The sequence below is a fragment of the Schistosoma haematobium genome, chromosome 1 (assembly GCF_000699445.3).
Source record: "Schistosoma haematobium chromosome 1, whole genome shotgun sequence".
Lineage (NCBI taxonomy): Eukaryota > Metazoa > Platyhelminthes > Trematoda > Strigeidida > Schistosomatidae > Schistosoma > Schistosoma haematobium.
Genome location: NC_067196.1, coordinates 41,625,024 through 41,697,112, shown reverse-complemented (window position 1 = coordinate 41,697,112; position 72,089 = coordinate 41,625,024). Strand labels below are relative to the sequence as shown.

Below are 72,089 nucleotides of genomic sequence, written 5' to 3'. Positions count from 1 at the left end.
TAAAATTTTATTCTAAACGGAATTCGGTTAGAAAACCAAGAAGGATCTGACATCTGCACTCCGAAACTTATGTACAGATGTCATGGGACGTTCTACATATCCCAACAAACAAAATGCTGCTTATTTGCAGTCCGGTAGTACACTTTTAAGTCATTTATGATATAGTCAATGGATTACTGCCTGATTCCTGACTTCAAGTTTACTTTTTCTTATTGAACAGTAGTCAAATATTAGTAAAGTCATCTGTATTCTAGTCGGATATACAGAACATTCTTATTAACAGGATGTAGTCATTGATCATACCATGTATTTAATCATAAGCATTCATTCAAATTATATGACATATTAATCTGAATACACTTTGGTATAAATGGGCACTAAAACAAATATGCGGTCCTCTCGGGGGCCAACTAAGTACTGAATCGCCCAATGACATTCTGAATGAAGTGTTGAAGAAATTGTGTTCAGATTCATGAGAGGGTGTTATTCAGTTATTAGCGCGATCACCTTCCCGTTGGACCACCAAGGGGTATCGAATTAACAACACTTACAGCAATTTGATTATGTGTATATAGTTCGGCCATTAATAAACAACTAAGGAATAGACTAACAAAGCAATCCGAAACTTCTGCATATTTTTTTTCATATATGTTTAGACTGTTCGACATATCCACGTGATATAAACTTTTTGATATTAGGCCCACGTATCAAATTTAAGATGGATTTCTTAAGCATTGCTATATTACGTGAAGGGGGGTTAACGATATAATTAGTTCAACGAAACAAACTTCACGATGAAAATAAGGAAAAAAACTGATGCATAGAATTTGTTATCCCATTCGTTCCAATTATCCTTGATATTTTACTATTTTACTAATCCACTACTCATAAGTACTCAGAATTATCCAGTAAATATTTGGCTAAAGTAATTTATTGATGTGATTATTCGGAAACCACTATTCATTGCCTTTTGAAAACCGATCCCTACTAAGTTCTTTTTGCTTCACGGACCCTATGAACATTATAAAAATGAAGGTATCGAACTGGTTGCTTGAAACTATCTTGAGAAGTATATCAAGCTTTGAGCATGTACATGTTTCAATAATTGAATGTTTTAGTTACTTTTGTAGAATCTAATAATTGTAGTTGAGATTGAAGTGAAAACTGCCATCGGGAGGACTTTGCTTCATTGTTGAAAGTATTTAACCAGTCAGCTTTCCTCATATTGGTTAATTAATCAGAAGTAATCAATGTAATCTTACTTATTCCTTACAGTAGACTGAATTATATCAACGTTAGGCAAAACGACTTAAAAGTAAGCTAGTTATCATGAAGCTAATAATGGTTCCGTATTTGATTTTGCGACGCCAGCTCTAAATGACAGAGTCCATTTTTGAAGGGACATGAACCAATCACTTGGTCATTATCAACACAGAGCCTAGTACAAGTGTGTATAGGCCCAAGTTGTATCATAAAAATACACAGATGAGATTAAGAAAACAAATAACAAAAGCTTCAGATATAGTTAAAAAGACTAAACATTTGGGGAATATAATGCGGAAGGAATGAATTCAAGGAATAGCAGTTATGAAGTAATGTTGGGACTCAGGGAGAGAGATTCCTAAGCTTTTTGCGACTATGATTCGACATTAATTGGTTAGTTCGCATAATTCTAGTGATAAGTTTTACATATGAATGTTCATATTTACACAAACTATAAATTTCATACTATTAGTTCATCCTGTAAGAACGTAGTAAAGATTTATGAAACACAAACTACCGTTTATAAAACTTAATGGGACGAAACAGTTCATATTTTGATACCTTATCGCATCAATGAAACCTTGTTACTATTCCCATTTCTTTATAGCTACGTAACACTAACTGTTATTTACATAAATAAACTCTATTCAAAAACTACTCGACAGTTAATCAGGACTTGGTAGAATTGGAACAACCAGAAATTAAGATAAAATAACACAAAGTAAATTACCAACTGAACAAAGTGTTTCAGTTACATCAATGAAATTATATACAGTTTGTGAATAGAAGAAATATATCGATGACAAGCAAAGGAGCAACTTAAGAACTTATTAACACAAAATTATTCGAAAAATAAAGTGAGGCACCTTCTAAAATGTTACATTAGCATTTTCAATCTAATAGATGGCTAAATAAATAGGGATGTAGATATCCAGCTTCACCAAACTGACAAAAATATGGTATAATGATGCACCACAAATTCTGGCAGAACCTCAAGGTGCATAATGAACAATTTTATCGCAGTAAGCTTTGGAAAGAATGAAGATCAAAAATCAACACAAGTGTTTTAACGTAAACGAAAGTTTATAATTACAAGGTACAGTGATGCTGCGGAAGCAACTTTTGGGACAGATTTTTAGTACAAATAAACCTAAGTCAGCAGTGGAAGTACAGTGTATTGGGTGCTTGAGCAGTCTATTCGCTAAAGTCAAGATCAAGTAAACAAGGGAAAGACAGTCGTCTATACATCACAAGTAATAATGGCATTGAATTCACTGAAAACTGGAAGGCACACCTAGCTGCTGAATCAACCATTCAATTTACTTTTGAGAAAAACTATCTAGTAACTGTCATTTAAATTAGCAGGGTTATCATGGATTTTGTCTGGTTTGTTATTCGACATTTCAGAAGGCGATTCTTCGTCAATTTTCTGAAAAGATTCACACTCATTGAAGTCTGAGGGAGTTGATTCTGGTGAAAAGCGACTGGCAGTAAAATGAGGTTTTTGTTTATTACGCATACTTTCAAGGTATTCACGTCTGGACTGTTCCATGACCATAGCAACCAAATCATCTTCCTCCATTCCTGTAAAAACATAAGCAAAAATATTTTCAAGAAATATGAAGAGATATATAACATTTTCCTACAAAATACTTAAATTATGCGGTCTACGGGAATATAAATTCCCAAAATTGCGCGAAAATATTTAGAAACACAAGTACTAGAATTTCATCCTCATAATTACAAAATATTAATAGAACGTGGCTAAGGTTTTATTGTTCCAAAGTACAAAACTTGATGCAATGAAGTGGTAAGAAATCCTCTACAAAGCAAAATGGCAGAACAATTGACTCTGAAGAGTACTGATATATCTGAGGTAGTTGGACTGACAATTTGATCACGAAACCAAGTAGAATTCAGAAGACAGAAACACTTGTTGGCTGAGTATGTAGAAATATATTAGGGAACTATATACATTCAGCTAAAATACTATAACTAGTGATTACTTGATAGTCATTCAATAAATAATCAAGGACGAAAGTCATTAACAAATCAACATAAAAATTGAGATAAATACCGGTCAGATTAAGTCACCATGCCAAATCACCCTTATAACATTTAGCAAGAAGCGATCAAATAGTCGATCCACCATGTCTCTAATACAATCTGCACATTATGACGATAGATATTACTTTATAAGTCGTTCGTAGCAAAATTACGAACGAATCTGTACAACAATGGTCTTACTTTAGAATAACAGGACTACATCACTAGCCCATGAAATCCTGGACTGGTCTGCTGCGCAGGAAAAGGCAAGTTTTCTGACGAGAGATTAATTGGGGATCTTAACTGACAGGTCGAAATCGATATAGGTGCATATATCCACTACTCAAAACTTGAAGCTTAATGTCACTTCATGTTACTCGCTTTTCAATTTTATTGGTTGCGTGTAGACTATAGTTCTTGTTTGGTTACCCAGCACTCTTGACATCACTACTGATCCTTTATTTTGTATCGTGACTTCCCTTTACGATGCCGGAACAATTTTCACCGATATATTTGGGATACTTTTATCCAACCTAGTCATAGTTCTTGCACTGGGATGAGATATTTTTTGAGGGAGCTAAAAACACTAACTGACTGCCTAGACCGAAGTAGTTAGGAATAAAATCGAGTCTGTAACACAACAGTTCACTAAGGTATATTGTTCCTATATATCTGTCCAGTTAACAGAACACCAAGTTTCGCATATTCTTAAATAATCAGGTCAGTTATTTGGCCAGAAAGTCACTTCTAACCTTGTCCTTCGAAGACTATGAAATTCCTCTGGTAAGGAAGTTACGCCAATGTATTTACAGCCTGTGGAAATATCAGTACGTTAGAATATTGTGAGGATCTAACCCAGTATAAATAAGTTCATCTCGAAGCCGCAACTTTATATGAGATTCATACTTTTAAGTAAACCTGATGTTTGTTTACATTTAGTGTGGAGATGGGTTTACCTTAAAACGAGTCTGGCATAAACTGAGGCATAATATGGATTCAAATTCACACTTCAAGAAGAAGCGGACATTCCGTACACACCGCGCAGTGTAAAAGTGAGTTGGAAGCTAGACGCAATCAAACCAAGACACGGCATCAGCCCATAAAGTCATTGTGGTCTGAAATATATTAATGGATGGATGCAGTTTATCTTATTGGGGTCCGCTCAACAACCGCGACCATTGGTTGAAAACTTTAAATGGCATTTAGTGGCGCAGGTTCATCCACCATTTATCTCTCTCTCGACATCGAATGCTAGTATCCTTCTATATATACCTTTCCATTCTGCCTTTCCGAACCATATTTCGGACGTTTAACCCTTCGCGTTATCATCGCTACTATATTATTTAGGTCTTTTTGCAGCTCAAGAACAGATAGAATTGTTTCAATACGCCAACTAAATACTACCAATAAATTCACTACTGGAATTAGTGTCGACTTGACTGTAAATGCAGTTGGTTAATGGATGAAGTTAGTTAATTGTCAGTCTATCATATCCTGTAGATTTACTGTCCTGGTGGGAATGGAAATTGTTAGTAGGTACATATGTCGAAATACTAAGCTCAGCCCGCAATTTTGTTACCTGCCAGTTTTTCACGATCGACTAGTTCGAAAAAATGTAGTAAAATTGTTTAGGAAGATTCCTTAGCACTCCAATTTGAACTAGATCATATTTCTTTTACCCATTTGATAACCAGGACTGATGCTAAGTAACCGACAACACAGTTCAAGAGCATCATGAGACCATGAAACATTGACTACAAGATGAATTAGTGCGTATTACGAAACTTCACACTTGTTAATCATGTAAACGACCGGAAACTTACCTAGCATATTGGGTGGGATATGACGCGAACCCAAATCAGTTTGAGAATGAGATGAACTAGGTAGCGGTTCATTTGCTGGATTTCTGTACTGTTTTGAATCGGGAACTGCGGCTTTTGATGAAGATGCCACGTCGAAACTTCTTGCCAAACCTGTAGGGAATCCGGAGGTTAATGTTGCTTCCCGCTGATCACCATGTAGGTCCAGATGGTCGGGTGTGGAAAGAGAGTTAGCTGAATCCCTTACCTTCTGCAAGATCAGAAATTTATCAGCATCCAAGACCGGAAACAAAGAAAGGGGTCCATAAATCAATTGTTTTTTACAAGTGTCTATACACGATATGAATAAATAGTTTGAGCAAAAAACAATACAATTATGAGAAGACGCATATTTGCGTTTCACTATAGGTCACATACCCAATGTGGATTTCCTGCATGAACGCCCCTTACCTTAGAAACAAATCATAAATAACCAGTAGTTCCGAGTCCTTGGATTATCCCACCTAATAATCCAAAACATCCAATATGGCAGAGAACAACAATCCATAATTCGCCAGAACAAGCGGACGGCGCCAATGGGCACTTAAGTATCTAAAGCCGGTGAATGGTCAAGTTTATGTCAACTCATTACTCATCGCGTTTCATGTTCACAATCAACTGCCTTAGTTTTATAAAGTAATCCACTTAGTCTCACTAGAGTCCAGTACATTAATTTATGACCATTATAATTACCGAGAGATAGTGAACGTGAGTTATCAAGTCCTCAACTTCAGAATCAGTAGCTATTATGATACCTTTAAGGGTTACATTTGTTGTTGAAATGGATCCTCTAAAATTCGAAATTCTTAAGGTTTTTTCTATCTTAATACGATATTTACATAACAACTGGTAATTTTGTCGCTACCTAAATTGTGATGCACACCCTTCGTATTCAACTGGATGTCGGCAACACTAAGTTAGAGTAGAGTTTATTACTGTTAACAAAGTGTGATATAGCTGTTTTATTTGCATAGTTCCAGTTTCAGCGTACGTACCGTCGCTGTTTTGTATGCATTTAGAAATTGTACGGTAAATATGCTGGTTTACAGCAACACAACTAAACATTTGAGACAGACTCGCTATCCACTTATTTACGAAAAGGATGATAGACAACTACTTAGAAATAACACACACTGAGAACATGTCTACCAAATGTCAATTATAGTATTAAAACATACCGGTACTGAGATCTGATTGAAATAATCGAAATAAGATTCCCTGACAGCTTGGTCTTCAATACACCGATTAATTGCATCCTGTTCTGTTTCCGCTAATTTATCACGTAGCATAGCCTCTTCAAGGTGGGTACTTTCAGACTCTCTGATTGCGCAAGCAATAAGGTCTGGTTCAGCCAACTGAAAAAGGATTAATGGTATTATGGAAACATACACTGGGTTGGTAGTTAGGCATCCCTAGACCGTGACCAAATGAAGGGTTGAAAGGATCTACTATTGAATTATAGTGGACACGGCCATGGTAGCTTAGTCTGATAGGAAACTCCTTAGAATAGTCAGCATGGAAAACATTAATGGGTTCCACTGAACCATGGTATATTTCGACAGGTCTGTTGTATAGTTCTGCGATAGCCTGGATCTCCACATGATTTCCGTAACAAGAAGCATCTCTCTTGCGTGATATATAGTGGTCGAAGTCCTCTGTCAAATACTGTGAAAAGTGCTCCTTGTTTTTCACCTTAAAAAAATTTCAAGGGAAAAGGAGTCGATAAGTTACCATGTAATCTATAACCTGCGAACGAACTAGATCGTGCTTCTCTTCATCACCGAATATTTGATGAGCTGTAAAATCTACATTAAAGAATAACAACCTACAAACACTACGGAACAAACAAGCACCATCAGATCCCACCTTAATTAACTTCCACCCTTTCTTTTCTGCTAACAATCGTTCAAGACAATCATCTGCAGGCTTAACCAATTAGAGTACGGTGAATAATAGCCTTACTTGGGTGGGTGAACCCCTTCGGCCTTGCTTCCCGAAATAGTATTCATCCTCACTGTTGTTGCCAGAGCCGTCATCTACCACATTGGGTTGAGGTATTACCTGGTTTGACTTATTTTCTCGTACATGTGGTCTGCATTCGCCAGCGTTAAGGGACTCATGCTGTTGAGATACTAAACGTTGGGGATGGGTGAAGGCCCCATGAGAAGGGAAAATGGATGCATCAATAGGGAATGGGTAGGTCAAGGGTGAGTGGGGAGCTTCAATATCTTGACTAATGTTGGGCTCATGGTGAGAACAACGGTGTCTGTTACGATGAGAGAGAATATCTTTACGTTCTTCGCTATAAGGATACGGCTTATAGCCGAAACTATGTCGACTATTCGTAGAAGTCCCTGGCGGGTCTCTTTCAGACTTAAGTCTATCTTTTCGATTTTTTATGGTCATCCCAGACTGTTCGCAGGTTGTGTATAGTGAGAGTTTACCAATTATATCGTCAACAAGATTATCCAAACGAGAATCCGGAATATCGGAGTCGTCAGATGATTCTAGACTAGATCCGCCACCAGACGATAAACCGCCTTCAGACACCATTGCATAGTAGCGCCATTTCTCACTCGTCTGTAAGATGGTCAGTTCTATTTCGAACTGCTGTAAACAAATTTCATAAAACCACAGAAGAACTTTCCCATACTCGCAGTCGGAGTAGAGAAACGGAAAAGTTATGATGTTCAATGTACAATAACCCTAATGCTACCAATTGAACTCCATATTACAACGTTATGGATGATTTAACAGCCAATCTTGCATCTTAAAAGCGATTATATGAAGCAAAGGATATTTTGGCGGATATAAACTGCCTCGCAAGATACCCGTGTCTTCACATCACTGCTAGGCTACATTTCCACATCCTGCCCCATCTAAAAGCTGCAGTCTTTTATATAAAAAAGAACCTTTTAGGAAAGAACAGTACAAAGAAGTATTTCAACACACCAAGTTTCGGTAATACACTAGTTAGGCCTACTTTTGCATCTCTGACCACGCTAAACAGGGAAAACCACTACTACAGAGAACGAAATTGAGCTCAGCAAATGGCTCAGAAAGGGTTCTTCCAGTGCCGATATCAAGCTCAGCCCGATGAACATAGTCTCTTTAACTTAAAGCTGACCTGGAACAGCTAAAAAGTGGTGCAACATGTGATCTGTAAATGGCAAGCCCAAATACCGAAAATATCTACGAAATGACCAACACCGTTACTAGCCATCTCAGCAATCGTTGGGGTAAAGTTAAACAGTAGTCAAAACGATTCGAACACGAAAGGGATTCAGATGAGACAAAACCGGACAACACTGGTACACGAATCTCTTCTGTGAAAACATTCTGGAACTTAACAAGAAGATGATGGGAAGCTGCATCTGGCCGAAATATAATAGAACCACAACTCATGTCTTATAATCTGCCCCGTTACACAAGGAGTTGCTCACCAAAGCAGTTTGAAGAGTGATCTGACACGGATGCCTGCCTGAGCGTCTTCAGACAGCTGTGTGTCAAACTAACACGGTCAACTTCAATGGCGTATTATAGTGAACGAGAACACTAGTAGGGTCAACCAAATGTATTTGAGTTCAAAATCACAGAATCTCTTGGTAAAACCTGAGACTTACTTACGCCTGTTACTCCCAATCGAGCATAGGCCTCTGACCAGCATTCTCCAGCCCACTCTGTCCTGGGCCTTCTTTTCTAGTTCCATCCAATTCTTGTTCATTTTTCTCATGTCTATCTCCATTTCCCAGGGTAATGTGTTCTTTGGTCTTCCTCTTTTACTTTGGCCTTGAAGATTCCATGTGAGGGCTTGCCTTGTGACGCAGTTGGGTGCTTTCCTCAATGTTTGTCCTATCCACTTCCAGCACTTCTTCCTGATTTCTTCCTCCGCTGGGATCTGGTTTGTCCTCTCCCACAGTACGTTGTTGCTAATAGTGTCCGGCCAATGGATCTGAAGTATTTTGCGTAGACAACTGTTAATAAACACTTGTATCTTCTGGATGATGGCTTTCGTAGTTCTCCAGGTTTCCTCCCCATACAGTAGAACTGTCTTGACATTTGTATTGAAAATCCTGACCTTGGTGTTGGTTGACAATTGTTTTGAGCTCAAGATGTTCCTCAGTTGTAAATATGCTGCTATTGCTTTGCCGATCCGCGCTTTCACATCTGCATCAGATCCACACTGTTCATCAATGATGCTGTTCAGATATGTAAAGGTTTTTACATCTTCCAAATCTTCTCCGTCAATTGTGATTGGATTGGTGCATTCTGTGTTGTATCGGAGAATCTTGCTTTTCCCTTTGTGTATATTGAGACCTACTGCTGCTGAGGCTGCTGCCACACTGTTCGTCTTCTCCTGCATCTGTTGTTGCGTTTGGGATAGGAGGGCCAGATCGTCTGCGAAGTCTAGATCATCCAACTGCATCTTAGATGTCCATTGTATCCCGCACTTCCCTTCAGACGTTGACGTCTTCATGATCCAGTCGATCACCAGGAGAAAGAGAAAGGGTGAGAGTAAGCAACCTTGCCTAACACCAGTCTTCACTTCGAACGACTTTGTCAACTCTCCTCCATGCACAATTTTGCAGTGTAATCCATTATATGAGTTCTGTATGATATTGACTATCTTCTGAGGCACGCCGTAGTGTCGAAGAAGTTTCCATAGTGTTGTTCTGTCCACGCTATCAAATGCCTTTTCGTAGTCAATGAAGTTGTTCCTTCGTTCTCAGACCAGTTATTCTCTGTTTTCGTTCTCTTCTCATAGATCTTCTTAATCTTCCGTCGCCAGGCATTTCACTTTCATCTGATGATATATACTACTTGTATTTGTCGACATTAGTAGCACGCACAACAGTATGATTGCTATGATATTTATTGAAAGAATTGTTTAGAGCAACAGCTACTTCTTCACACATATCTGGAGGACTATTTTAATATCCAGTAACTCGAAGAACTACGAGACCGTTAAAGATTTGTAGCGGTATATAAATCCCCGGAACCAATAGCTCTGTAGGTCTTCAATATTTAGTGCTTACTGCATTAGTTTTACTGGGCTCGCCTAGCTGAAGACTCACTCACCCATTTTGATTTAAATGTGTTGTCATACTTCGATTATAAAGGTGTCACTGGTTAGGGTGTTTTCAAATACCAGATACTTTTAGAATTTTTAATGGTGGGCACGATGTGATCTAGTACACCAATTCGTAAACTATGAGTCAGTCCTTTGTTAGAACATTATTAATCATTTTCTTAACTTTCGTTTATTCATATTTCAATATTTTCTATGTTTTCGGACATTTTTTCGCGTTCATTAGTATATTTTGTATTCATCATGATCGAACGGACTCCTAAGTTATTTGAGATCAAGACTTTTTCGCCTCGCTAATCTCTACTGATGCCGTTTCGGCCTAACAATATATGGGCTCGGTTCTGCAGAAGCTGGCTTCCACGACCACAGCGTGTCAGACCTACATACACAATTCCTCAGTAATGAAGTCACTATCACGTGATTTCAACACGTGTGTCACACCTAGTTTGTTTGCTAGTGATGTCTATGAACATTACGAAACTTCAAAAAAGGCTAATCTTAAGCGTGGATATCTAACCAACGGACAACGGTCAGACAAACTCTCTAACAACATCTATCTACAACATAGTTGAACAATAGGCGTATCCGACTAGGCAGTCGCTGGAGTCTTGCAGTTATGGATAAATAACACCTGGCGACCGTTGGCATTATTTTCCAGATGATTGCAAGACACCGAAACAACGTATAGCAGTTTCGGCAGGGAACAAGAGCCATAAATTTTACTAAACGGCACTGTCAACACTCCGTATAAGGCCGAGAATTCACTCTGTTTACTGACCATAAACCTCCTATATTTTCTCGAAACCCGACTTCAGACATTTACACCGCACAAGAAATTCGACAAATGAACACCATTTCCCAGTTCCCTTCAGATATGCAACACAGCTCTAGGACAAATAGTGCAGTGTGGACACCATGTCTCAAACAGCTTCCTTGAACGGTTTCCAAGAAGTCGACCTTCTTTAACTCACCTAGCCTCAAAAAGAAGACATATATTCTCATCACGAGTTATCTTCAACAACCCTAGGGCCGCGTATTAAACAGATGAGAGCAGGTAGGAAAACTTAACTATATGACTCATCTACAGGTAAGGGTCGTCCAATCGTGCCGAAACATTATCGACGTAATGTCTTCAATACGTTGCACAAACCTTCTCATTCAGGTGTTTGTGCAACCATCAAGCTCATAGCAAAACAGTTTGGCTGGCCTGGTATGAATAAATATATGAGGGAGTGTGCACGCTCCTGTGTACGTTGCCAAAAATTCAAGGTGGATTGAAACAATGAATGTCCCTCAGGCTCTTCCAAAACCTCCGACGCCCACTTCGACTCTGTTCGTCGGGATTTGGTAGGACCCTAACCAGATTCAGATGGATACTCTTATCTCTTGACTTGCGTAAACCGTTTCACTCGATGGCCAGAAGCAGTGCTCATCAAGGTCTAACTGCTGAAACAGTGGCCCGTGTCTTCGTCGAACGGTGGATAGCAAACTTCGGCTGCCTTCAGCTATCACTACAGACAGTGGACACCAGTTCGAATCTGAACTTTTCCGTTGTCCGACTACACTACTGTAAATCACATGATTTCGAATGATCGCCTACCACCCACAAGCAAACATGTTAGTAGAACGATTTCACCGTCAGCCTAATGCTTCAATCTTAAATACAAACGGTTCACGGTGGACCGACGCTCTTCCATTCATCTTACTCAGTGTTCAAAATGCAGTGAAAGTTGACGCTGGATACACTGCTGCTCAACTCGTTTATGGGACGACACTCTGACTTCCAGGAAAACTCCTGATCCTTCATCTTTTTCGGGGAATATAGATCTAAACTCCTACACAAGCAGGTTTACAAACACAATGATTTCAGTTAAACCTGATTCCGACTGGCCACAATCAACTGATGTTTTCGTTTAGCCTGTCCTACAACATAGTATACACGTATTTGTACGTCGCGGCTGACTTCGACGACCAATCGAAGCGGCATACGAAGGACCCTTGAGAGTCTTTCAGAGTGAATCTAAGTACTATATAATCGACAAGAATGGAATTAAGGACAACTTCAGCATCAAAGCTCCATATTTAAAAGGAAACCCTATTCATGTCGATTTTCCTTCGGTACAATAGAAAGACATGAATCGGACATTTGAGATACCTCATTTGATAACTAACAATCACGATTATTATTATTATTTACAAACATCTATTGGGTACATATGTATTGTGAAGAAACCGTTTCGGGTTTCTTCAAAAATGCAATGATACGCAAGTTTCAATAATGTTAGCACTATATTTGCTATATTTGAAAAAGAGAATAATGATGATAAATCAGGTTCTGCGTAATTAGGAAGAATACTGAATTGAGTTTAAAGAAAGAAAGGAAGAAAATAAGGGAATAGGAATAAGGGAGACGTGAAATGTGCAAATAGTTTAATGTGTGTATTTATGGACACAGAACAAGAATAAAGGATATGTAATTTTACATATCGTCAAATTAGTAACAAACATAAATTAGAAAATAATTAAGAAAAAAACATTATTGCAGTAAGTTATGACGCTAGAATGTTTTGTAGGCAAAGATTGAAGTGATGATATGAAAGTCTCAATTAAGTGAAAAGGATAATGAAATATCAATATGTATGAGTCATATATGCATGGTGAAGATAAAACAAGTTTAAAAAGTTAATTTAAGTGTAACACAAGTTGTCGTCTTAATTACAAACTTCGTAAACTTAAGGATAATATTTATTTAAATGGAAAAAAGAGAGAAAAGAAATGAACACCTAGTGATAGGTTCCAACTATGAAAATAATAATAATTGTGCAATGAATACGACCTCTGAAGTAAGCCTGCAATTTAAAAAAATAAGATGAAAAAGCCCGTCACTGCACTCAGATGAATACATATAGATTTATGTAATAGTATACAGAGTGAAACTGGATAATAATATAAACATTTGTGCAATAATAATTAGGATGATGTTATGAAAGTCACAATTAATTGGAAAGGATAATTAAATATAAATTTCTATGTGTTAAATATATGTGGTGATGATAAAACGAACCTGAGAAGTTAATTTATTTAAGTGTACCGTGAAATAATTTGTTTTCGGATACAGACATGGATGTTTAGGAATAATATATGTTTAGAAGGATAAGAAGAAGTGAAAAGAATATCTTATGTGTCTAGGGACCAACAGTGATATTAATAACAGTAATTATTGATACAAACATAAGCAGACTTCATATATTAAGATGAATAGAAATAAAACAGAATAGACTTGAAAAGTTTCAAAGGTTACATTTCGCTTTTCAGTCAATAAGATAGGTGACGGACCTTGTTTGTATAAATCATTATTCAACATATTAATATTCAATAGGTGACACAATCCACTTTCGGAAAGAAAATTATCAAGTAGACTTCTAAACCTGGTTGTAGTTTCACTACAATGGAGGTTCACTGGCAGTTTGTTCCACATGGTTGAGTAGCGAATAAGGAAAAAATTCTGGCTCAGGTTTGTGTAGGTTCTTTGAATCGCTAGAATATTCTCCTTATCGTGTAGATTGTGGGATGATATCATAGAGTATGAACGGGTGGATACCGAAGAGTAGGAAATACCGTTAATAAGCCGGTAGATAAAGACAAGATTTAATTTGATACGTCTGATCCAGCGAGGTTCTAGTTTGAGTTGTTGACATCTTTGGTGATAGTCTTTGTTGTCCGAATACCACAGAACAGCTTTGGTGAACCTTCTTTGAACACCTTCAGTTTTATTTATGTCATTTTGCCTACAATTACTGTAAACTAAAATACCATATTCAAGAATGGGTAAGAGACATTTTCTGTATGATAATAATCTCGATTCGATATTATTGAAGTTTATCATCATGAATCCGATGAGCTTTCTAGCTTTGGATACTTATAATAAAATGTACTCAGAAAGGTTCAGACTGTTGCTATATCTTGACATTAAGTCACGAACAGTGTTGAGAAGCTTGAGTGTATGTTTTTGTATAGTCAGATTTAAGGCAGCGGCCAATGTGAATAAATCCACTTTTGTCAACATTAAGTGACAAATTCCATCAAACAGTCCATTCGTATAACTCGTTTATTTCTTCTTAGATTACCGCTGAAATATAGCTTTCTTTGGTGGGAGAAGAGAATGAATAAACTACTTTTAGGTCATCGGCAAAAAGGAAAGGTTTACCATACTGAAAGGGAGAACACACGTCATTGATTGACCAATATTTCTTCTCTGGGTAAGTTGATCAAAAAACTTCAGATGCGATGTGAATCACGAGCGTTTAGTCATAGACCCTAGTTGGGATGGGCTAATCAAACTAGCCGAAAGTAAAAGCGTTAATAGTCGTTTGTGGATGAAGTTTTCCACGGTTCTTGATAGCACGGATGTCAAGTTAATTAGCCTATCACTAACTGGTCCTGTTTCGAACCATAACATCTATCGGTTCTAAAGAAAACTTAGTTATCTGCATTCAAAGGATGATCGGATATAGGTTAATTGCACCACTTTTCCGTAATAAGTATAATGGTTGGATTTACAAGGAATAAAAAGGTTTTAAGATGAGAAATTTTAGTGGACAGAGAGCGGGCATTGAATGTAAGGATAAGAAACTCAGAGTTATCATGGTGAAGCAGGTTAGAGTATAAATCCCAATTGGTAGTTCCATGAAATCTCGTAGGATTGACTAAGGCAAGAGTTGTGCTCCGAGGGAAAATAGGTTCAACAATTTTGTCATCATTTGAAATATGTTTACCGGAATTACATAAATAGTCTTCTCATTGCTATTGGATATAACATCTGATAAAAGTATAGTGTATATATTAGAAGCCGGACCAAGAAGGCTATCAGGTCTATGTGTGCGACCAAATGGCCATTTACAATTTAGGTTACTATTTATACATGACGTATGGGTAGCATGTTCCAGACGTTTATTTCCAAGGTTTGTGGTTAGTTTTGGTTCCTTCGTAATTTGGGGGGAATCGTGTGCTGTTAAGTATACTTGCAATGGTTAACAAGGTTCGAATATATCAAAGTTAAGTGTGTGATCGGTTATATAAATGTTATGATTAGTTTTCCTGTTATCTGTTACACAGTTACTGTAACTGGGTGTTACACTCACAGGGGTTTGGACTGTGTTATCCCGTTCGTCATCAGCACAACTACTTCAGGTTGAACCTAAGTCAACATACTTAAGAGGATGGACACCGCCTACATCGAGATTACTTTCTTCTGGGCTTTGAGCTTCAGTAGATTCAAGAGAGTTTTTCGGTGGCGGCATACTTGTAAAGTTAGACATCCTCTTAGAATCGGACTTAATTTTACGACCACTGAGGTTATGATGCGTTTGGGAGTTTGACGCTGGTGGTCTGTAGCTATCTCTTCCAGCTTTTCGCTGGTATAGTGTTCTTTCTGAAAGAATCTTAATATCCTCGAAAATCTGTTTTTGTCTCAATGAATTGAAGAAAGTTAAGAACTCATTGGGGTCTACAGATTAGTTTAATTTGAACAAGATCAGTGAGTACATGCCAGGGTGACATCTTTTTAATCTTGTGCATACAAATGGTATGTGTGTCATATTGCTGGCTTCAAGCAGACTAGATTTGATATTTTTAAAGGCATATGTGTCCGGTATATTAAAGACGATCGCATTGCTAGATCGCCTTATTCTTTCAAATACATCTAATGCAACACAATCAAGGAAATTATTTATGTCATTCATTTGATCCAGAGTCTCTGTGAGGTTAGGGTTGATGAGATACTTAAGCGGATTGAGAATGTTCATGTCAACTTGCAACTGTTTTACATCATTTATATGGTTGCGATATCGATCATCATCACTGCTTACCGACAGAGTCTTCAACATGTCTGGAATGGAGACAACTGGTAAAAGCTTGTCTGCTTCCGGATGAACGGAGTAGCTCATCTCGTTGAAGCTGTCGGAAATCGTATCAGAAGTAATGTTGAATTGTGTCGTTTTCCTACGTTTGGCTGGACGCTTAGAACCAGGGGTAATCATTTTCTTTTGTGACATGATAAGAAAGTGACGTATAGAAGGTGGATTGAAAAGAGGTTGGAAATTGAAATGGGTGAAAAAATCAATGCCGAGGGCTTAAGATAGTCTAGGGTGAACGTATGGTGAGGATTAGTGGTTTCAAAAACAAAAGATGTGAATGACAGGAAGATAGTAGTGGAAATATAGTATGTATGTCAGTACCTGTGTGGAGGCACAATAGAGCATAAAGCAGCTCGTTGTGTAAATGTTAACATATATATTACACAAAAAGATAGCCTTATATAATAAAGTAATTTAGAAATGTCGATAATTAGTATCAAACAATCAAAGTGAGTACTGTATGTGGTACATATATAAACTGAAAGCCCGCATTAGTAAGAATTGGGAGGTGCAGAGATAAGTAGTTTAAAAGATTGTTACCGTCTAAGATTAGTATGTTGCTTTATGAGCAAATATATGAAACAGCTTGTTGAATAAAAATACTGTCAAAAAATTATGATAGACTCACCGAATCGGACAGGTAATTCCGGAAATTAAATGAGCTTAAGTATGTAAAATCCAAACTACGGTTTGGATGTTGAAGAATAGCCGACCGGGGACTTTAGACACGCGCCCTTGCCCGTCGAAATCAAAACAAGTAGTCGGGTAAATAGCGGTTCTATAATTCATCATAAATTTAAATGCAAATCGTTACCTAAACAAATATTACCACCCGGCTATTCAACCAATAATTGTTCAATCAATCAAATCTAAATTACAATAAATAAAGAAGTTGATAGAAAATGAGGGAAAATTACCAGTCAAAACAAATGAACGTTATTCTATCCTGACTGGATAGAACACACACAAAAGGAGGAGCAAATCAATATGGCTACCGCCAAGAACAAGTATCAAATAAAACAACACAGATGAAGTTCAGGAAGAAACACAAACTTAGTGAATGCGTAAGAAAACAAAAACTATAATAAAAAATACAAGTATTAACAATTCAAATGTAATCAAAATACAACAATGTACAACTAAGGGGATCAATAGGAACGAAGTACAAGTATATACATGGAGGGATTTTCACCAACACACAAAACCTTCAAAATGGATCTTACAAAGTATCCATATACGATTTAAACGATAGTACATGAAATAGTGAGTACAGTGTTTTATCATACACGAATACATATGTTTCTTGATACTAAGTAGTCTGAGTAGATCCTGTCAATACATAAAGTACGTGGGTTATAGGATCCAAACACGATATAATTATATATTCTTTAAGGAATAGAATACGTATATGAAATGCAATTCTTCGTCAATATGATTGTTTATGGTTTTAAAAAAGACAATGCATGATCTGATCATATAGTCAAAATGAATATATGTAATTATATGATTATGAATTATTGTATGAATATGATCATAAATACCATGAATAAACTAAACTCAGATCTTGCCACATAACATGAAATTTACAGTTTATATGTTAATAGTTCAGAATTGAGGTATCTTTCATAATTCCAAGAAAAAATAATCCATCCAGCTCTGTTAGAATCCTAGAAAAAGAAAACTGAATGTCTCCGCCTGAAAGTAACGTTGTCTGAAAACAGACTGAAAACAACAAGTTCTCAAGAAGAGTAGGGTTCCCAGAACACTCAAAGAATCAATGCACGCAAAACAGTACATAGTGTAAAATCCAAACTACGGTTTGGATGTTGAAGAATAGCCGACCGGGGACTTTAGACACGCGCCCTTGCCCGTCGAAATCAAAACAAGTAGTCGGGTAAATAGCGGTTCTATAATTCATCATAAATTTAAATGCAAATCGTTACCTAAACAAATATTACCACCCGGCTATTCAACCAATAATTGTTCAATCAATCAAATCTAAATTACAATAAATAAAGAAGTTGATAGAAAATGAGGGAAAATTACCAGTCAAAACAAATGAACGTTATTCTATCCTGACTGGATAGAACACACACAAAAGGAGGAGCAAATCAATATGGCTACCGCCAAGAACAAGTATCAAATAAAACAACACAGATGAAGTTCAGGAAGAAACACAAACTTAGTGAATGCGTAAGAAAACAAAAACTATAATAAAAAATACAAGTATTAACAATTCAAATGTAATCAAAATACAACAATGTACAACTAAGGGGATCAATAGGAACGAAGTACAAGTATATACATGGAGGGATTTTCACCAACACACAAAACCTTCAAAATGGATCTTACAAAGTATCCATATACGATTTAAACGATAGTACATGAAATAGTGAGTACAGTGTTTTATCATACACGAATACATATGTTTCTTGATACTAAGTAGTCTGAGTAGATCCTGTCAATACATAAAGTACGTGGGTTATAGGATCCAAACACGATATAATTATATATTCTTTAAGGAATAGAATACGTATATGAAATGCAATTCTTCGTCAATATGATTGTTTATGGTTTTAAAAAAGACAATGCATGATCTGATCATATAGTCAAAATGAATATATGTAATTATATGATTATGAATTATTGTATGAATATGATCATAAATACCATGAATAAACTAAACTCAGATCTTGCCACACAACATGAAATTTACAGTTTATATGTTAATAGTTCAGAATTGAGGTATCTTTCATAATTCCAAGAAAAATAATCCATCCAGCTCTGTTAGAATCCTAGAAAAAGAAAACTGAATGTCTCCGCCTGAAAGTAACGTTGTCTGAAAACAGACTGAAAACAACAAGTTCTCAAGAAGAGTAGGGTTCCCAGAACACTCAAAGAATCAATGCACGCAAAACAGTACATAATGTAAAATCCAAACTACGGTTTGGATGTTGAAGAATAGCCGACCGGGGACTTTAGACACGCGCCCTTGCCCGTCGAAATCAAAACAAGTAGTCGGGTAAATAGCGGTTCTATAATTCATCATAAATTTAAATGTAAATCGTTACCTAAACAAATATTACCACCCGGCTATTCAACCAATAATTGTTCAATCAATCAAATCTAAATTACAATAAATAAAGAAGTTGATAGAAAATGAGGGAAAATTACCAGTCAAAACAAATGAACGTTATTCTATCCTGACTGGATAGAACACACACAAAAGGAGGAGCAAATCAATATGGCTACCGCCAAGAACAAGTATCAAATAAAACAACACAGATGAAGTTCAGGAAGAAACACAAACTTAGTGAATGCGTAAGAAAACAAAAACTATAATAAAAAATACAAGTATTAACAATTCAAATGTAATCAAAAAACTAACAATGCACAGCTAAGGGGATCAATAGGAACGAAGTACAAGTATATACATGGAGGGATTTTCACCAACACACAAAACCTTCAAAATGGATCTTACAAAGTATCCATATACGATTTAAACGATAGTACATGAAATAGTGAGTACAGTGTTTTATCATACACGAATACATATGTTTCTTGATACTAAGTAGTCTGAGTAGATCCTGTCAATACATAAAGTACGTGGGTTATAGGATCCAAACACGATATAATTATATATTCTTTAAGGAATAGAATACGTATATGAAATGCAATTCTTCGTCAATATGATTGTTTATGGTTTTAAAAAAGACAATGCATGATCTGATCATATAGTCAAAATGAATATATGTAATTATATGATTATGAATTATTGTATGAATATGATCATAAATACCATGAATAAACTAAACTCAGATCTTGCCACATAACATGAAATTTACAGTTTATATGTTAATAGTTCAGAATTGAGGTATCTTTCATAATTCCAAGAAAAAATAATCCATCCAGCTCTGTTAGAATCCTAGAAAAAGAAAACTGAATGTCTCCGCCTGAAAGTAACGTTGTCTGAAAACAGACTGAAAACAACAAGTTCTCAAGAAGAGTAGGGTTCCCAGAACACTCAAAGAATCAATGCACGCAAAACAGTACATAATGTAAAATCCAAACTACGGTTTGGATGTTGAAGAATAGCCGACCGGGGACTTTAGACACGCGCCCTTGCCCGTCGAAATCAAAACAAGTAGTCGGGTAAATAGCGGTTCTATAATTCATCATAAATTTAAATGTAAATCGTTACCTAAACAAATATTACCACCCGGCTATTCAACCAATAATTGTTCAATCAATCAAATCTAAATTACAATAAATAAAGAAGTTGATAGAAAATGAGGGAAAATTACCAGTCAAAACAAATGAACGTTATTCTATCCTGACTGGATAGAACACACACAAAAGGAGGAGCAAATCAATATGGCTAACGCCAAGAACAAGTATCAAATAAAACAACACAGATGAAGTTCAGGAAGAAACACAAACTTAGTGAATGCGTAAGAAAACAAAAACTATAATAAAAAATACAAGTATTAACAATTCAAATGTAATCAAAAAACTAACAATGCACAGCTAAGGGGATCAATAGGAACGAAGTACAAGTATATACATGGAGGGATTTTCACCAACACACAAAACATTCAAAATGGATCTTACACATAATATTTGGTTTCATCTCGATTTGTATGTTTTATTGTGTCGAGAGACTTTATTTTTGTCGCTAATATGCTTATATGCATATATTTTTTTCTGAAAGTGTTCATTCTACGAAAATCGTTCCTGCTCAATTATGCATTTACAAAACTATGATGATTAAAACCATTTAAATCATAGTGTAAACTAGGAATCCAAGGAATAGAGTAATTTGACCAAGCAGATCTATATGAGCACAATCGGGTGTATTGTGTCTGTATGCCGAAATCATACAGTCATCAAGTACAAAGAAATCATTAGTTCATACAAACACTACATCCGCCATAGCTTAAATTGAAGTCTAGGTTTCTGTATTCAGTTGTATGTCTTCTCCTTAAATTCATTCTGTGTCTGTTCGACAGTGTTGGATGTGCACTCTGTATTATCTAGAACGTACTCATTAGTATTAGAAACAACAACCGAAATTGGAACAGACTCATTCGTTTTCTGGAATTGTATTTGATCAACAATTCATTCTGTATAATTGTCATTGATATCTAGAATTTGCACCACAGATTTTCGACATTCTTCACCACAATCCCCGTGAATAGTCGAAGATCATTTCCAGGGTAATATGTAACTTCTGTAGACACCAAACACCTCATACTCAAAAGAAGAATTCGTCTGCTTAATAGCCCTGATGGAATCTCTTTCGTCGCAGAATGTTTAGCATTTCTATATTGCAGAAGAAACATATCTACTCCGCTCTCCTGTTTATTAAACGTTGAAGCAACAATGGAACCACTAGCAGTTTTTAATGTCCTGATAAAATTTTCTGTCTGACCATTAGAACAAGGATGTCTGGGAGCAGAAAACAGAATTTCGCATCATATACCACTCAAGAGTAGTCACATACCGTTAGAGTCGACATCATTTGTCAGTTCAAACAAAAGCATCACATGTTATGAGCAGTATTTAGATAGTTCGACTGACCCCAAACGCCCAACAATTTCACAATCGGGCATCCTGAGTAGTGGCCCAAGGAGTTCATGTAAGCCTGCCTACAATAGCCAGCCCGATGAAGTAGATCTTGACTACTCACCCAGACATATACTCCATCCCCCGACTAAGTATGCACAAAGTGACCACCCGGTAAACACTTGCAACAGGTCTGTATGTAACCATATCGACTTTAAAAACTTTGGTATAAATTACAATAATCTCACCACTGGTAGATCTAAACGCAGCCAAACAGAACTTAGCCTCACCCAAACTATCCAAGACTTATTACCGTACAAATATTTAACCAATCTTCCAGAAAGTCCTGATCTCGAAATTATAAAGAACACTGAAAAAGTAATTGACCATATCTCATCTGAAATGTTGAAAATACTTCAATGTATGCAGAATGTCATTGTGTGTAACATACCTGTTAACGCTAAAAATACTCTACTACAAGAACGTGGATTAACGCAGTCTTGGCGTATAACAAGATTACGTAAAGCACACACTAAAGCCTCCTGTCCCATTCTATTTCAATTTGGTAGTACCACTGAAGCTAATCACCTCCTCAATAGTCATTCATTACTGAGGCGTATTCCAACATTTAAAAAGATTAGAATCATCCATGACAGGACTACTATCCAGCGTCGAATCTTCAATAGAACACAAACTAATCAACTCAGCCTACGTAGCAGCGGCAGTTACAGCGTTTGCCATTACACAAATCCTAAAACACCATACAATACCCCTCCTAAAAACGGAGACATGTCGGATGCTGCTATTAGTCCTAAGGACAAGACTGCACATAAAGCAGCTGCAACCACTCATCCCCATAAAAACACTCAGCTACCCCAAAATGCCAATCCACTAATGCCTCAATAGTGCCCCAGTATTTCCCTGGCGGCTCCGATAAAAAGCCTAAAAATAATCCTACAACGAATCACCCTAACAGCTACAGACGCTCAGACAACGCTGTACGAAATAACAACAAACTCTCTGTAAAGACCCACCAGTACTCCAGCACCCCTAACCCAAAATACGCACCTTTTCACAGCAGTAGAATGCCCTAAAACAAACATAGTGAACTGGGAATGCCCACTCATCCTAACGTGAAACGACACTCGACAAGAACCACACCTACAAGTGACACCCGTATGTCATATAGTAGGAACCTTGCAAGCTCCATGAACCAGCACACAACTACACACAACACAAACACCTCTCTTGGCAACATTATCAGGCAATCCTTACCAGAAACATACAACCTCCCCAACTACCCAGAATATGACTAAAATTGCCCACCGCACACAAGGAAGCAATAAGATTGGCCTACTTTGGAACCCACGTACTGATTCTAGATACAATCTAAGTCAAGCCACCGTTTACAACTCTTCAATCCCTCCTGATTCGACATATACACCATCTCATCCCTTTTTATCTCTTTCCCTCTCAACAGTGCTGCTGTGGGGTCTCCAAATGTTGAGGACGACAATTCCACTATTTTGAGACCATCTATATACTCCGACCTTATGGAGAGTGGCACATCCTTCTCAACGTTGATAACTGTCTCTAGTCTTAAAAGCTCCTTGACTGAACCTCCTGATCACTCTCCGAACACACTACTCAACCATTCAACTCTACCTTTCACTCTTAAACATACTTCTTTCACCAAACTAACCTTCAACTATCTTTCTCGCATTAATCCTATTGGTAATAAACTAGACGCTCATCGATATGGAGACAACACTCCTAAGTCTTCCTTTTCTCATGGCAAAACAGACAATCCACTGGGTCTACATCATACCCTTCTACTAGACAGTCACCGTACCTGACACTTTTGTTAATCAACGCTCGATCTGTACAAAGTAAGATGACTCACCTACACACCCTATTACTTTTAAACAACCCCTCACTTGTTTTGATAACAGAAAGCTGGCTGTCCTCTGATACCACAGACACATCTACAAATAGACACCTATGAGCTCTTCCGCTGTGATCGAGTCACTAAGAAGGGTGGTGGTTGTCTTGTTTATGTATCAAAAAATTTGAGAGCGGAAATCTAAAGCGATCATGTCCTCAGCAAACTTCCTGATTCGATATGGCTTACTGTGCACACTCATGAAGGTAAAATACTAATCGGATGCATATATCGAGCTTTAGACATACACGGTTGGCAACAATATATACACCTGCCTTCATGAAATCACAACATTCTTGACTTGATATTCTGTCATAATGTCACACCAACATCAATGGTGGTTGGCGAAAAGTTTCGCAATATCGATTATCAAATAGTCCTCTGTACCCTTCTGATTCTATGTTCAACAAATTAAAGACATTAAATACGCGTTTCCAATATAGAGACTATGCAAACTCGGATTGGGAGAACTTTCGATTTCTGATAAAGCACTCTGACTGGAGCAGTTTCTTTACCAGTGAGAACCTCTTAGAAACATTAGAAATATTCAATACCACCACCAAATATGCACTAGACACTACTTTACCATCTAAAATTGTTTTTAAAACATTTACTCCCTATATAAACCAAAAGACTAGGTCTAAACTGCGAAAACTGAAAAGGATGTACTATATATCAAAAGACTTCAGTGCCCTGCACCAGATATACTCTGTACTTGACGGAGTACAAAGTCAACACAACAAGCATAAACAGGTAGAGGAACGTACTGCGCTCGCTGCTGCATCTAAAGCCCAAGCCCTATGTCGTCTCCTCACGAAACGCATAAGAAAGAACACAGACCACAAAATTCACTCCTTACTGCACGATTGAGTAACGTATAATGACCAAACCGTCATATGTGAACTATTAAGTGAATGGTTTTCCCACAATGGGAATACATCTCATGCCCCAGATATCAAGATAAAGTGCATCAACAAAAATTATCTTAGTACCATAAACTTCGACATTTGGAGTATACATACCGCCATTAAAACCCTTAGACCAAATGCGAGTTCTGGTGCCGATGACTTCCATTCAGTCCTTTATAAAATGTCAGGACCGTACTTACAGACGCTGTTATTCAAAATATACACATTATCTTTAAAGACGGGTACATATACCGAAACCTGGAAGGTAACGTATGTTCTTCTCAAACACAAATCCGGATCGAGAAACATGGTCGAAAACTACAGACCCATAAATATCATTCCAGTTATATCATACATAGTGGAAAAAGTGATATAAAACCAACTATCTGATCACCTACTTAAGGGAGATCTAATAGACCCGTCACAACATGGCTTCTTTAGAACAAGGTCCTGCAATACATGTCTGATAGACTTCTTTAACGAAGTTACTCGCATACCAGACCAAAAGAAACTAGTGCTCATACTATATTTCGATATTAAGAAAGCCTTCGATAAAGTACCTCATAATCTTCTAATCAATAGACTTAAGTCGGGTGGAATTTATAAATCCCCTTTTGCAATGGATCAAGTCTTTTCTTACGAACAGATACCAAGTAACCAAGATTAGCCCTACAACATCTACACCTCGACCGATAACCAGTGGTGTTGTGCAGAGCAGTGTCTTGAGTCCATTGCTCTTTATAATCTACATCAACAATATATGCAAGTGCTTTAGCACAGGTAAGACCTATCTCTATGCCGATGACTTAAAAGTGATCTATAAAACTGACATTTGCGATGTACGTAGTACTATGCAAACAATCCAACACGAACTCAACATGGCAGACGACTGGCGCAAACTCTGGAAGTTAGAGCTCAACACAGAGAAATGCGGCTCATTAAGTATAGGAGACACTTCTCTTAAAATAAAACTAACACTTAGCAATCACACACTGCCCAGACCGGCATCAGTAACTGACCTAGGGGTACATTACTCACACAGTCTTAATTTCTCTGAACACATCTCAGCCAAAGCATCCAAAATGCGGAAATTGCTTGGCTTCACTCTCCGTAATTTCTATCAAAATGAAACTAAAATCCTTCTTTATAAAGTTTATGTAAGACCTATCAGTGAATAATGCAAGTCCTTATTTTCCAACCTACGCCTATCTGATATACTAAAGGTGGAAGGAACACAACGAGACTTCACCCGCATAATATTTAAGCCTGAACCGGTCGTTGACTACAGTTCCCAATCCCAAATCTTAGGAATAGAACCTCTTTGGAAAAGAAGGGTTAGGTCTAATTTCATTCTCTACCTCAAACTACTCAAAACTCTGACTTATTGAACATGTAATATAGTTCTTGCCCGAGATTCACATGAATACGAACTTCGAAACAAAGTACCTACGGTCAAAGTTGAGAAATACAGATCAAAAAATCGGGAAAACTTCTTCATCATCACGTACGAAATAATATGGAACAATCTTCCCTCCGAAACTCGCATGGCAGATGAATTACATACGTTTATAAAACTGCTTGATCAAGCCCTCACGTGCTCTGATCTAGCACGTACGAACACATCTGCGCCTCACTCGGACATCATAGGCTCTCTACATGCCTGGAGATTTATTTATTGTTCCAACATCTTCGGACTCGTTCATCAATGACTTTTGATTTGACCGGCATTGTGATCCTTTGACTATGATGGTGCTGAGTATAAAATCGTCATCAAACTCAATGCACGTGACATCTTTGGGGTAGCTGTCCAACTCACCGTGGCCACTGAAACCTCTTAAGCACGCCATTTTTGCTACAAGCTTCCGAGAGGCTTGGAAACGCCCCGTAAAGCCATGATGGTGACTCAAATTGAATAGTTTGTTTACCTTTTTTGCAGTAGTACTAGATATGTTGTCTGTAACTGACGTACAGAGATCCTCAGAGATAAGAGGGATAAACGAAGTAGAAACAGACATCAGTAACCCAAAAATTGTGTTTAATTCAGTGAAACTGTCAGCTTCATAGACAGTGCTTAGCCTTGAAAATACGTGACCTTACTGGATAGGCGGTAGTTCGAATGAGCGACGTTTATTTCGGTAACGCTGGTAAATCCTGGCATTCGTGCTTAGAGAAGTGTGAAGAAAATCACGTCTACCAGTAGTTAATGGAATCTTTTGTAGCTACATCTTTCGGCTTCGAGCAGTACCTTCGCTTGTCACACTCTCAAATTAAGGCCATCCGACAAGCATTTTATAATGCTGCTGCTTTTATAATTCTTTCTTTAATATGCGTTGCCATTCTGGCAGTTTATTATACGCTCCAGGTTTTTGTCAGACCTCTTTTGTGGGCCGTTTTGTGCGGGACGGTGTTATATCCATTTAAAAATTCGTTAACTGATGTTATTCGTGGATGGGTTAGGCGTGTTGATGCAGAAGATCAGTTGCTTTTAGTAGAGACTGTTGTTGTACCGTTCCGAGTTTCTAATGCTCTCTATTCCATTTTAATCAAGAAAATGTCTGATCACTGGAGTTTACTTAAAACATCTCTGTTTCTTCTCCTCGCTTTCAACATTTCTTCCTACTTTGATTTTTTCTGGCTCCCTGGATTATCTATAAGTATCTCTTACTTCTTAATATCATTCGTTGATTGCGTCTTAGAATTTACATCGTTCAAATTGGTAAATCTAACTCAGTTTTCTAGATTTACAGGTTATTACTCTAGGTATTATCTACGGCATGATTGCTTTATTAAAACCATCCAATTTCCACTTCGTGTACAGTGTGTCACACTTTTTCTGGCTTTCATTGCTGTTGTGGTGTACATCGTTTGGTGGGGTTCTAAGGATACCCGTATTTTTATTTTCTGTTGCAGTCTTGATAGTTGGCTACTGGGGTTTCACTGAAGAAGCTGATGGCAGTTGTCAAGGTCAGATATTTACGTCCACATTCAGGATAACATTAAATTAGCTTGTATTTTTTCTGTAAGCCTTTAGATTATTGTTTTAGACTTTGTTATGTGATTTAGTTGCACTTATGTTTAGTTCAGTGGTACTTTTCATCTTTGCAATTTTGTTTCCAGCTGTTATTTCTTGTTGGGTTTGGAAGTCTATTATTTATTTACTTAAACACATCAATACTGATACAAAGGGGCACTAAATATGTATGTCCCACACTTCATCTTTAGATTTATGTGGGGGCTGGGAAACTGCCCGGGCGCCCGAACCGAGGCAGGTGGTTTTATTTGGAGGCCACTCCCCAAGCCCTTCACCTCGAGGTCTAGTCCACAAGCCAGTGGAGCAACGTCAGATGTCACATAGTAGCCTGTTACCAACAATAGGTTTGTACGTCTTTTTGTCCCTCAGGATCACGGAGCCCATGTGCACCCTTGGTTTGGAATCAGGGTCTCCTAACTTCTCTGGGTGGATCCTCTGTACTTATCAACTCAGTTAAAGGGCCGGAAATTCGCTTTTCGTTCTCATTTTCGTAAGCAACAACCCCTCCACGAGGCAGTGATTAGGACTTCCCTGACGGTGTATGTATACGTTTGACCATGTGTGAGTATTTCGAGAGCGGACTCTCCCCACCCTCGGCTGTACTATGACATTTAAGGGCATTGGTTACTGTAAACAGGTTGGTAACAAATAGTGAGATCATTATAATGCAAATTACTGTAGTTAGTTCAAAAAGTTACCTCAGAACTATCAAAAACATCATAGTAGTTACGATTGAACCAGCGCGTAAGCGAAAGCAGACTGTGAGCGCACGAATAATTTAATAATTGTAATGTTGGATATAGATTGCTGTATTCAGCACACTGGCTTGTTAATAAATCTGTCTTTTTTCAAGTCCCCAAGTAGCTGAATATGTTCAGTAAATCTACTGGGTATATAAGCATAGTAGAAACATGTTCTTATAATATGTTGACGTTATGTTACTTCCCAAGACTTTGTTAACATCAAATTTCACTAGTCAACTTGTTATTTGGGATTGTTTACTAATTTTTAACTTTTGCTGTTTGCAGAACGGTGGGCTTCTTGCCATACTGTTACTGCATTAGATGGGGGATCTCCCGAGTTAATTAGGAGTGCAGTTTCCTGTGACACACTGGCAGAAGTTAGTACGGAATTCAGTAAGCCTTTCGAGGGTTCTACTCAAATACACCAAAGTCAGACAAAAAAGGAAGAACAACAGCGTCAAACTGGTCTTCCTCTAAGATGGTCGCAGTTTCTGAGGTTAGTTTTTCACTAAGTCAGATGAACTCAGGAAGTAGTTCCAAGTATTACGGTCCCCATTTTAGCAACTAATGTAAAGATATTAATGCCAGTTAGACAATGATATCTATCTTTGTCAGTCAAAAAAGAGTAATAAATTGTACAGATATGACTCTCGTTATGCTATAATTCATTTATCTTTTGTTATCTGTCATAGGATAAAAGTATTTTGTTATATCGAATTAAGTAAAACGAGTCTAAAGCTATGATTCAATAGTTATGTTCCTGGGTCACCAAGCTGGATTCACTGAATGTCTATGATTTGCAGTCAACCACAGACTTAAAGGAGGTGTATTCATCAGTTGACTATAAAATATCTGATACACCTTATACTTGGTTACACGCCATAAACCCAAATACTCTTTCTCTTACTTAAATGTCAACCTGTAAAGATCTTTCACTGCGTTATAATATTTCATACCTATTTTAACTGTTCTTCAACAGCGTTCATCACTAATCTGCTTATCTTGTGGAGTCAAATCATACATTTGTGTAGTGCTTAGAAGCAGTGATTTCGGAATTTGATAGTATCTGGTCATCAACTTAAATTCTACTGTGTAAAATTAGAAACGATCAAGTAGCATTTTTGGCTGCATGTATTTAGTAACTAAATCACATCTTTGTCATTTTGTATTGTACCGTTGATCATTTTCGATGACCAGGCTACATACCGTTTAGTGTTTATTAGTATGCAGTGAATCTGCGTAGCCAAAAACGGAGTGCTTAGTATATATTCGTTTTCAAATATCAAAAATGATGGATTTTTTGAAGGGATATTTAAGTAAACGCCCGTTAAAACGTTACTCATTATCACTAGTGAGTATGGCATCCTCTGGTAGATGTTCTGGACGACGTATGTTCTTATCATAAGGATATTTTAAAAGTGAACCAGGTAACACTAAATGTGGTTCCACAAGTCCTCGGTCACATATCTAACGTTAAGTAAAATTTCAGTGTCGTATTCATCGAGCATAATAATGACATAGGATTTCTAACTAATAGAATTTCATCATTATTCATGTAGTGACAGGTCATTATAATTGCATACATTTTTTAAAATACCATAGCAGTTGTATTTTACCAAAACAATGTCAACGTCGTATAATTTTTGACTTAAACTAAGTGTTTTGTTTTTACTTAACTTTACGTGTATTCATTTTACTCATGTATTTATTTATTTCAGGCAAGCTTTCCTTCCAGTACAGACAGGATCGTCCTATGGATTTGATCCAGTTAGTGAGCTCCGAGCTTTCATGTCTGAACAGTTGTGTTTATCTTCCGCAAAATCATGGAGTGCAATATTGGAAGGAAAAGGGTAAGCGCATGAATAAGTCATAGTTTTACGTATCCTAGATGACTAGATTGAATTTGAGTACTAACGTAATTCAACAACTCATGACTACGCTTTAGTCATTATTTATGTGCTAAGTTGAGATTTTAGGAATTATTAAGTTAAGAAGACCAACAAGTATTTCACTAGTTTAATCTTATTTCATATTCGCGGATAATCTTATTGTTTATTTCTATCCCGAAAAATTTCTTTCCTGCCAAATTTAAATAGCCTTAACGGACATTTTATTGTATGCATAATGAAACCGTTAAATAGAACAGGTCACAATCAGCCATCTCTGTAATTCGTCTATAACCTGTTTTCAAGTGTTTGAATCATTTGTTTTAGATAAAACGTCTATTTCCAGTCATATTTCTGATCCTCTGTTGTTTAAAGTGAGATTTTCATTCGTTGAAGCACACTTCAAAACAATGGACTCTATATTTTTGCATGAGAAACTATAATCGTATCACAATAGAAGTTTGGTTATGTCTGAGCTTGTACACAATTGTGCTGCGTTTAGTACATCAGAATAACAATGCAGCCACTAAAGCTGGCAAGTATTTTTAGAGGAAAACTGAATAAACCTTGAAGGCTATGTAGATTTGGTAATTATCCTTATCTAAACCTACAAGTAATATTTCTGCCACTCATATCTAGATCGTTTTCTTCCACAATCTTCGTTATTTTGAAAAATAATATGTTAATTAAAATTCCTATTTAAAATTTTTTTCTACAGGTTTCGTGCGAGAGGTAGTTCACTTCCTAGATCGGAAAACATTTTTGACGCAGCTTGTACAAACGATACTTGTTATCCTGACAGTTCATTTGTCAATCGCTGTTTTCTTGCATTATTATGGGCTCATTTTCTCGTCGCTATTTGGCTTTATCAATGGCCATTATATTTGATTTGTTTTATCTTAATTTTCTTTGGGATTTTTCGTCTATCACTTTGTTTAAAACTACAAGAACTATCACATTGGGTTCTTTATAAACTGAACAGTCTATTACAGACCATTACTCCGAATTTGACTATGGAACAAAGAAAAGCTTATTTAAAGTCGGTCGTCCCTAGGCCTGTGCACGGATTGCTTACATTATTGGGATATTGCGATAGAAAAGTAAGTTGCCTAATTTGAGATATTACTGGTTATAGAGACTATGTATTAACTTTTGTTTCTACCTATAATTTTATTTATTCAAGTTCTTACTTCTTGACATCAAACTTCAAGAGTAGTAAAATAACGTAATATCACGTAATCAGCCATCAAATTAAATTAGGATATTTTTTCTCGGATTGAAGTAGTTATATTTGCTTTGAGCCATTCGCCTAACAATCCAAACTATTGATTTGGAGTACCATAGACATTTTGAAGATATGCTGACACTACCTAGTGTATATAACTGCTATTCCATAAAAATCTACTTTAATAGATCGACCGTAGGACATTTTTGTCAGTTATATGTCACTAAAAGTTATACTTGAGAAAAATGTAGTAATAAATATACGTTACATCTCAAAATATCATTTTTATTTGCTTTATCAATTAAGTAGATTTTAAGTGAAGCTATAACCGAAGGTTCAATAATAAATCTTATGAAGATAAAAGTAATACTCGTACTCCAATATGTTAGAAATGCATTTTGAAACCATTAAAAACATTTATGTTTTCATAACTTTTAGTTATTTTTGTATATAGCGTAAACTGTTAAGGCATGTTGCACAAATTCTTCCTAAATAAATTCATGAAGTAATCTGTAAAAAAAACAATATTCGATGATCATAAGATGGTAGTAATAATTGTCGTTCATATTAGTTGAACTGCATGAAATAAGTCATCATCGACTAAGAGCCTGGAAATGTGCGTTGACCGAAGTTGCAATTACCACTGTTATCATGAGAAGATAAAACTGACAAGATTGGCAGAAATGATCGAAATCATATGGTAGCAATAATGACAAGAAAGGTTAAACAAAAGGGACATAGTTCAAAGAGGCAGAATGGGAAAGTATGTGTGAAGAAATACTGGACTGGATCGAGAAGATGAATAGTGAATGCATCCTCACTTTTCATCTGATATTCCTCACTCTGTCTAGCTAAAATGCTTAATAATAATAATAATTCATTTTTGCTAACAATGTAAAGGTAACAGATAAAGAGTAGTATTGTGGTGCGTACTACTTATATTGATATAATTAGTATATGATGCGAGTCAGGAATGTAATTTCTGGCGGCAGAAGATGGGGAAGATCAAGAAAGGAAGAGCGGGAATAGAAAGCAATTAGTATGGAAATGCAAGAACAATGAAGTTCGAGACAATTATTGAACATTTTGCAGATTAAGTATTGTAGTATGGTTTTTCTATTTTACCAAGTAACTGTAAGTTTGTGCTAAATATAGTTCGGTTGTCCCCACCCGTGTTCTGTTCACTACAGTATCACTGAATAATTTACTGTTTTTAACTAACATTTGTTTGTTAAAAGTTAAGAACATGTAAAATGCACCTGTTAGTGAAGTGATAAACTGATAGTTCCATCATGGTTTGTAAGTCTTTTGCATTAGTGGTTAGGTTTTCTGTTAAATATTTTTCAATTTAGTAACTATATTTAAAAAAAACATTGTTCAAGTGGATCCGCGCAACTCATGTACAGTTTTTTTTATTACGCTTTCCTTTAAACTTTAATGTGGAATGAACTCTTAGTTTCAGATCACATTAAATAAGTTAATGGAATTAATCAAGCGGGAACAATATGGAAACTACTGCTTTGTGTTTTATGTATCACTTGAAACTAAAGTTAACTTGATAGGCTAGAAATTCAATTAGTTGTTATCTTGTATATCCAGTAGTTGCATTCAAGCTTGTTTTCTAGTTTATGGGTAGTGGCATAATAGTTGGAGCTGTAGAATCTCGCTCCATGTACTTCAGTTTGGGCAGCAAGGTAGTACCATTAACCCTCATAATGAAAGTGTGGCTTGATGCTGAGTTTAGAAAGTTATATTGGGTTATTAAATAATGCCATTACTATATTGTTTATATAAGTTACTAACTTGAGTGCTTTACTTCAAATTATTTTGGCAATAACCTCAGGGCTTATAAAATATGTCAATTTGTTTTACGTCTCTTGGTTTTGCATATTGAACGGTTAAATTGATATTATTTCTATGAAATTAAAGAATTTCTGGTTTTTAATTTATTTTAGCTTTGTCGTTACTTGGACTCATGGGTAGACAGTGTAGTCAGCCTTTTTATTCTTGTCTTCTTTATTTTCACCTTTTGTCTGCTGACAATGTTTTTAGCATTTCAGGTATGTCCAAATAGTTCTTATTACTATTATTTATAATACTACCAAGTAATTCAAAATTAAATTGATTATTTCGCTATTGCATATAATGGATCTATTTACGAAAAGCTTATAGAACTACCAGTGTTTATTAAGTGCCAAATAATTTTTTTTCTATAACTTGGGATTCATGCTCGTGCTCTCTTGATTCATTCTCAGTTATATTCTTCGGGAATTTGGCACTTAAATGTGTGGTGAGAAAAGAAGAGGAACCGAATAGAATTAAGTCCTGCGAAAATATTCACCAGATTTCCAGGTACATTAAGAGTTCTAGGACTATCGTGTATTTTTATCATGGGAGCCGTATATATATAATGGATGATAACATTTATTCGTCGATAGGGTGTATTAAAGGGTAATTCAATATGTATTTTGGATTGGACTTGGAGTTCGTTAGTCTTGTAGAATAAAAAAGGAATAGAGTAGGTTACAAGATTCAATAAAGGTCAAAACTGTTTTGTGTCCCTGAAGAATCGAGATCAGTCTGTACCTTTTGTGTGTTCGTTTTAGTAAAAGAAGCTTCCTGATTTGCATCAAAATTGGTCTGGCAGTTTATTTGTAACACATTGACAACTATCTTTGCCTCTCATATAAATGAATCGTTTGGGTCCATTTGTAGTATCTTTCTCTGTCTACTTGTAATTATTAAGGAATCTACTTGTGGGAGCTTTTTGATTGGAAGTAAAATAGTAGAATGTGATCCGATATAGCTAAAAAGTAAATCAAATCTTATTTATGGTCGTAGGTAAACCTTTTAAGCATATGAAGAATGATGAGTATATTTGTATTATTAATAAGAAGAGCTAGTTTCAGTCGGTGAAAAATAAGCAAAGGAAAATATTTCTAGCTTGTCTAAAGATATTCTCTTGGTGGAGTAACTGCTGTGGTTGGGCATACACGTGTTACGTATGCCCAATCACCGACTACCTCGACGTGCTATGTTCAGTGGTATAGGAGTAGGTTGGAAGAAAGCTAGGGGCGGCCAAACCAAAACATGGCACAAGTCCATGAAGTCACTGACAAGTGGACTGAGTCATGTTGGTAGGTGTAGACTACCTGGTTGGGGACCACGAGATGATAGCAACCGATGGTTAGAGACCCTGAATGACATGGCTCAAAATCGTTTGCAATGGCGCAGGTGCATCCACTCCTTGTGTTCTCCCAAATTCTAATCTCCTGATTCCTCCTTGTCTCTTTTTTCTCTTCTTAAATTTATTTCACTGGATTATACTCTTTAATTAACATCTCCAAACCCTAATCTTCCCGATTACTGCTTATAGTCTTGCTACCTCTACCACTACGGGATTTGAATCGACTACTGCATCTCTGTGCTAATGTGGTATGGCAACTCGAACTGATGTACGTACGTACGAAGTTCTACGTTGTTACTGACTGACTGACTGTGACCCGATCACTAAATATACTAAAACTGCCATGATGTCTTAGTGGTCGAATCCCCGATAAGTGTTAAAATGAAGATCATTAATTGTTAACTTTGAGCGATACAATTCCACATCGATTACAGTGATGTATTCACCCCTTGTTTTCTCTCAAGTCTCCTGTCTTATTACTTTTGTTTTTTTCTTTCAGCTTATTTATTCGATATCGATTTTTGCCTTTTTTTAACCGGTTTTTCTGCTGTTACGAAATCTAAAAACTTTATTGGATGGTTGCATTTTGATATGTCTCTTTATCTACTGTACTAAACGGTGAAAAAGTAGAAACTGAATACCTTCATAAGACCTGTGATAAGTGGCTAGCTACTGGTTTTTTATAAACTGGTTCTCAATATATTTATGAAACAATTGTCAAGACTTTCATTGAAGCCAATGTGCCTTGCCTTTATAAAAGGCCAAATAACCCTTAGTTGTATAAAGCAACTTTTCTCTTGTGCTCACAGAGACTTCGCGTGCAAATTTCCACTTTTGTAATGAAGCGTAGTTACATAATTTGTTGTGAATGAATTCTACCCGACTTAGTTCCTCGCTCACCTATTTTATTGTGTACAGTACATAAATACATTACAGAGACCTATATATCGAAAACCAACTTGGGACGGACAATACACGAGTTTTCACAGCTGGGACCTCTTTAAGTAGAAAAAGAAACTTAATTCAATTTTTATCATCCAGGGTTAGGCGAACATTATCGGGAGATACGGTAGACGAGGAACTATACAACCTCCGACATATGTTTTTCAAAACTGGTATCCATCCAGGTTTGTTGGACGTAACATGAAACCTAAATCCAGTCAGTCAGCTACAAAGTAGAACCAGGCACATACATGCACTGGTTCAAGTTGTCACACCTCACTAACACAACAAGATGAACACCGAATTCATAGAAGTAGTTACTTCAATGGTAGTAATATATAAAAGAAAGATTGTATATAAGGATATAATACAGGGGGAAAGGATTAGTTCGTAGAAAGAAAGGTATAAAGTGATTTTAATCTCATAGTTTAAGGGAAGACAGAGTGTATACACCGACGCCATTGTGATCGATTCTGAGCCATGTCACACAGAGTCTCCAACCATTGGTTACGATAGTCACGCGGACTCCAAACAACATGGCTCAGACTAGAAGTTAGTGACTTTAGGCACTGATGATACGTTTTTATTTGGCCGCCCCTAACTTTCTTCCAACCATCCCCAATGCTGGTTAGCATTGCGCGTCGTGGTAACCGGTGTTCAGGCATACGTAACACGTGGTCCAACCATCTCAGTCGATGAAGATTCACAACCTCATAAACTGATTTACCACCATCCCTCAATATCCTACGCCTGACCTCACTACTACTTACCCGGTGATCCCAACAAATGCGAGCTATATTTCTAAGACATTTGTGATCAAATACTTGTAACTTACGAGTATCTTCTAACGTTATTGGCCACGTTTCGCTTCTGTAAAGTAGAAGAGAACGAACTGCTGAGCAGTATACTCGTCCCTTAATTGATAGACGGATGTCTCGCCTTCGCCATAGGTGACGCAAGTTGACAAAAGCTAAACGAGCTTTTCGAATCGATTTCGTCAGACAACAACCCATTAGGGCTGATAATACCTTCAAGATAAGTTGCCGACGCGTTCGACTACTTCACGCTCCATATCCTTAGTCCAGGTGTTGACGAAGGCCAGTCTTGGAGCAACAACTTGCATTTAGAGGGGGAGAAACGCATTCCAAACATTCTGGCATTGTTGCTTAGTGCTACCAAAAGACTCTGCATTTTATCAGCGTCTTCACCAAACAGGACTATATCATCTGCGTATTCTAAGTCGATAAGTGGACCCCCTGGTAGGAGATCGATGCCCGAAAATTCAGTCGACGAGAACGTTGTTTCCATCAGTATGTCTATGATGAAGTTAAACAGAAATAGAGAAAGTGGACAGCCTTGACGGACACCACTTGATGTTGCAAAATCAGATGACAGTTCACCATAAGCTCTGACTCGACTAGAGTGTTCGAGTAAAGACCCTTCACAAGGTTTATGTACTTCTGAGGTACGCCTTTCAATGACAGACACTGCCACAGAATCTCGCGGTCTACCGAGTCAAATGCTGCTTCTAAGTCAAGAAAAACCACCATTGTCAGACGCCGGTAAGTATGCCTATGTTCTAGAACCTGACGAATGGCGAATATGTGGCCGATGCAGCCACGACCAGATCTGAAGCCAGCCTGATTTTCTCGTGTTTGCAGTTCACAAGTCTTTGTTAGGTGTCCGATAATTAGTGAGGCTAGTATTTTAGATGTTATGTTAGTCAAACTAATTCCTCTATGTTTGTCACAGGATGATTTCGACGCCCTTATGTGTTTGGACAATCAGTGATTGTGACCAGTCAGATGGAATAACGTCTAACTCCCAGATCTTAGCTAAAATATCAGTCAACCTAATCACTAAAATTCGACCACCATCCTTAAAAACCTCTGGAGCCAATCCATCCGGACCAGCTGCTCTTCCTCGCTTCAGATTAGCTAGAGCTTTTTGAACCTCAACTAGAGTCGGGGGACCTACTTCAATGTTCTATTCAGGCATTCTGGGATTGATGGATAGTTGTAGAGTAGCTGTAGGCCAGGTGAACTGCTCCTTAAAGTGTTCTGTCTGTCGTTTTAAACGTCTGGACTGAGAGTAGATGAGGGTGTTGTCTTTTTCCGAGATAGTCTCACTTACACTAGACTTTTTAATTCCGGTTTCTTTTATTAGTCTGTAGAGCTGTCTTGCGTCATCTACAGTCGCTGCCTTTTCCATCTCTTTTGCTTTCGTTGCCTACTACTGCTCACGATCGTTCCTTAGATTCCTAGTTAACCTAAATTTGACTTGTTTTCATTCATCATCGTGTTAAGAGCCTGATGGGATAGGTCTACAAGAGTCTATTAGTGCGATAGATGTAGCAGAAATCCACTGGTTTTCCTTGACCATTTGGTTTAAATCACTAATGGATGTCGCTGCTGTTTCCACAGTTCTTTGTATATCTTTCCAAGCAACATCTGGATCAGCCTCGTTTTCAGAACGAGCGACAGTCTTCTATTGGGCCTCTCCAACGATGACTGATGGCAATATGGTCTATTTGCGTCCACTGTTGGTTTGGTGCAGGCGGTCGCCATGTTAAACGATGTCTCTCCTTATGCTTAAAATTTGTGTTTGCTAAAAATAAACGGTTGTCTGAGCACAGTTGCAGCAGACGATCACCATTATCTGTTCGCTGAGCCGGAATACCAAAATACCCACCTAAATATCTTTCTGTTTGGTTTAAGCTACCTACCTGGGGATTAGAGTCACCTGCTACGAGTACTATGTCTGGACGTTTAGCTCTCTGAAGTTCAGATAGCTTTCTGTAAAATTCATCTTTCATTTCATCAGAGCTGCAGTCAGCGGGAGCGTAGGCAGAAGCAGTGAAAAGGCACCGACGTGTGTCCCTATCCTTCCGAGTTCTTACGGAGCCGTTTAGCCGAACAGGACATAGACGACTGGTAACGGGGATCCACTCTAACAGTGCTTGTTTCGCCCTCATGCTTAGTGCTATGCCTACACCTGCCAGTCCACGAGAACTGGTTATCGGGTCGCCAGATACACGGAGGGTGTATCTCGTCGGCTCTCCGTTTTGCCGAGGTGAGGTCAAGTGAATGACCACACTGGAATCCTGTATGCGTGTTTCGGAGACACAGCATACATCGATGGTACGAGATTCTAGGGTTTTAGCCAGAGAAACCTGCTGACCGATTTGACATAGGGTGTGTACGTTGAAGGCTCCAGTGTATAGTTTGGAGCGATGTTTCAGTAGATCCATAACTGTTTTGCGCACTAAAATCGTTGGCTATGGTGACACTTGAGGAGGAAGCCGAAAGAGGAAGTTTAGAGTTGAAAGTCTATGTAGGAGGAATAATAGGAATTAAAGAGCGAGAATGATTATGAATACAGTGGTCTTGAGTGCTGTTAGAGGTATGAGGGCGGTTATCACTTCCCGGTTGCCCACTCCATGGAAGGGTTCTTCTGGAGGTACCTGAAAAACAAATTGGGTTACAGGTGGTCTTAAGGACCTGAGAGTGTGACCGCAGTGCCTAAGGGACAACTGCTTGAGGTCGGTCACATACGACCTTTTTGTGAGTAATTTTCGTGTTAGCTCCGTACTTATTCAAACCTTACCGTCGGAGACGGATAACCGTGGGATAAGGCGAGGTGTGCACTTCTGGGGTCGACCTTTTCTAACCCCACCCCTCCTTGTGGGAAGACAGCATCGCTGTTATGTTGATTACATGAAGGAAACACCTTACTGCCATCACACCTCTGTACAATTAGCCGTGCGACTTCACCCTTGAAACTTGGGTTTGCTGTTTTTAGTCTTACCACTCTTCAACTGATCTGTCTGGCATGGTAGAACCTTAAGGAACGATTGTTTCAGCCAGTATAGCTCGATTGATTCGTCACGATAGGCAAGCCCGATCACCACATCAAGGTAGCAGCAGCGGTCGGGAAAACCCAAATTATAACATACGTAACCTCATGCAGTTCCTAAGGAAAATGTACAGTGAGTGGACATTGAGTTCAAGGGAGATACTTCCGCCGAAATTTTGAAAAATCGTCTAACATAATCCGTAAAGTGAACTTTTTATGCGGCTAAGCTTTGCATCGTCGTTTTTATCCGTCGCATCATTTGTGGATGTGTCAAGGACAAACTCTTTCATTGGGTCACTTCACTGTATATTTATAAGTCCATTTGCTCTTGTAAAGCAAGTCACATAGGTCGCACAAGCTGAGAGTTTTTCAAACACATCCCGCGTGGTTTTCGAAAGGTGAATGTAAATCAATCAACAGCTTATTATTATAAAATCTTGTGAACTCTCATCACATGGCCCCACCTTACAGTTCCTTTAAAATCATCTATACATTCAGACGATTTGTTTTGAAAAAGGCACAAATTAATAACTTATGCACTTTAAAGGCGCTAGCAACCCATCATTTCAGACCTGAACTCTATGTGCAAAAGAGACACATACAAGCCATCATTCTACGATGGGCCTAACACTTAATCTTTATACAGGGTAATGTGATTTTGTTACATCCTGTGTGTGTTTTTAATATCCTTAATTTTGATTGTTAGTTATTATCATCACGTTTATCATTTGTTCTTCACCCTTCTCATACTCATCAAGATGACCATCCTTCTCACATTTGTTTTCATCCTATTGTCTCTCTTCACTTCTCGATTACCAAATACCTTTGTTCGACACATGATATGATCTAATCGTCCTATCTTTCGGTGAACTGTTTTATTTAAATTAATTATAAATACGACTGTACAGCTTGAGTAAATGATATCGTCGAAAAGAAAATTTTCTTCGCTGAATTCTCTTAGTTCTTATTCGTAGATATCTGTTTATTGTGAATCGTATGTTGTAGTTTTTTACGTTTACTGACCGACTCATACGGTTCAATTAAAGTAGGAACCTGAGAGTACGGTGTTACAAATTGATATGCTAACACAATTACCACCACATTGATGCTTACAAATTTTACAGCATAATTTATGCTGTTTCTCACACTAATAATAATAGTGATAATGATAATAATAATTTCTTTTGTTCTTTCAGATTCACAATGAAAGTATTCATTTGGTATCGCTAACAAGTGATTTTATCAATAAAGCGTTGAATAGTGAAGCATATAGGTAAGTGGTATTGAAACAGTAGATATCCTAGATATTGTAATGGATGGTACTATGCCAAGCCAGCATAGGTTATTCTAGCTTCTGGACAGACCAATTTATTCATTCTTCTCAAGCCACATTTTGACCTTATCAACTATTCGCTTATTAATCCTGACTGTTTTTATATGATCTATGTGAGTTGATTGCTTACCCTATTCGTTACATTACGTGCCTGTGATTTATTTTTGTCTGAATGTAAATATTAAGTCACACTATCATATTGAGTTAGTTCACACACCTCCGGTCCGCTTCGCTCTCTTCGCTTCTTCACTTCGTCTCTCTGATTGTCTGTTCAGACCAAAGAGTGTACAGAGTATTCGTATTCGAAATTCATTCTCGTATTTGACTTATTTCTTTATTTTGTAGCGCGAATTAAGTCGATAATTATATACTAGGGTAACCAAAATGTGTGTTTCAATAATAATCATCAAACGATCCACGAGAACATTTTCACTGACAATGAACAATGTACATGCTTTCTTTATTTCCTTTTCACAGAAAGCTAATTTACTGGTTTTCCCATCAGATATCGTAATTAAGTAGTAGGTTGTTAGTGTAGTCTGTTGATATATGACATTCCAAACATATATCATAGTCTTTTGCTTGTATTAACGTCTGATCTTTGTCTTTCAGCTAATGTATGATTATTTAAATGCCATTAAATTGCAGATTAAAAGCAGGGTATGCGGCTGTGTTCATCGTTTACACCCAAGTCCCCATTAAATGTAAATGTTACAAGTTCAAACCACACTATTTGCATAAGGTATCTTGATATACGTTTCCAATGAGGCTTTTCGATTCATAACAATATAATGATAATAGTACTTGACTTATTTTGTGTTAAGTGTTAATTTGATATCGCCTTTTAGAGTTCAAGAATCTTAACAAAACCGAATAGATAAAACTTTCTATACTTACTTGTTAGGTTGAGCTCATCCTACCAAATAAAACCTGATACATCAAACAGTAAATGTATAAAATGGCTTAAATGAATCTTAATTACTATTTTCGTTGTGTTCAAACTTAATTGATTTAATAAAATATAACAGTAGTTTGATTTCAAGTTGATATAATACAAATTTTCAAGTTGTATGCTAATTTGTTATAAAGCAGTGATTGCTGAATATTACGCGCAATCATAAATAGCCACCACTGCAGCTTATTCATTGTTAAATCTCATGAAAATACTTTGATAACAGTTAGTAAATCAAATATTGGAGGGTAGCGGCCTAAGTGATTAGTCCGTGGTGCATATTTATTGTCAGAGAATACAACGACTAGCATCAGTGGCATATATCGCTGTTCAATTGTAAATTTATTCATTTACTAACTGTTGATGTTGAAAAATTCTTTAGTTCAATTACCGACAAATAGTATCGTTATAGAATACTGTTATTGTTTGATGATTTGATGTTTTATTGGTACTCAACATTCTCTATTTCTATTTCTCTGATGTTTCTAGACTTCTTAGTCACTTATAGGATATTGTGTGTTTGTATTTATTTACGTAAGGATATTTAAGGACATGGTATTTATTTGTACATTTCACGTGTATAATTCATCTGGAAACTTTTCAACATTTTATGCATCCGATTTCTTGAAATATTGTTACTTTCCTGCCTAAATAGAAATTTTATTTTAATGTATACATTATTACATCATTCTGTACAATCAATGCAGTGATTTTTTAAAAAGACACCTACCTAGATAACTGACGATTCATAAATAACTCGGTTGAGATGGTTGAGTCAATAAGCAGCTCATAGAACTAATCCTCAAGTTCCATATGGAGAAACTAAACGATTGATTTATAAACTCAATCATATAATAAAATAAAACTCAATTTGATGCAAACTATTCATGTAAGAGAAATAGTGAAAAGGAAATCGCAACCAAATATTGAGTCAAAACGATGGTTATTATAGGCGGTTAATCGAGTTGAATTTCAGACAGTTGTTTTATCTGGGGAAAATACCAGGTAACGTATCATGCAATTCATTACGACCTGGTAAGGTGATTTCCCTTCGTCAGTGAAGGTACAACAATAATTATTCAAACCTGCAAGATTCCGGTGTACCAGCAGGTTTTTCTTATCGATGCAGTATTGTTTCTCGTTAAAACTCTTGTCTGATGAGATATAACTTGATGTTACAAACACAGCATTTGAGCAGAGGTTTAAACCAATTGTATATCCATCAGTTTAGACAACCGGTTGATGCCACAACTTGTTCACAGTCAACCGTAGTCTATACGCTCAGAAATGATGTGACATGACCGAATAGACGATTTTTATTAATTTTCCACACATTTTATTTGCCTCTTCACCCGGTTTTGTATTCCTTCTTCACTATTTAGTAAAAATCTTTAAGCCTAGGCAAAGTTTTTCAATCATCTATCTTACATTAACATTTAAATAAATAGGCACATCCTTCTACACTCAACAGATTTATGTGACCTGAAAACCTGTACAAAAGCGTTTTGTTTCATTTCAAATCGTCGGTTGTGATTTCAAATGTCTCTGTTGTACCATGCATTTCAAACAAAGTTCTTAAAACGTCAGTCAATTGGAACATCTTATGTGTTGCATTGGTGATATTCGAAGTCTCTTTTAAGCTGTTAAATCTAGATGTGCAGCCTCACCAACCATACATTTTAACTAATTGGTTGAAGTTATACTATTTCAGTGGTTATACTTTGTCCAGTATTGGAACTAGCCTACATATTTGTCACCGAAATTCGAAAATCTGAATAACATTATCCATTCCATAGACAAAAACACAGCTTACACTGCAATTTTCAAATATACATTTTCGTGCTGAATTCGCTTCGTTTTCCACCACATCTTGCTAGGTCTGATATTGGTTTGCAAGGATTATCACTAAAATATTAAAATCACATTTTATTGAACTTATTCTTATTTCCTAATATTTCTGTAAAATGCAAGTAATTTTATTGTTTATTTCTCTTCCCTAGTTGGCTTCCTAGAAGGGAACAAGTTGATGGAATGTTTAATGTTTTAGTTACAAATGCTTATCAAGCTGGACGAAGTTGGATATCCGATAAGGTAGGTTCAATTTGATTATTTCTCAAGTTGTTCTTTCATATATCAACTTACTAGGAATAAAAATATTTTCTCCTTGGAGATCTTTAGTTTTAACGGCTCGAGATACTCGTTTGATTCATTCAAAACATTTTGTTCAACTCATGCTCTTTACTTTATCAATTTCCGTGATTTGTACCTTTGTAATTTTGTGCCCTTCATTCGAATTTTCACATATACTTTGAAGGCCTTGAAGGATTGAAACCAAATAAGGTTTACAGAATGTAATTACCAGAGAAAGAGCGTAGGCAGAAGAATATAGGACTCCTTATGGTAAATCATATCAGTCCCAGTTGTCATACGTCTCAAAAGCAGGAGAGGAATAAGATGTTAAAGTGATCCACGGAATTATCATAAATTAAAAAGGGATTGTTAGTGTAAATATCCGGAAGTTTGTTATATGAAGAATTAACAACATCTATCCTCGGTGTTTTGGACCATATTGACAATTGATTTCTAACATTTCACAGACTCCACTATGAGATCAAGATTTTGTAAATAGCTTAAACCAATAGCATGTTACTTCGCTGATTAGCAAGATATCTTAATTTAGTCACTACACTTTTTTCATCAATCTCCACAGTCATCAGAGTACAAGGTTTCTGTTTTAACGGGTGGATTGCACGGTTAGATGCGCAGCGTATTTATCGATCGAATCAGTGACACGTAAAACACGTAAGGACGACCTAGAGTCCCGACTGGTCCCGCTTCCCTGTCTAGCCCAGCCAGTTGAGTCTAGAACGCAAGTCACAGCCTCTGAGTTACGAATCCTTATATTTCAGACATACTCTATATACCAAACAAACAAACCACATCGTACCATAAAATAGAAAACAACATTTACACGGTATTTAACAAGTGAAACAAATATCGACCAATAGGGAGTGTACATTTAAAGTCCAAGGTCACCGTTAGACTTAACATGATAATTATTGGTATATTCCTCTGCATCCCTAACAGTTTTCAACCATTGCGTCTCAGGTTTAAATCTCTCCCCATCTGCTTCAGTTTGGACTGGCTCTCACACAAATAATGTGACTCAAGGTCAAGTCTATGAACATATGTTCGCAAATGAATGGTTTTACCTAATTTAATTCTTCATTGGTCAACATTATGTTGTCTCGATGTTTGTAAAGCGAATCCCAACAACCCTATTGATCAGTTTTCATATTTTACTTTGATTTTTATGTTCAACCTCAACAGTGCTCAAATAGTACTTGCACCATAGACTAGTAATTATTTTTAGACTTTGAATATTAGACACTAGTGTCTCTAATCATTCATTAAAAGTGTTATTCTGTGCTTCATACTTGCCATTTAATGGACACCTGGATATCCTCAGAACGTCATGGTGTTTTCGTAAAGATTTCATGGAAGTTTGGTTCACCAGGACTGATAAAACTAACCATGTATATGAAGTGGTCAGAAGAGTTGGTTGCTTCTGTTATATTGGTGATATTAAGAAAAGCGATAACTTTTGGAACTATCTTGCAAAGAATTGTTGTTTGTATTTTTGCTGTATAGTAGTTAGGCATTTAGATAATTGTATTCTCATTTACCCTGACTGTAATTTTTCATTTGGCTCACAAACTATAATTATGTTTTACTTTCCTTAATTTGTTATGAATTAATTATGGGTCTATTACTTAGTTTCTCATTCATTTATGGTGTAGCTATTGGGATTTCCGACTAATGTTGATGTTTGTTCTACAGAATACTTTCTTTGAGTTGTGGTAACGAACAGCTACATAATAGAGGTATTATCTACCCACCATGTTCTCTTATCGAACATTAGTAAACCTACTAATAGCATAACGTCTGTTTACACTTTGCAATATTTATTATTGTTTTCTAATTCGCGTTTGCTTCGAGCCTGTTCCTATACTATGCTTTTGCTGAACAATAGAGTTGTTTTGCAGGCTGTAGGCAAAAGAAAACCTAACAATATTTAAATACGATTGATTCACCTATTTTTTGTACTTTTGTTACCTTTGACTATGAACAGGTTTGTAAAGTCCATTGAATATATATATATGGATGCATTAAAAAAAATTTTTCTCTTGAATATCTTTGAATAAACATTATGATTCTTAATGCGTTTAGGTGAACTCGAGTTAGTTTTAGTAATGATGTTGTCTGTCCCTTTTGTTATGATAAATTATTTTAGATTTCCTACTTAAATTGTTGACTATATTACTAACAAGTGTTGGTTTTAATTAATGAATTAATTTATTTACTGTTTGTCTTATGTATGTATTTTTTTAATGGTAAACTCCTGTTCTGATCACATTGATTAATTTATAATGTTGATAGATTAATGAACTTTTCGAAGCAGATCCGAATTCAAAGGCAATATTAAAAGAACAACTTTTATATTTGTGGGAGAATATTTATAATTCTTTTATCAATCAGGTAATCATCAGATTAATATGTATGACTTCTACTGGTTAATGATTATCAATATGTATCATGAATGTATAATGTGTGAATAGTTCTACTTTTTTCCTTTTCTTCTTTGTAAAATATATACACTCTGTTTATTTGTGTAGATTTTATGAGAATATTATGACGAACTGATTTAATAAGTAGGGAATTTTATATCGTCATATTGTGACATGGGTTCCTCTACATAGATAAGATAAATTGTGATATTTCAAACTTTCAAATTGATTTCTTTGTTGTTTTCGTTTCGACTCAAGGGTAGAACAATAAGAGATTACTCGGGATCAATTATTACTGAAATCCATTATCTTAGAAACCTTGTCCTTAGAGGACCATGTTTTCCTACATGATTTAAACAAAGATGGTAGCTTCATGTGGTGGTGCTGTTTATTGCTCTGACCGTTTTTTTTTTCGACCCAGTGATACTCCGTTCAATATTGAATATTTCAGTAAATGGAGCTTTGATACGTGTAACACGGCCCAACCACTGTAGTCTGTAGAGAGAGCATATATATATACCGTTTAGAAATGTCTACGAGATTCAGGTGTTTTTAAATTTTCCAGAAAATGTTCTGTTCGTTACGGTAACATATAAGTGGAAAACGTTTGTCAGTTCAGGAGCTGCCGTGTACACTAAACTTATTTCTGTTATTAAATTTCATTGATACAATAGACACTAGGTAAAATGACGACAATGATTATATCTTTTAGAATTAGGCAGCACAAATTACTATTTGTAAACCAAAATATATCCACTTTCTATACTATCAACAAGTTTCGAATACCAGTCCATATAGTGTTGTAGTATTTCACTAATCATTTCAGAGGTTACTGCCCATATCTGTTTAATGCTCGTATTGTTCACTTTTTAATGAATGTTACTTTCAAATTCGTCTAATATTACAATTTACAAATCTTAACACGTATGCATATTTATGTACTTTTTTCCCAGTCAATGAACACTACATTGATGACTAATCAATCAGTCATTAATAATCAAACTTTACCGTTCTTGTTGCATAATCATATAAATTCCAATGCAATTACTCCACGTGGGGTTGGAAGAGTTTCATTGAATCGATTTTTTATCAATACTACTCGGATATTTAATCGCCACGCTTTAAGTTCAGTGAGTGATATTCAGTTGTTTATTTTTTCTAATTGATTAGAATCATGTTTGCCCTCTTACTTCTGCTGGTCATTGATGATGTTAAGTTCTGGATACGAAAAATGTGATCTAATTAACCCATTTTCCGGGTTGAATTAATCTTCAAAAGTAGAAAAATATCTTCTTTTGTAGCATAAATGATTTAAAGTTTTTTATTTCGAATGGACGGTCGAAGTCTACAAAAAACCATCGTCCTTTATATTATTTTCTATTAGTTAACTATTTGTAAACGTGTTTACAGTCTTTAGGCAAATACGTATTGTTATAATTACTTATTGGACTGTTTTTTCATGATACTCAGTGTTATATCCGGTGAAGATTAAATAACAGGTAACTTCCGAGGACTATTCATGGACTAATATTCTATAAACATTCTTATTGTATAACTACTCAACAATTACACTATGTATATTTATATTCCTTTTATGATAAGCTTTATTTTGACCTATAATTTATTATTGTACGATTTACGGTTCTTAAGTTATGTTCAGTTTATTAACTACTGCCTCCCACATTCACAGCCACTTTTTGAGCTTATTTGTGTACAAGTATTATTTCCTATTTTATGGTACGTTGAGGTTTGTCTGATTGATATATAAACCAAGTATGTCTGAAATAAATGATCTGCTCTGATTCGGAAGCTGGTATTGTGTTCTGTACTCAAATGGAAGGGCTCGTAGGACATAGGACCAATAAGGACGCTAAACTGCCCACACCGGTTGAACGTCATTGGTTGGCCTAGTGTGAAGATTCGTATAAGTCGTATTCGGATTGGTAGATAAATCGTGCGATAGAAAAACCAGACATCCAAGGTCATAACACTCAGCGCTTCATCAGCCCAGTTATATGGTAGGCGAAAACAGCGAGCATACGTAAACGTATTTGCCTAATGCTCAAATGAATAATACTAATAATTCATGCTTGTTTGTGTGGGTAGCCACAATGATTTGGAGCGTAACTACGCAGACTGATTGTAGTGGTATAAAACGTCCAGTTCCTCATCATAACTCTTTCAAGCTTGGATTTGACTTGGTTTATAGCATTTACATACTTAGTATCTTTCCAAATTTGATTTTTGTTTAGTGTATGCGATGTCTTGGTCGGATCGTAACTTTTTCTGTCATAACTTAATGCTTAAGACAAACGAATTTATTCTCTTTATTAACTATCACATTAAATACGAACAATGATAATAGCGATGCTTATTTGTTTATTGTATAATGTCGTTTTCGTGTTTCTTCAATTTTATTTAGTTGTTTGTGATTTTCAAACAGAACTTGGGCACATTTGCAACTATCACAGAATCAGTATGGGGTTTGATGCGTAGTAATGTGAATTTAATTGCTCAGTTAATAACAACTTTATTTTCATTGATAATGAGTGGTGGGCATGTGGCAATGAATTTTATGATTGCTTTTGTAAGTTCCATATACTGGTAGATTATTAGTTACATGCTTTTCCACAATACATATTATACTATTTGTAAATTTGAAAGGTCATTTACGAAAGAGGTAGGAAAATTCATCATAACAAATTACACCTTTTGTACTTATTTAGTCGATGTACAGTTCACCATTTAACTACATATGTATATACTTCATTTGTAATCATGTCTAAAATATAGGCTTATTAGTAGTATATATAAGCGAATTGCACTAATTCAATCAATTTCTAACCAAATCAAAGTTAGTTTCTATGATTTTTAGTTATCATGTCTTTATTCATTGCATCATTAGTACCTACATGTTATAACTGATTCATTTCCAATGTGTGTGTGTGTTTGTATGATTAATACTAACGTTTCTATTTTTAGTTTGGTGTAGGTAAATTAATTGAATTACATTTAATTAAATTTTTCTGTTAACTTCTATTTAGTTAATACCATTATTATTTGCCTGAAAATATTTACTGATTAATGTGATCAGTTACAATAAATTCTCTTTATTATTCCTTTAATAGTGGGTCTATTCACTGAAGGTTTGCAACTTTGTTTGTTGTATTGATTACTTTATCTGAAATGTTAAGATTTGTCAATTGGTTTTTGAATATCTAAAATAACTTTTGTTGTTGTTGATAAAAGTCTGTTTATTGATACTGTGACAAGTTTAATGAGGAATTTGTCTGTTTACACAATATGTGTGTGATCTATCATGGTGCCTATATATGATATTTTCTATTTGTCATATTTATCAATGTTAAGAACAGTCAGTTATAAATAATGTTAAGATCTGGCACGAATGTTTATCAATTTAAGTTGGCATAGCTCAGATCAACACAGCAAATGTGGAAATTATTAGAATACAGAGCAAAAGAGAGGAAATTTGGTCAATTATGTATCGAAATATAAAAATGAGGATCGACACTTAACAGGAGATTCAAATGAAGATGAAGAATGAATGTAACTGTGGATTAATACAACTAATCCTGTCTTTCCGTTCAAAATCTTTGAAATTGGGTAAGGATGAACTCCACTTTCTCTCGCAATTTCGACGTTGGACCTGGCAGCTAACCAAAATGAAGCGGGAATTCTTATTTAAACTATCGTAATCCATGACTGAAGATGTGACTTGTTCTTCGTCGTTTTATTCCATAATATCTACAATTAAGTGATTAAATAAACGAAAATTTAACCGAAATTACTGAATATGATACACTCAGATGATTTAACGACGTGGAGTTTATTCCCCGGCCATTTCGGAATAACTTTTATTAGAAAATTAATTGGACGTATGACGTTCGCCATGTGATTTTGCTTCTATCATAATTGACTGCGCTACAGCTGATGCGTCAGTAATATGATGGAGTATTATTTTCATCGTCAAAACTACATTTTTCATGTAAACCAGATAAAACGACGAAGAACGAGTTACAACTTGCGTTATGGATTACGATAGTTTAAGTAAGAATTCCCGCTTCATTGTGGTTAGTTGCCAGGTCCAACGTCGAAATTATGAACGAGAATGGAGTTTATCTTCGCCCGTCGGAATCCGTTAAATATCTAATCTACCCCTCTATTACAATTGCACCAATATATTGTCTGCTTTTCTGATTACCCTGAAACCAAAGCAAACCTATTAAAATAAACCAAACTATAATTAGTGACCTAAGTTTTCACTTGAATTTTTTTTAGATAATTTCTTTTAAAATAGTTGAATAAAACTTTTTCATATTTCTAAATTTAAGTCAGATTCTTGTTTATTTTCTGTTCTGTTTTTACTACGACTCACCTCTTCCTATTAAGTACACTTTCTATTCACCTAGTTTGAGTAATAATCGTACAGTATTGTTATCCGCTGTAGAATGCATTTAATTGAACAGTTTGTCCAAAAAGCCTATATTCAGTTATTTAGTTGACTTTCGAATGTTTTTATCACTTCTGTCTACAATCGTATTTGTTCATTTATTTATTTGTTATTTCAGCTCATTTTTTTAACAGTTCTCTATTATGTATTAGCTGCGAGTGGATCGTGTTATCTCCCTGTTGCTTTCATTTCTTCATTAACACCAACTTTTTCTGGGACTAATTCATTAATTACGCATTTATATTCAACTGTGGAATCAGCTATTAGTGGAGTATTTGTTGCAACATTAAAATTGGCTTTATTTTATGGTTTATATACATCACTTACTCATATTATATTTGGATTAGATCTTGTAATAATTCCATCTGGTGAGCTATTTTACTTAGTTCATTTTGTATTATCGACTTGTAAAATCATTTATTGAAGATTACCTGTTAGGTAATGGTAATAGTAGTATATGATAATACGTGAGGAAAAGTGTCGTGTAGAATTACTTTCTATTTTGAGCATGAATAATTTGTTCATTATCATATCTTATTTGCATAAGTTTAAATGGTAGAGTTAAATTCTAGCAATTTATCTTTTGATCATCTCTTCATCTTTCAAGCGATACTGTTTCTGCTCAGACACTGATAATAATACTATTAATAGTAATAGCAGAAGTAGTGTCATTATCGAAGAAAATGTGACAACATCTGTGCACAATTTTCCGTTTTCATTGATAACTCAAACAGACGTATTGAAATTATTGTGACCAGGAGTTCTTCTTTTTTGATGTGATTTATTTTTTACTCTCGTTTTCTACCTAGTGTTTTTTATTGCAAATCTCTCTTAAATTATATCCTAAGGCTGTCATCACATAGTTACACTTTAGTAAACGTTTAATAATTGTTATCGTCATTAAGAATAAAAATTCTATGACGTGTCTGTATTTCTTGTATTTCAGTGACTAGCCTAGCGTTATTTGATATGATCATCTACAAAACATCTAGCACATATGCAAACATTTCGCTTGATATTTGTCGGTCTGTAACATTGGTGAAATCTGATAATCTGTTAGGAAGTCAGGGGTGGTTAAACCAATGCGTGACGTTAGTTCGTAAAGTTGTTTGCTTCTGATGTAAGTCCTTTGTCTAGTAGATAGATTTCAGCAGGCGGAGACTCCAAATTATACAAAAGAGTCTCTACTCTGTATCTTCCGCTTAATTCTAGGGATTTGATTATTTATTTATTTGAGCATATAACATTGATACAATGGGGCACCAGTTATTTATATATGCACCACATAATAAAAATGAGGTTGTGAAGACAGAGAATAGAAGGTGAGTATAGTAAAAATGAAGAGCAACAATGAACAGGAATTACTGTATGAGAGCAAAGTATTAATAATAATGATGATAATAATAATAATGGGACCAGCAGTTCAGTTAGGAAAAACACAACTAGAAAGAATTCTTTGAGTTAAGGAAGCTGCTTTCACTTTTATGAAAGAAGTAAAAGAAAGTTACAACAGGATCGCCATTGACTTCTATTCTGAGCCATTTCTGAAAACGTCTCAAACCACTGTGTTGCACCATTTCTAGGACCCCAACCAAGGGAGTCGTGAAGGTCCAAAAGAAGCCAGTCCTGTACAGCTTTCTTTTGTTGAAGATGATGTCCTCTATATCTGACTCCAAATAATAATATCCCGTAACTGAGTATTTTAGGTAGGCTTAATCTCCTAGTAGAATTGCGAATTTACTCGAGATTATTAAAAAGCCTGAACACCAGTTATAGAGATAGTTTATTGTTAATGAATAATAATAATCCACAAGCGTACGGTGAGCAAGCACACGATGAAACAGAGAGAGTGAGTGAGTCTGTTAAAAATCCATATATATTTGAGAGTTAATCGGGTGTGGATAGATTATCGATTATCTGCACATTGAAACCAATAGGAAAATAGCTTAAGAGTTAATGTACAGACATACATTCGATCATACACACCGAAATTAACATAGTGGATTGAGTCTGAGTTACAGTGACTAGATAAATGATACAATAGTCAAATGGGCTTGCCACACTTTCATACCACGACACCATGTCATGCACTGACCACCTCTTCTCTTTTCCCAACCAGTCCCAGCATCGACAAATAATGCACGATGTGGATTCTCTGGGACAAAATTCATAGTACATGGCAAAGCCTGTGTTTCAGGATGGTGACACCAATCGAATTGTCGCTGTATCCGAATACACGTTGCTGAACATCTGTATTATTAACATGGTGTAGCCTCTGGATGTCAGCAACCCTTTGGAGACAACGATGATCAAGCACAGAGAGTTTTCTAAAATCCTGAACTCAAAGAGGTCAGGTTTCACAAGCATAGGGTGAAACTGCTCTCACCGAGGCGTTGTTGATCCGACCTTTTAGAACCAGACTAATATCACAAAGGCACCGAAGATGGCCCAGATTGGCATAAGCCGCTCTGGCTTTCATTATACGTGACTTGATGTCGTCACTCACGCCACCACCATCACTTATGCGGCTACCCAAATACATGAACATCTCAACTACATTTTGTTTACTACCCAGAATGAGTTCGGGGTCCTACCAGTCTTTTAAAAATACTTTGCTCTTAGAAGGTGAAAAGCACACGCCATACCTACGTACACTGATTGCCAACTGATTAAGTGAGGATTGCATGGCTTAGATATCATCGTACAGAAAGACAATATCCGTAAACTAAAGGTCAAAAGACCCTTCTCTAGACAACAGATCCACATCGCCATTACCTATATCCACCAGAGCTGTTTCCAAAATCTCATTAATGGCAAAGTTGAACAAAAGTGGCGAGATCGGACAATCCTACCTAACCCCATAGCTTGAATGAAACACTGGAGAGAGAGAGGGTTATATGCCCTCATTCTGCATGAACTGTTTATATGTAGTGATTTCAAAATGGTAATAATCTCAAACACACTGATCTTCAATAGACAATCCCAGAGGACGGTTCTGTCTAACGAAACGAAGGCGCCCTTGATTTCATGGAACACTACGATTGTTGATCTGTAAATAAGTAATGACAGCGTTCTAGTATTTGGTGGGAGGTGAAGATATGATCAATACATCCTCGACCAGAACGAAAACCACCTTACTCCTTGCGAGTTAATCTTTCCCGGGTTTTGAACAATTTATGAAATACAACGCAAGTCAATAGTTTGGATGCGGTCGGAAGTAGACTTATCCCCGATAGTTGTTGCATAGATGACGTGAACCCCTTTCAAAAATATAGGGACAACTATTGACTTATTCCACGATGTTGAAAAGCTCTCTAATTCCCGAATGTTTGTAAACGACTCAACCAGTTCCTTAATTAGAAAGTCGCCACCATCTTTAGAAGTCGCTGGAGGTAAGTCATACGAGCCTGATGATTTGTGGCACTTCAAAAGTTGGAGTTTCTTGCTGAATTCCACCTCATTAGGTGGATAAGTTGTCACCGGCCGTGGAGGGCAGAACAGTCTGATCGATGCCTCTGAAGCAGCAGACCAGTTGAGCTGCTCCTCGGTAAACTCTGCCCATAGTCCAAGACGTCAATAGATGTTATTGATTGAGATCCTGTTGGCTTCACAGATTGTTTGACTCACACCAGACTTCTTGATACAAGCAACTCGGATGAGTTGAAAGAGCACCCAGCAGTTACCAGGTGCAGCTACTGCTCTCAACTCGTTAGGATGCCCCGACCACCGGCCTTCATGTTCCTTACGCAAGCTTTGCACAATCTCACCACGTAACAATCTTCCTTTTTTGTCAAACTCGCGGGCACACGGGGTAGACCGACGTGCTTCAACGAGTTGTAAGGAGCTTGAAGAAACCCAGTGCGGGACGTTTTGCGAAGCCGCAGGCGACTCTACTCGCCGTTTTCATGGCGCCATGCAATGGCAGCTAGTGCTCATCTATATTTTTCGGTGGGTTGATAGCTCACCTCGAACCTAGCTCGGTTTGATATTTAGTTGCAGCAGAGGCTGCAATCAATTTGATGAATCCTGAATACGGTTCTCGGATAGACAACAGACACCGATGTTTAGACTTTTTAAAGACATAACCAACCTTATCTGTTGTCCGATCTGCATTAGCGTGTGAACGTTGAAGGAGGCCAGTTTGAATGGCATACGTGGATGTTCCAGAAATTCTAGTCGGTGGTAGCATCCAACTTCCGACCAGTCAGTGACTTGAGATCGTTTAGAAAGGAGAGGGTCTCCACCATAGGCAAGCTGCTGTGTAATTTGAAAAATAAAGGAATATACAGAATGAGACTAAAACTGAATGGACAAGTGGCACAATGTAGAATAAAAACGAATGTTACTAAGTGATTTTGAATTTAAGTTGTCAAGATACAGATTGAGACGTGAATATTTTTTCCCAGTTATAATCATCATTCGAATTGTGTAAGGGTTAGAATACTTCTCGGGTGCCTAAACCGAGGCAGGTAGTTTTCTTAGAGTGCCACTCCCCGAACCTTTGACCCAGAAGTCTAGTTAATAAGGCGGTGGGAGATGCAGTCCCATGACGGTGTAGAGGCTAATTTCCTCTATATCTGACTCCAATAAATAGTATCCCGTTAATTGAGTATTGAAGGCAGGTTAAATCTCCTGGTAGAATTATGGATTTACTCAAGATTATTCAAAAGCCTGAACATCAGTTATAGAGACAGTTTATTTTTTAAGATTGGTAAAATCCACAAACGTACAGGAAGCAAGCACACAGGGAAACCAAGTGAGTATGAGTTTGTGTTAAAAATCCATATATATATTTATGAGTGTTAATCGATTGTGGATAAATTATTGATTGTCTGTGTATTACAATCAACATGAGAATAGATTAAAGATTGATGTGCAGACACGCGCCGAATCAGACTCACACAAAAATCTACATAGTGGATTAAGTGTCTAAATTACAGTGATCAGACAAATAATACAATAGTTGAATGGGCTTACTACAACAGTCGGTGACCAACAATAAGTTCAAACGCCATTTATTCCCTCAGGATCCCGGAGTCCATGTGTACCATCAGTCTGGAATCGGGATTTTCTAACTTTCCTAGATGAATCCTCTATATCCACCAACCTAGTTAAGGGGCCGGACGTTCGCTTTCCATCCTCTTAATTTTGTAAACAACACCCCTGTTGCGAGAACGCGGTGATTAGGACTTCTCTGGAAGTAGCTGTATTCGCTTGGCCATGTGAGAGGAATTCTTGAGGGACAGTGGGTTCTCCCCACCCACGATCGTACCAGGGCATTTGGGGATCAATTGTGGCAACGAACCGTTGCGGCGTGGATTATTTTATTTATTTATTTGAACACATAGATATTGGTACAAAGGGCACCAAATACATATGTGCCATACAAATCTCATTTGAGTTTTTTGAGGGCTGTGATACTGCCCGGGTGCTCAAACCTAAGCAAGTGGTTTTCTTAGGAGGCCACACCCGGAGCCTTTGACCTAAAGGTCTGATCCACAAGGCGGTGGAGCAACGTAGGGAGATGCAGTCCCATGGTAGCCGGTGACCAATAATTGGTTCATACGCCATTTGTTCCCTCAGGATACTGGAGCCCATGTGCACCACTGGTTTGGAACCAAGGTAATGAAGGTTTTCCGAGACGAAGTTTTCAAAAGTCAACCCTCGATTCTGATCAGTTTGTCTAGTTTTTATTTGTCAACATATTTAAACAATTGGGTATACAGGTTTCTGGCACTTAAGAATTTATTATTTATGTCTTTTAAACTATGAATTAATTTCCTTAATTTGAAAGGAGTTTATTTCATGATTTAATTTATATTGTATTATACTTATTTTCGACTTAATTCTATTTTCAGTATTTGCTGCTATATTAGGCGCTGTCCCAATTATAGGCACATATTGGGCTGTTCTACCGGGTGTAATTGAGATTATTATAATTCGTCAGTCATTATCTCAAGCTGGTCTTCTCATACTTTTCCATTTGTTGCCAACATATGTCGTTGATATTTCAGTTTATAGAGAAATTAAAGGGTAACAAAATTTATTTCTGTTATTTATTATTAGTAAATAATTATTTTGTTTGAAATGAAACTGCGTTTAGTCTTGAGAACAAAGTGTTTATTCAATCGAGGTTCCGTTGTCAATATTATTAGTTTCTTGAACCCCATTCAGCTACAATTGAGTGAAGTAAATAATTGCAGATTTTCAGTGTAATTTTCGTAAATGTATTTCTATGCTGTATTATTTGTATTATTGATCGGGTAAGAAATTAAAGTGCATTTCTTTAGACTATTTATGTGTATGTTAGGATTTCGCTCTCCTCATAATGTTATATTATGAACACCACCGTTCCCATTTGTTCACTATCTTAGGCTCCAAAAGTGAGGAAGACTGATAAATACTGAATAATTTATTTGTCGCTGCCAGAGATGTTGGATTAATGACGAATATACTATTTACAATTATATAGTTCAGTTTTTAGCACCAGATATTAAATATGCAATTTTATATGGTTATTGCTTTTATGATTGGTATTCGAAAAATCTAAATTATCGATAAAAAATATACTACAGTACGTTCTGGTCGTACTTTCGGGAACTAAAACACTTTTCTGTGCAAAGTGTTGTGGCTAGTTGGCACAGTTTATAATGAGGCGTTAATTGAATCCGACGACTAACCAGAAGGAGTTATGTCATTTGGTTGTCTTATCTTACAGACTCAGATATTGCAGATTCTGTGACCAAAAATAATTCCTCTTATCAATTCTTTATCTGTCTTTTTCATGACAGCTCTTTTCTACAGATATGTTTGGTGATAGATATTTGTGACACACAGCACTTGTAAGAGTCAAAATCCATACTTTTAAAAATTCAAGTTTTCCAAGGTGTTTTTTCTTAAATACCTATTTGTCCCACAGTTTTGTGTTCTATGTAAAGCACAAAAGAAATTCCCAAACGAAAAGTTTAGTGAGCTCTATGTTTTTTAAGACATTTTGTGTGCTGATGTTTACTACTTAGTCACCAATCTTTTATTACAATGCGAGATTTGTGAAGATTATTCAGTTTGGAAATCGTTCAAGTTGAGGACTGAGTTGACCTAGGCAACTGTCGTAAACCATCGGGGATTATACGGCTGTTTGTCCCACTATAGGACACATCAGTAGTCCAACCTCACGACTCTATCAACGATCGAATCCACGCCATACAGCAAGCGCGATATCATCAGCCTGTTGTTTAATGGTGTCCATTTTTCTGAAATCAGTCAATCCACTGCACTGCGTGGCCATTATCTTTTACCATAAGTAGCACCTGTCTTAATCATAAAGTGGTTAGATTTTATCAATAAGGATTCTCATTAGAACTTATCAAATCTTTCAAAAAATTCGACACCAGATTGTTATTTTGTTCTGTTTAATGCATTTAATCCCTAGTTTGCACTGGATTTCTGTGCCGTTTGTTGAAATGTAATAAGGATTTAGTTTTTAGAATAATTTCTCTTGTGTACCGTACACTTGTAATAAATAATAGTTTTAACTTAGAACTTGAATACTTTATCTATACGTTTACTTAAAGACTGATAATTGAGCTTAACATAAATCATCTACCTTGTATATGTTTGCTCTCTAGTGTATGAGTCTCATATAACGTAAGACGGGTTGTGGCTCTTACTAGATCTCATAAGCCCTGGTAGATGAGTGTAAGCTAATACTCTTTATTGAACCATTTTATTCATTTTAAAATCCGATTATATGACTACTGTCATAAATTAACAAGAAATAGTATAAGGTTGGTGCTCTGACGAACATTTCCATCAATCATCTAAATCCATGGTGGTGTATGGTGAAACCACTCACAACCATTCGAATATGATAATTATATATTTTGCGCTTTTTTCAGAGCGGGTCATCCTTATTTTACCGGTTTGGCGATTGCTGGTGGAATATACTGTCAAGGTCCTGAAGGTGCCATAATTGGTCCTATTCTACTATGTTGTTTTTTGGTTGGGATAAATATGTTTCGATGGGCGATGGATTCTAGTAAAAAAGCGTTAGCTGCTGATCAATGTGAATATAACTCTCACTACTCGCCTCCTACTTCGCCAACTACAGTGCATACTTATAAAGCTTGTAACTCATCAGTCATATCCGATCGTTTCCACGACGCAAACTCATTTAGCAAGTATTCCAACCCATCTACAAAGTTTCGTAGACCAATCTTCAAACGAAGACCAAAATACCGATTTAATAAACATTCATTTTCTATGCCAGGTAAGATGTCGAGCTTTTGTAACCTGATTCGCTTGACATTCTTATGAATTACTATGGGTAGTCTTTTTGAAAGTATATAATCATACAATCCACTGTTCAATATGTTACATTTTTGGTTCAATTTTGAAGATATTTGTGCTTATAAGTCATAAAAATGTTTGAATTCATTAATGAAAACTAAATAAACTCGATTCAGTATGGCCATCTCAATTTTGTTATTGACATGATTTCAATGTGGTTACCTATTTGGACTTAGTTTAACTCGAGACTATGATTACTTCTATGGGAAGGATTTCCAACTCATCGGTTCTATTGTATTACATTTTGATTACCTCAATTTAAATTCCTAAGGGTGTGTGTTTGTAGAATTCCTCTTGAATCGATAGCATCAATATGAACTCAGAAAATAAACGAATAACTTAAGGATTTAGTGATCTATTAAGAATCCTGAGAATGTCTTTCTGAATATTATCACAGTCACTTGAAAACCTGATCTCAGTCAGTTGGAAGCGAAATAGAACTCAGTGTAAACCTGCATCAGTTTGAATTTGTCGCAACACTACAATACAACGGGAAGTAATAAACCATCAAAATGCTTTTAATAGTATTAAAAGCAGTAGTACTGTCAATCTTAGAAAAAAAACAAATTAGAGGATAGAGAATATCATTTGAGAAAATTTCAGTTTGATAGGAAGGAGAACGCATCCTAAACATGTTTGTTATGTTGCTCAAGGTTATCTTAAAATGATGCATTGCCAAACAGAACTACGTCATCTGCATATTTTAAATTGTTATATAAGTAGTCAGATGATTGTCATGTTTTTTAAAGTTGGTAGAGTTATATATATATATATATATATATATATATATATATATATATATATATATATGATTTTGATTTGAAAAATAATTTGGATAACGTGTTCTCAATATTTCCTTAAATAGACATTTCGGACATATCTGACGAATCATTTCAAACTCCACAAATTAAACCTCACACAACAAAGGTAAGTTCCCAATATATATATATATATATATATATATATATATATATATATATATATATATATATATATATATATATATATATATATATAATCGTTTCACTCGGAGCGCCAGATCATCATTAAGAAATGTACTTCGTTAACTACCCGGGGTTAAGTCATCAAACTAAGCCACGTTAATCTATTTTACACCTTTAACAGTAAACTTGGATAGACTAATTCATAACTTCCAAATATAGTGAAATGTTATCATTAGCTTACATTCTCATACATTTTAATTACAATTTGAGTAGAAAATTACAAGCAGCGATTACTAGGGGAGCAAAGAAATAAGCACTACATACATAAAAACAGCTACCAGATGATGATTTAGATTTTTACCATAAATAATTGCCCACCCTAGCTGCTACCTTGACGTGGTGGTAGGACATGTGCGGAGCTAATTCATCAAAAACTTCCCACAAGAAGGTCGTGCGCGACTGACCTCAAGCAGTTATCCCTTGGGATTTGCGGTCACGCTTCCAGGTCTCTAAGACCACCATTAATTCGTCTTCTTTTTCAGGTCTCTCGAGAAGTATCCTTCCATGGTCTGGACAGCTTGGAAGTGATATCCGCCCTCATACCTCTATCAGCACCCTTGATCATTTTGTTAATGATCGGATTCCTCTCTCACCTCTTAATAATTCTTCCATCTTCATGACTGACCCTTCTCATTTATTTTTATCACCACGCACCACCGATGCTAATGATTTGAGTTCACGAAATGTTATTCCTGGTCTCCTAAAACCACGCTCTGAACTGCATGTTGGAGCTTGTAATGTTCGAACCTTGTTTTAAAAAGTTAAACTCTCTGATGTAATAGTTGGAGGTGATTTTAATCCTCGATTGGGTAAATTAAACCAAACCTAAAGACACAGGTGGGTCTTATGGTGTTGCGGCTCAGCGAACAGATAATAGCGACCGTCTGTTGAAACTATGCTCGGATAACCACCTATTTCTGGCAAAAATAATGATAAACATCATCTGACGTTGCGACTTCCACAATGTAATAGGTCACATTGCACATATTCATCGTTGGAGGGACTGGATCGTAGACTCTTGCTTATTTTGGATCACATATTTTGACTCGGATCATGCGCTAGTTCGAGCACGTATTTGTCTGCGTCTTACCGGTTGTAGAAGAGCCATTGTAAGAAAACCCCTTAGAGTCCAACTTAATAATGATAAAGTTAGGAACATATTTCAGGGACAACTAGAGAAGGAGCTAGTCAATCGCGAAAATGATATCCACCCCGAAGAAGCTTAGCATGATATCCAAAGAGTTATGGAAACAGCAGTGATATCTAGTAGCTTAAACCAAAAGGTTAGGAAAGATCAGTCGATTTCAGCAGCGCCTACAGAACTGATAGATGCTTTGGAACTTAGTCCGTCTGGCTCAGAACACGATGTGGAACGTAGTCAGCCTAAACATAGGTTGGTCAAAAGCCTACACAGTGATCCTGAACAGTTGTGGGTAGAGAAATCGGAAGAGATGGAAAAGGCAGTGGTGTTAGTTAAAAGTAGATAACTGTTTAAATTTATCAAGGAAACGGATATTAAAAATCCAGCTGTCAGTGAGACTATCTCAGAAAACGAATGGACTGTTGTCCAGGGATTTGACAAATGCGCAGAACAACTTAGTGAACAGTTCAACTAGCCTTCATCCAAACTTCAGCTACCCACTATTTCCAAGCTAACTGATACAAGTCATCTAGCACTTAGAGTTTGAAAAGGCTATAAGCAATTTAAAGCGAGGAAGAGCAGCAGGGCTTGGCGTGTCAAACCTTGAGATTTTTAAGAATGGTAGTCAAGTTTTAGCACTTAGAATAATTGAAATTTTAGGTGAAATCTGGGGACTGCATGTAATCTTATCTGACTGATCTCGATCGCTAATGGTTCCAATTTTTAAAAAAGGACAAAAATCACAGAGTAATCAGTTTGACTAATATAGTGTCTAAAATATTAGCCTCAATAATACTCTGATGTTTAACTAGAGCTCTTGAAGAGCGAATCCGAGAAATCTAGCCTGGTTTCAGATCTGAACGTGGATGCATAGACCAAATATTCACTCCTTAACAGATTCTGGAACATTGACATATTTTTCGACGTCCTACTGTAGTTGTGTTCCTCGACCTTTAGAAAGCGTTCGACTCCATTGACCGTGGAGTTCTATAGCAGCGTCTGTCAGAACTTATAGCGAACTGACATCGGAATTGGTTACTTCAAGCGGTGTTCGTCAAGGTTTTCCTCTTTCTCCATTTTTATTTAACTTTGTCATAAACATGCTTTCGAAGATAATATTTTTATCGTCCGTCTTTTCAAGGGTTAATCTTCTACCAGGAGATTCACTTGTTAACTCAGAATACTCAGATGATATAGTTCTGTTTGGTAACGACTCTGACACAATGGAGTCTTCTGACCAACCTGAGCATGTTTGGGATGCGGTTCTCTCTCTCTGAATGCGAAACGTTGCTTCAGGGATGGCTTGCGTCATCGATGAATTAATGATAGGAAGTGAAGTAGTTAAATGTATCGACCGCTTCACTTATCTTGTGAGTCTGATCAGTAGTGATGGTCTAGTGTCTGACGAAACCTCGGCATGGATTCAGAAGGCTCTTAAACAAAGGGTGAATTTACTGCGTAGCAGTTCTCTCCGTTCTACTTTATTGATTTGAAACATGGCCATTAAGAGTGGAGGATATTCGTAGATTACTGGTATTCGATCTTTGGTGTCTATGAGGCATTGGTCGCGTATTTTTGGACCATGGAGTAAGCAACCCCTGGGTCAGGAATAACGTATTAGGTAAGGATGGGAAGTCGATTGATAATGTAGCAAATTTTCATCAACTAAGGTGGTTGGGACATGTTTTACATATGTCCAGCCATATCTTACCTCGACGCGCAATGTTTTCTGGTACGGAAGCAGGCTTGAAGAAATCTATGGGTGGCCAAGTCAAAACATGGTATCAGCCCATAAAGTCACTGACAATTGGACTTGGCCGTGTCAATAGGTAAAGACTACCTAGTTGGAGTCCGCATGATTTTCGTAACCGATGGTTAGAGACTTTGAATAACATGGCTCGAAATCGTTTGCAATGGCGCATGTGCATCCATTCCTTGTTTTCTCCAAATTTTGAGCTTCTAAAATCCCCATAACTTTTTTTTGTTTTTATCTCACTAATTTATATTGTCTTCTACAATCGTATCTTCGATGCATAATTTTTCCTATTATCACTGATAAAATTACTAATCTACTATACTGGGATCTGACCTCACAATCTCATTTCGGTCTGTTAATGGTGTATGGTAACGATCTGATGTACATTCGTGCAGGTTCTACCTTGTGGCTGACTGACTAAAGTAATAACTATGTATGACTCAAACTGTACCATATTGCTGAAGATTTTAACTTATCATAGCGGGAAGTAGTTGTAGATAGACGCATTTCAAATGAGTTATACTTTAAATCAAGATTGTGCACTTAAACTTAGCAAGCTCTCTGTGTCACCTGAAGGTATTGGCTTCCATCGCTTTTGTGGTTGTGAATGTGCGCTGTTGGGTTGTCCCTTGTGAGACTGAAAAAGTTGTTCAGTACCTTCGTGTTTCCAATTTACCTAATTAAGATCAGTCAGTGATGTAAGCAGTAATTGCATAAGTCAGCCTAAAATACAGTTATAATACTATTAGTAATAGTTAAAGTGTTCTTATAACAATCTACTTAACAGCTTGGCTATATTATTTATAATTCTTTCTCTTTTTATAGTATGATTTCATGGTGAGACTATAATCTGTGGACGAACTAATCAGGTATAAGTTAACAGATCTTGAATTTTGACGCGAAATTTACTCGTCCATTTGGCTAAAAAGAGTTTTGGCATTATAGCTGATATCAGTTCGTGATAAAAACCCTAAATCTAATTCTTAACCTTAACCATCAATTGTAAATCATAATTGTAATTCCTCATACAGGTTTATAATCCACATTTGGTCCTAGTCATCATGTGGACACTCCAGGTCAGTCTAGCGTCGCTCAAAGGTCGTCCATAACTTATAGTCTCACTGATTTTATTTAAAAAAGTACTTATAGATGGTAATGCTGTGATTATTCTTAATTTCAGTTGAATTCACCTGTATCAAGTATACATTTTGCTGCACATTCATCAACTCCTGCACATACATATATACCTTGATTTAAATAACTAATTCACTGATCAAACCAAAACATTCGTTTGTTCGTCTTGTCAGAAGAAAGAAAACATCTGTGTGTGTATGTGTTGAATTCCTTCTCAACATTTCTTGAGGTCTATTTACACTTATATTTATACATAAGAAACAAATGCAACGGAGATAATCGATAATGTTTTAACACTGATTTGGTCTTCTCTGTCAGTTCATTTTCTCCAGTGATTATTCATCTCATTGACTGTCATTTTCCCTCATCTTGACGTTGTTCAAGGAACACTCATGATATATATATGCATTTTCTGGTCTGGACTTCGTTTCGTTTATTGGAAGAAAACCGATAAACATTTCGAGGTATCAGTTTTCATATTACTTAGATCCTGACATTCGTTTTTTTCTCATTTTCAGATTAAATACATACTATAAGAATAAAGAATATAGAGATTTTATTGCAAATAAATTATTTTTTTCGCTGTTCTATGTATCTCATTAAAGTTAACTGTTATTTCGACTTTTTCATTCACTTAAAAAAAATTATATAAACTAAGAGATACCATAATGATAACGCTTTATATTACATATTATATGTTATGACTTATTTTATTGGAGGTATAGATTATAATATTTTCAGTTTACTTAGTTGCTTATGTGCGTAACTTTTATAGCATTGTTAAACTGAATCTAAGATATACACAAGTGTTGCATGAATAATATTGTGTTATCATTTGAACTAATTAAATTTTAATTTAAACAAATTATAAACACAATGCATTGTTTAAGTCTACAAACATCCATACTTCTATTCAAAGCATTGTTTGGGTCTTTATTATCGTATAAAAGAATTGTAGATTATTGTGTCTCAACTATGGTTAGACCAGTTAAAGTAACTATTGGTCGATTGTACATTCTTAACTGGATCAAAATATGATTATTATACAAAGAATATCGAATTATTATACAGTAAATGTCTTGGACTGTTCCATCAATGGTCAATTTAAAGGAAGAAAGTATTGTAAATATCACTGAGGTGTATTCTTTAATGATCTTCGGTTAAGCGCAAAGATTGTTAAAAAAAGGAAGCTTTTTATTTCCAAGAATAGATCATTGCGTACTTCTGGAGTTCTATAAATTTGCATTTTATGTATTTGTCGTTTGGAATCGGATCAAAATTACAAATTCACAATTAAAATAATCTATTGCGTCACTTACTTACTTACTTACACCTGTTACTCCTCGTGAAGGAGCATAGGTCGCTCACCAGCATTCTCCATCCAACCCTGTCCTGGGCAATCCTTTCCAACTCCTTCCAGTTGTAATTCATCCTTTTCATATCTGCTTCTATTATCCGACGTAATGTGTTCTTTGGCCTTCCTCTTTTTCGCTTCCCTTCAGGATTCCAAGTTAGCGCTTGCCTCGTGATGCAGCTTGACGATTTGCGTAATGTATGTCCTATCCATTTCCATCGTCTTTTCCTAATTTCTTCTTCAGCTGGTAGTTGGTTTGTTCTCTCCCACAGAAGGCTATTGCTGATGGTATCCGGCCAATGGATGTTGAGTATCTTGCGTAGACAGCTATTTATAAATACTTGTACTTTCTTGATTGTGGTTGTTGTAGTTCTCCAAGTTTCAGCTCCATACAGTAGAACTGTCTTGACGTTCGTATTGAAGATTCTTACTTTGATATTGGTTGAAAGTTGTTTTGAGTTCCATATGTTCTTCAATTGTAGGAATGCGACCCTTGCTTTGCCAATCCTCGCCTTTACGTCTGCATCTGAACCTCCATGTCTATCGACGATGCTTCCCAGATATGTGAAGGATTCTACATCTTCCAGAGTTTCGCCATCAAGGGTGATTGGATTGCTGTTCTCCGCTTTGAATTTGAGGACCTTGGTTTTCCCTTTGTGTATGCTGAGGCCTACTGATGCAGAGACTGCTGCTACATTGGCTGTCTTTATCTGAATCTGTTCACGTGTACGTGATAGGAGGGCTAGGTCATCTGCAAAGTCCAGATCGTCTAATTGGTTCTGAGCTGTCCATTGTATTCCGTGTTTTCCTTCAGATGTCGAGGTCTTCATAATCCAGTCGACCACCAGAAGAAAGAGGAATGGAGAGAGTAAACAGCCTTGTCTGACTCCGGTCCTTACTTGGAATGCATCTGTCAGCTGTCCTCCATGCACTACTTTGCACTGTAGTCCGTCGTATGAGTTCCGGATAATATTGACAATCTTCTCAGGAACTCCGTAGTGTCGAAGAAGTTTCCATAATGTCCTCCTATCTACACTGTCGAATGCCTTTTCATAATCAATGAAGTTGATGTATAGTGACGAGTTCCACTCAACTGATTGTTCGACGATGATCCGTAGTGTTGCAATTTGGTCTGTGCACGACCGATCCTTTCGGAATCCAGCTTGTTGATCTCGAAGTTGGGCATCTACTGCATCCTTCATCCGGTTCAGCAACACCCTGTTGAAGACTTTCCCTGGTATTGACAGTAGTGTAATGCCTCTGTAGTTTTCACATTTGCTCAGATCTCCTTTCTTTGGAATCTTGATGAGGTGTCCTTCTTTCCAGTCCATTGACACTTGTTCCTCCTCCCAAATCTTTTTGAATAGAGGGTAAAGCATGCTTGTGGTTACTTCGACGTCTGATTTCAGTGCTTCAGCTGGTATGTTGTCGGGTCCTGCTGCTTTCCCGTTCTTGATTTGTCTGACGGCCATTCTAATTTCTTCCGTCGTTGGTGGGTTGACATCTATAGGAAGATCTGTGTGTGCTGCTTCGATGTTCGGTGGATTCATTGGAGCCGGCCTATTCAGGAGTTCCTCGAAGTATTCTACCCATCTGTTTCGCTGTTGTTGAATTTCAGTGATTGGCTTGCCTTCTTTGTCTTTGACCGGCCTCTCTGGTTTACTGTATTTCCCTGCTAGTTTCTTCGTTGTATTGTGAAGCTGTTTCATATTTCCTTCTCTAGCAGCTTTTTCTGCCGTCGTTGCTAATTCTTCCACGTATTTCTTCCTGTCGGCTCTAATGCTCCTCTTCACTTGCTTGTTTGCTTCTATGTATTCAGCTTGTGCTTGGACTTTCTCTGCTCGTGTTCGGCTGTTGTTAATTGCTGTCTTCTTGTTCTTCCTTTCTTTGGTCTTGTCCAGTGTTTCTATAGAGATCCATTCCTTATGATGGTGTTTCTTTAGGCCCAGAACCTCTTGACACGTTGAAGTCAATGTTTCTTTGATGCCTTTCCAGTTGTCCTCCATGGTAGTTTCTTCTTCCTTCAGTAGATCTTGAAAGGCTTGGAATCTGTTGTTGAGAGCTATCTTGAATTCATTGAGTTTGTCAGTATCTCGAAGGAAGGCTGTATTGAACCTTTGTATTGCTGTTTGTCCACTTGTCCAGTTCTTTTTTAGCTTCAGTTTTAAATTGGCTACAACTAGGTGGTAATCTGAAGCTACGTCAGCTCCTCTCCTGGTTCTCACATCTTCCATTGTCCTTCGGAATTTTTTTTAATGCAAATATGGTCTATCTGGTTCTCTGTAGTGTGGTCGGTGAGATCCATGTAGCCTTGTGTATACGTTTGTGTGGAAATATTGTGCCTCCTATGACTAATTTGTTGAATGCACACAAATTAGTCATAGGAGGCACAATATTTCCACACAAACGTATACACAAGGCTACATGGATCTCACCGACCACACTACAGAGAAGAAGAATTATGACGCTTCATGGTGAAAGCCGAATTCCTATTGGGTCAGTGAATAAGAAAAAGAGAATTCAGCGAAGAAAATTTTCTTTTCGACGAAATCACTTACTTAAGCTGTTCATTCGTATTTATACTTAGATGTCTATAAAAGGATAGAAAAGATTGCATCATAAATTGATTCGAGACTGTTATTATCAAATGAGGTTACACAATAATCAAGGGGTAAGGAAGGAATATAAGGATGAAAATAATTTATAGGTCAGATAATTGTCCCATTGACAGATAAGAAGAAAAACGACAAACATAAAGGTCATAATAATATAAACTGAATAATCAAACAAACTTGTATGAAGTAATAATAATAACTTATTGGGGTTTAAAATTACAAAACAAACAGGAAGAATGTATTTGTAAAATCTGAGCGAAAGAACTTGAAATCCAACGTTTCGCCTGGCAATCTGATTCAACAATAATTTAAAAAGTCAGTAATAATCAAATAAAAATGAGGAAAAAAAAGGAAAAGCCCGGGACATATCAATAAAGGGAATTAGGGCCAAGAAAAGATGAGAGGTTGGACGGATCGTTTCTGCACACAAAGTTCAGGCTTGAGCTCGTGGATGGCTAGTGCCCCAGCAGTGAATAAAATATTGATTCAGCATCCCTTCGATCCAATCCCTTTAACTGTAGACATCACTGTAAAAACCACCCGGCCTTTTCAATCGGACATCAACAAAATGAAACATTGCTTCTAAGTTGAATTGGGGGGGGGTGAAATTTATTGAAACTTCAATAATTTATTATTACTTCATACAAGTTTTTATATGTGAAAATTACCGTCAAAGCTTTGATGATTTTGATTATTACCCTGAAGAAGTCCAGACAAGTTAGCTGGACGAAACGTTGGAATTATTTAAATTTCAATCGCTGAGATTATTTCAAATATAGTTTTCACATATAATGACTTCTCTTTACTCGGCGCCCGTTTTCTGTCAAACTATTCTTTCTAATCTTGACGAATATTCGTATAAATTCATACAAGTTTGTTTGATTATTCAGTTTATATTATTATGACCTTTATGTTTGTCGTTTTTCTTCTTATCTGTCAATGGGACAATTATCTGACCTATAAATTATTTTCATCCTTATATTCCTTCCTTACCCCTTGATTATTGTGTAACCTCATTTGATAATAACAGTCTCGAATCAATTTATGATGCAATCTTTTCTATCCTTTTATAGACATCTAAGTATAAATACGAATGAACAGCTTAAGTAAATTATTTCGTCGAAAAGAAAATCTTTTCTGAATTCTATTTTTCTTATTCAAATTCACAATTGTTTATTTGCTAGGTTTGAAGCTATCACGAGTTCACTTAATCTGCGAACGAGAGCAGACTCAGTGACCAAAGACCAGTAAGCTAGCTATTTGATGCATCCCAGCCCCGCTAACTAGAGGGAGAAGTCCAAGCTTGGAATGGGAAAGTATATTCTGCAAACAGCCAGAAACGAGCGATCCACAAACATAATTCAAACGTATATATATCAATTATATGTATATAATCGATATTACCATGGAAGTATTTTTAAACATTTAATCGATGATTTCGTCAATCGACTGCCATAGAAATATTTAACATTTAATCGATAAGAATAGTTTAGTTAATTAACAATTATACGGTAAAATGTACGTATAGTATTGGTCCACAAATGGATCCCAAAAATTACCACTAGTTATTCCTATCGGGGCATAACATTATTCATAACGCTTCTTACAGCTTAACAACTAGATATTTTCCTAACAATTGAATCTGTTTTGTGTTGTTTGCTACAGTTTGTTGGCAGCGGACGACTCGAAATAATTTCACTTAAGATTAAAAATTATACTGAAAGTCACCAATATACTTCAAAATATATGTAGATATACTCTTGAAATTAACCTAATGTAATGACTTATCATTCTTTCTTCATGTCATTGATAAATAATTCCTTTAACCTAACAATAGACTCAAATAAAATAGAGTTTTGTGTAACTTCTTAGTTGCATTTGCATGTAATAAGGTCCGTTTGTTTTGATGGAGGATGAAATATGATTACATCGGTAAGTTGTCTAGAACACTTTAAATGTTCCATTTTTTTTCGAACGTTTGATTATTCTTTAATTATTCTTACTAAAATACTTAATATGTAGTGGTTTGAATTGTCCTGTTATTGATTTTTTAAAACTAAGTTCGTACCGGTCACATAAGCCATTTGAACTCAGTAGCTCAGTGGATAATACTATCAAAGTGCAAAACAAAGTGTGCTTTATTTGTGTCCCTGCTCAAACAATCATGCTCCAATACAGGTACATTCAGCTAACTAGGATGAAATTCGCGTCTTAAATTCAACTCCCAGCCGTACTCGATCAATATTATCGAAATAGGTTTTTTTTAATTTTGTGTTGTTGAAATCAATTGGAAGATTAATTACTTTGTTCAGATTATCATGAGCTATATTTGCCAGATAAATAACAATTCAGACTATTTTTTTCTTCTTGCCTTTTGAGATAATTATTTGCCTTGTTATCACTTAATGATGTGTATCTAATGACAATAATAATGGTAATAATAATATTCACCTTATGCAGTAACGTATATTTAATGACTGCAGTAAGAAATTCTCAGCACAACATGTGCGATTTTCAAAATTTACATTTAACTTGTCTTTATGTAAAGGTATGTATAAGTAAACTATTTTTAACAATGGTTACTCGTCATTCATCTTCATCAGTTAGCTTTTTACACCAATTCCGCAAGTACAGCATTTTGTTTCAAATGATATTTCTGATGAATGAATCTCAAAAGCATTTTTCGCCAAACAATAGCGAAGAGTGAATATATGTATCAAACTCGTTTGTCTTTCCTCCTGAATGTTTTTAATATTAAGCATTGCAAAATATCAACTTTTTACATAAGTCGATGAGTATACTATCCGATGTACAAACATAAACACTTAATTAAAAACAAATCAAAACAGGAAGATGCATTTCAATGCTTGTGTTGTTAGTTTAAGGGTCGTTATATATTGCATGATTTCAAGCTTGGATGAGCTGAATAAGTATATCGAAACCAGTCTGTAGCCATTACTATTGTTACACACGTGATTTATTATAACTTTTGAATGGATGCATTATTCTAATCTTTCCAATTATTCTGTCATTCATATTATGTTTTTGTCAATTACGTGTAGCCCTGACTGTGTTTTATACATGCATGTATGATAGCACGTTTGCGTCTATCCATCAGTAATTTTAAATAGTATAAAAACTGAATCACATTATTCTGAGTCGTATTACGGAGCTCCGATACTTAATACAATCGCTCCACATTTTTTTGCTTGTCGCCTGTTTAACATTATGTACAAAATATACGTATTCTAAATACATTTGATATTCTACTTTTTGATATGCCGTTGTTCTGAACATGTCAAGTTGAGAGAATATATAAAAAGTCAACTAAGAAGCTCTAGTTCATTAACACCACCATTTCTCATCTACATCAAACAGAGACATGGACACAAGTCAACCTGTGTAAGTGTCATTAACAAGGTTTGACTTGAATTAAGCTTTGGATAGATTGTTAATAATGGAGATAATATATTAGTAAAGTCTCAATGAATGAAGAAAATAAATTTCTGGCGTCTTTTGACTCAGAGTAAGCCACTTCTTCAGAGGATTTATTTTTGTTTCCTGAAGAAATGGCTTACTCTAAGCCACGTAACGTTAGAAATTTAATTTTCTAGTCATTGAGACTTTACAAATTAATCATTTATATTATTAAGTTAACCTTTATTCATAATTTTTCATCATGTAGCGATTATCTCCATCAGGCTTCCCATTGAGTTAACATTCAGTGGCCCATATATCAACTTCAGTTATATCTCTATATTGCGCGATTATCATCCGTTGCCATTAAAAATAACTCAATCCTTAAAATATTGATGGTAAAGATGGATAACTGTTTGAAATATGTAACATTGTCATTGTAGTTATGTATAAGCTTACCTTCATTATTTGCGTTAATGAGCTGAAAAGACTCACATGTTCGATTTATTTTGAGGATAGAGTAACTCATTTTTAATGTT

At 36.3% G+C, this 72,089-nt stretch overlaps 2 protein-coding genes across 4 annotated transcripts; one reads left to right on the top strand and one right to left on the bottom strand.

Annotated features, from left to right (window-relative positions):
* Window positions 1-991: 991 nt before the first annotated feature.
* Window positions 992-7,884, bottom strand: OTUD5 (OTU domain-containing protein 5). The gene is made up of 7 exons (XM_051218239.1): window positions 7,131-7,884; window positions 6,998-7,094; window positions 6,900-6,964; window positions 6,558-6,860; window positions 6,347-6,523; window positions 5,133-5,379; window positions 992-2,847 (listed from the first exon to the last, which is right to left on the bottom strand). The coding sequence occupies exons 1-7, from the start codon at window positions 7,719-7,721 to the stop codon at window positions 2,603-2,605; spliced, it is 1,725 nt and encodes a 574-aa protein (XP_051074083.1). The 5' UTR covers window positions 7,722-7,884; the 3' UTR covers window positions 992-2,602.
* Window positions 7,885-26,663: 18,779 nt separating this feature from the next.
* On the top strand, window positions 26,664-65,754 carry MS3_00009835 (uncharacterized protein). Of its 3 annotated transcripts, none has more exons than XM_051218236.1 (16): window positions 26,664-27,303; window positions 27,335-27,551; window positions 28,647-28,857; window positions 30,080-30,211; window positions 30,966-31,347; window positions 33,428-33,532; window positions 40,653-40,729; window positions 43,742-43,832; window positions 46,182-46,280; window positions 47,263-47,439; window positions 48,732-48,896; window positions 50,899-51,148; window positions 56,639-56,813; window positions 58,679-59,049; window positions 59,995-60,056; window positions 64,211-65,754. In XM_051218236.1, exons 1-16 carry the CDS (start codon window positions 26,791-26,793, stop codon window positions 64,280-64,282), a joined length of 3,099 nt encoding a protein of 1,032 aa, XP_051074080.1. In that variant the 5' UTR covers window positions 26,664-26,790; the 3' UTR covers window positions 64,283-65,754. The 3 variants fall into 3 exon arrangements, with proteins under 3 accessions (XP_051074080.1, XP_051074081.1, XP_051074082.1); XM_051218237.1 differs by having other exon boundaries at window positions 27,335-27,606; XM_051218238.1 differs by lacking the exons at window positions 50,899-51,148; window positions 56,639-56,813; window positions 58,679-59,049; window positions 59,995-60,056; window positions 64,211-65,754 and having other exon boundaries at window positions 26,664-28,857; window positions 47,263-48,562; window positions 48,732-49,297.
* The last annotated feature ends 6,335 nt before the right edge of the window (window positions 65,755-72,089 follow it).

Bases quoted from the DNA above. Each gene is read 5' to 3' on its own strand.
- OTUD5 (XM_051218239.1), bottom strand. From the start codon at position 7,721: ATGGTGTCTGAAGGCGGTTTATCGTCTGGTGGCGGATCTAGTCTAGAA. The intron at 6,861-6,899 runs GTAACTTATCGA...AATTTTTTTAAG, and splicing joins CGCAGGTTATAGATTACATG to GTGAAAAACAAGGAGCACTT. The intron at 2,848-5,132 runs GTAAGTTTCCGG...ATGTTTTTACAG, and splicing joins TATCCCACCCAATATGCTAG to GAATGGAGGAAGATGATTTG.
- MS3_00009835 (XM_051218236.1), top strand. From the start codon at position 26,791: ATGGAATCTTTTGTAGCTACATCTTTCGGCTTCGAGCAGTACCTTCGC. The intron at 40,730-43,741 runs GTAAGTGGTATT...TCTCTTCCCTAG, and splicing joins TTGAATAGTGAAGCATATAG to TTGGCTTCCTAGAAGGGAAC. The intron at 46,281-47,262 runs GTAATCATCAGA...CTTTTTTCCCAG, and splicing joins ATAATTCTTTTATCAATCAG to TCAATGAACACTACATTGAT.